Below are 70,321 nucleotides of genomic sequence, written 5' to 3'. Positions count from 1 at the left end.
GATTATTAGTTAAAAACAGCGAGTTTTATCCTTCAATACGCTGGCTCCTCGTTCACTGCCATTCATTTTGAGGCTGTCTGTGACCCTCCGAGTGCTCCGCCTCCCTATTTTGCATGTGAACCGACTGCCTCAATCAGCCTAATTAGTCAAGCCCCGTGATTGGATACTAGGCAGAGTTCACCAAGGAGTAACCAATCACTGGGCGTGATTACGAAGGCTGATACACTTCGAAGGACGCACACTAGACTTTGGGAAATGCCCATTGCGTGTATTGAGTGGGAGGGGCTTGCAGATGACTAGGTCCCTGTCCCGGGCCAACCTGTCAGGGGCCCTGACCTTAACATCAGAATGTGGAACATTAGGGAACAGAATCATTTGGCATTTTGGGAATAAAAATCCTCCATGTGGCTTACAATGCCATTTCTTCCTTTCTTAATTAGCGCTTATCTTACATCTAGAGAATTCTGCAATGTATGCAAGAGTCTGTGATTACCAGATGTTTGGAAAGAAAAATACAGAAATTAATACAATCAGGGCTCTAGATTAACAATTTTCATCACTAGCCAAAATGGCTAATAGATGTTAATCTTACAAATCAAACACACAATCATTAATGGGACAAAGTGGCTAGTAAGTTGGTCTTTTTTTACCAGCCAAACTGACATTTCACCAGCATTTGGCCGGTTGGCTGGTGTTAATTTAGAGCCTCGAATACAATAGAATGCTTCACTGAGTTTTAAAGGTATTTAAAGCTGCCATCTGTAAGTCCTCCTGTTGACATGCATAAAGCTTCCACTCAAGTATTCAATTGTCCTGTACTCCAAAATGCCAGCAAAGTCGTGTGATTGGGTAGTTACCCACACCACCAAAGCTGTCCAAGGGAGCGCTGACATTTTGTTAACAAGACTACAGGCTTTGGCAGGCGCTAGAGAACTTGTCTATTTTCTGTAATGGGCTACTTTATGCACTGCTTTCGGAATTTTCAGTTCAAGGTAATATGGCAAAGTTGCAGACTTCCACTTTAAAGTCCCAAATAGCAGGGGAACAGAGGTGTATGTAGATCCTCAAAGTAATCTTCATTCAGGGGTGGGGAACCTTTTTCATTCGAGGGGCCACTTCGAATTCCTCCAAGGGCCATAAAAGCCCTCCAAGCGCTGTACTATGAAAACAAACCAGGATTTCCCCCATGCATTTTAGGCCTATATTGAAGGCAGCCACCTTTCAAACAGACCCCACCTCCTCTAGGTCCCCTGAGTACAACTTAATTGTATTGTGAATGCAACTTCTAAGATTCATTAACAAAATGTCATATTTCATGTGAAGCTGCATAACATTCAAATAATCAGGGGCCGAATAAAATGGCCTCAAGGGCCGTACCCTGCCCTCGAGACATAGGTTCCCCACTCCTGACTCAAACTCAGGCACACAGTTGCAGTACTCAACATAAAAGCATAGACTGCTTCGGTGTAATTTTCCTTACCAGATCCCACCTTCCTGGCCATTGGCATGATGGTGAATATGACACCACGGTGTTTTGCGGAGACATACATGGACTGTATTGGATAGCTGACGACAAATGTCTAATAACAAAAAAAAAGCACAGACACACAGACGAATAAATACACAGGCAAGTGTTATTTAGGCAAGCATAGTTTACATAAATACAATCATCTCCTCAATGCTACAGTTCAGACGTAGGCAACCTGAATTCCGAAACTATACAACCCAGAGCCACATAGTCCAAATCATCTAGTTTTACACACATCCAATTGAGGGATTTAGACAGGTAAAACCAGGACATTTGGAATACAGCAATGGATTGCCATTTCTGAATGCAGGTAGACCATCACTGTTAGAGGTATTGCAATATGTGACACAGACCTTGATCAGAATGCCGTCCATGAAGTCCCACAGCATTATAGTGCCATCTGCTGACGAGGAGTAGGCCTGCAGGAGAAATGCAACATCACAGCATACAACATCAGCCACTGAAACGCTACAGTGCTGACGGACAACATAGGAAGACACACAGCATTGACCGGGGTGCACAAAACATTATTAGCCCTCGTCATTGTGACGCCAAACACCTTCTAGTCTAGTAAGATACATCAAGCCCGTACTTTTCTGCAATCCATTTGAGAAAAGGCGAATGCCCCTTTAGAAGGCCTTAGTTTAAGAGAAAAGACTTAAGGTGGATAATGAATGGCGTTCCCTTAGCGCTGTAGATGTGAGTCACCACCAAACGCCACAGAAAGAGAATTAAGACGGAGGGGACAACGCCCCCCTCGGAAAACCGAACTTTAGCACACTCCTTTACATTGGGCTGGCAGGGTTTGGGGTATCTTACTCAACTAGAAGATGTTTGGTGAAGCCACACTAGGTCCATTTTGAAGCTAAGGAGGTACAGTATATTCGAGTACCGGTTTCAGACAGGACACAAAAAACAGTGCCATTAAAAGTATATGTCTATGGAGCCCAATACAATTATACCTGCTACGGATGCATAAAATGTGTTCATAGTTTCTAGCCTCATTTCAAAAAGGCCCATGACCTCATAACTTGATTGGAGTAAAAACAAACGCAACAATTCTTAAAAGTGTCCTAAATTTTGTAATAACTAGTACCACAAACAAATTTCCCCTTGAGGACAAACAAATCAACTAATATGACTTATATGGCACAAGCATCCATCTGCAGGTGCCCACAACACCTCAATGTAACCGCCTTCAGATAATGCATCAAAGGAACATTTAAAGAGCATCACTAACCTGGAGATGGTTGGCCGGGTTGAGGGCGATGCCGGTCACCTGGTTGGTGTGGCCTTCTAAAACACGCACCACTTCCTCTGTTTGGGTGCTGTACACCTTCACAAGATCCCCTGACACACATAGTAAGTACCTGCAAGGAATATGGGGCAACACAGTGTCTTATTTGGTGTATCAACAGGTAATATCTCATATTTTTCAAGGAAGGGCAGTGGTAATATGACACTGTACCCAATCAAGCCCTACAGTTTAAGTAGACTACACAAGTGTTACATAATTGTTGCCCTGTACCTAAACAATGTAACAGGAACAGTAGCACAAAGTGTAATCAGATGTTGCAATGCATTTCTGCGACATCATCCCCATCATTACCATAATAACCATCATGTAAACACATCCACACTGCTCAATCAACCTGGAGCGCTGGCAAGTTCAGTTTGGCAAATCGACATTGTTACATGGTAAACATACACTGATGCACTGCTAGCTACAATGGCATAACATCAAAGTGACGGCGGGGAGGGAAGTTAAATACAAAGTTACTTGCCAGCTAGATACAGTCAACGCAGAGATGTAACAAGCATTGCAGTGCCACCAGAAAGCTACTGTACTTTGCTACATAACCATGCCCTTAACCGTTCCAAAAATACAAATTACACACATGTGATGCGACCACTACTATCTCAATTAATAACACAAAAAGCATGTTAGGTAGGATAGGTAACTCGATTTACAGAAACGCTTTGCCTTGGCCACATAGTATAGCTTGCCATAACGGCTAGCGGCTAACGAGAATAAACAACCCGGCTTTCCCTGCCACAACATAACGTAACACGTTTCTGTCGGATAAGAAATAAAGATGAACTCGAACGTGGTCGCTACCTTGAATCGACAGTGATTATCGGTGATGTGGTGTTTATTTTGCTTCCACCGCAGCGAACCACGCGGATCTCGCTGCCTGCCACCATGTTTCCGTCTTCCCCATGAACTGTGCACTCTGACCTCGGCGACAGCACACGTGTTGGACGAGGCTCTCTACCGTCCTCTGGTGACAATACATGGTATGAAAGATGGTCATCCAGTTGCAATTTTCACAGGATAATTAGAGCACCGACTTTTTTCTTTCTAATTAAAGAAACTAGTCTATTTGTTTGAGTAGAGTACTTGTTCTGAGTAGTATATATGAGTAGCCTATATGTTTGAGTAGATTATATGAGCTACTTATGAGCTTATATGGTCGACGACTTTGTGTGTGTGTGTGTGTGTGTGTGTGTGTGTGTGTGTGTGTGTGTGTGTGTGTGTGTGTGTGTGTGTGTGTGTGTGTGTGTGTGTGTGTGTGTGTGGACTGTCCAATTACACTCTTGCTGGGTTAAAAATAACCCAAAAACAACCTAGCGCTGGGTATGAACCATGCCAGCCAGGTGCAAGAATGAACTGTTTTTGGCCAGATAAATAACTAGTTCTAGGCCTACTACCATTGATGTGAACTTTAAAAGTTAAATATAACTGATGCAACGTAATGGAAAATATTGGCCGCACAAGCCAGGCATGCAAGGAACAGGATCATGGATGTGTCCAAGAAAAAATGACCTTTTAACAACAACAGCAACAATAATAATAATATGCTAGTAATAATAATGATAATAATAATTATAACAATAACAACAACAACAACAACAACAATAATAATAATAATAATAATAATAATAAATAAAATAATAATCATTTTATTCGTTATACCCCCACGTTCACGTTTGAGCCAAAAAAAGTCTCATTTTTATTCAAATAATTTATTCAATCAATATATGCTATTTCTTTATATAGCTTATTTACCCACCCAAAATTATTAAAACGCACAATGCCAAAACAACTAAAATGCAGGAGTTGTTATTTTTTGAAAAATCCACAGACTTGGCTTTCTAAAAATGTAGTGACATCACAAACAATGTACATTCTAAATTGCCATGGAAATCCTTCTCCAAACAAAGAGTAGTTCATCTTTTTGATGGAATTGAACAGCCACACCTCTTGTTTCTCCTCCCTAAGAAATACTATTTTTGACATTTACTGCTCAAATTCTTCAGCAAATATGAGACAGGTATGCCACAATATAATGCTACCACATTTGTATGTCATTTTACATAAAATTACATTTAATATAATTTTAGAATTTTATTTTTGAAGGATTTCCATATATCAATTTCTCCTTCAGGGTTCTCTGAATGGCCACTACAGCCTTCGAAGAAACATTGTCCCTGCCAAACACCTTCAGGATTACCATGTAGAAGGAGTGAGCTTGGCTAAGAGGAAGTGTACCCGTGCCAGGACCAATGGTCCATCCGGGGACAGTTCTTCTCAGGCTCATCTCCAACTACCTGTCTCCACGGTTGACCACAGTGGTGGTAGGTTGATCCTCCGCATAAGGATCCCTCGACCTCAGGAAGCCCACCAAGATGAACATCATGGTGGTCACTGTGGATCCATCTCAGACCTTATTTCCCCCTCCACCCAAGATGGATTTCAGGGTGCTGATACAGGATGTGGGGTGTCCAAGGCTCCTGAGACACTTGAGATTGCCAACATCTTACTTGGTCTTGGACAATCTGTGTACCCACAGGACACAGTCCAACGGACTGGACCGACCTCCCATGGAACTCCATTCGTTCAGGAGAGGTGGGACCCCCAGGGACAGCATCAGGTCCACACCTACTGCAAGGTGCCTGCCATCAGTGACCATGTGCCCTCAAGCACCATCAGTGCCAATGGAGACAGCTCTGGGAGCAAAGGTCGCAGAAAGAAGCAGGCCAACCCTTGCCGTATTGTGCCCGGTAAAGTGCAGGCCCAGGACATCAAGGTCCTACCTGTCCCACAGACTGGGTACCAGAACATCTCCAGCTCAGGACCTTACAATACCCAGCCAGGTGACAGCAGCAGTCACGAAACCAACTGTGAGAGCAAAGGTCGCAGAAAGAAGCAGGCCACCCCCCGCCACATCATGCCCTGTAAAGTGCAGAAGCAGGACTTCAAGGTCATGTATGTCACCAAGCCTGCTCTCTTCTGCTCCAAGTCAACCTTTGCAGGACTGCCTTACAGCCTCAATGAGATTTTGGGACTGCCACAGACACCTCGTTATGGCTTCATCGAGCGAAAAAGGCGCCTAAATGATGGCAAGAAATTCAACCCTCAGGACATAGACATCCCCTTCGAGTGGTCACCATCTCCTAGGGAGAATGAGGACATGTTCTTTCCTCATCTGAATGATTCTTCTTACAAAGCTGAGGTATAATTATGTTTTCATATGATTGTAATGAATCTTCTTATATGAATGTGATGTAAGTTGAAGATGAAGGCTTAAGTCATTAAGGGACTGTATTGTGCATGTAGGCAGCTGAGAGGAAGAGGAGAGAAGCTTCTCTCCAAAGCAGCCTCCAGCAGATGAAGGAGCCTCTGGACGAGCGTTACATTAAGAATGCTGCTGTGCTCCCTGACCTTCGCCAGCCAACACCAGCACCAGCTCCGCCACAGACCTTTACCCCAAAGCCCAGCTGCAGCAATGGGTCACTGGCCCAGGAGGTGCCTCTGAAGATCCATGGCTATAGCGTGGAGCACTTCAAGAGGATTTACCACTCTGTGGTGGATCCCAAGTTGACCACTAAGTCCGGCAACCCTCGGCCTTATGGTCTTGAGATGGGACGGGTCATCAAACAGCGGATGTGGGAGACATTCAACTGCCCGTCATTCGTGGAGACTGAGGCTGCTGATGGCAGGGTCTGGATATCAGAGGCCTACTGCAGTCCCAACCTGAAGCCTCACGCACCTCTCATTGATGTGGACATTAGTCAGGAGCCCATGCCAGAGAAGCCAAAGCGAAAGAGGGCGAGGCGATGAATTCATAGATTACAAGATTTTTTTTTTTTCTTGAATGCAAAATCATGATTTTTGGCTACCGATCATCATATCCTAAGATTTTTTGGACTTTTACATAAGCCCTGTTTTTTTTTTTAAATATTAAATTATCATGATTTTCAATTAAATTAAATTGAAATGAAATTAAACTGAAAGTAAACTATTCATATATTACATTTATTTTTGAAATAAATTATTGATATTGTATTTCATTGATACATTTCCTTTTCTATGATATACAATAATGCATTCAAATATTATTTAAATAAATATATGTTTTTTAAAAAACATTATTTCCACATTGTTTATGATTTCCTTTCATTTCCCTTTATTCGTATTTGAGTATCCTCACTAATGGCTTTACAAATGATGCATTATTGTACAAAATCAGACCATTCAGTCTCAGACTGTGTGTGTGTGTGTGTGTGTGTGTGTGTGTGTGTGTGTGTGTGTGTGTGTGTGTGTGTGTGTGTGTGTGTGTGTGTGTGTGTGTGTGTGTGTGTGTGTGTGTGTGTGTGTGTGTGTGTGTGTGGATTGATACACTTATACTTGTACTAGACAGTCTTACTGCAGATGGGGTCGCCGGCGAGCCTATTCACTATTTAATGAAAATACCCAACTACATCATAACAACATTGCTATGACAGTACCGAGAGCCTTAAGTAACAGATTAAGACATAGCCATTACAATTTTGGTGACAGTAAGGTTATAACATAGGCTCTGCGCTAAGGGGTTAAGATCATTTTACTCATTGTCTTCATGTACCTTACCAGGATCTATGTTCTACTTTAAATACTATACTTATGTCTTACTCCACCTCTACACCACAGTACTATATAATAGATGTATCTGGTCATGTTAATCTTGTCTACCTCAACTCACAGAATATGTTTCTGCACAATGGCTTTTCTATTTTTCTGTAGGCTTTATTTTTTCCCTCCCTGACTATTACCTGTACATGTGTCTTGAAATGTTGACGTCCATGTGGGCATTATGTGTATTCATGAAGCTACTGGACACCTTCATTTCCCCCCGGGGATCAATAAAGTTACTCTACCGTACTCTACTCTACTCTACTAGTTCATATGAGTAGATATCAGAAGGTAAGCATAGTCAGAGTAGCATAGAGTATGACTATCATTCATTAATGGGGGAAATTAAGGTGGCCAGTAGCATACACACATAAACAAAATAGACAAGACATTACACATATTATTTCACATAAATTAACCATATATAGCATACACACTATCACACACACACACACACACACACACACACACACACACACACACACACACACACACACACACACACACACACACACACACACACACACACACACACACACACACACACACACTGTGTGACACACACACTCAGAACACAGAGCCAAATAGTCAAAAAGTGGAAAAAGTGTTTCCAAAAGGTGTCCAGGAGTGTTAAAAGTCACCATGCATGGTGGTCCAGAGAAAAACAAACAAACAAACAAAAAAAACAGGGCAAGTACACCCCCCCCCCCCCCCCCACACACACACACACACACACATACACACACACACACACACACACACATACACACACACAACTCTCCCACTTATAGTGGTACATTAGCTTGCAGATAAGTGTGCAAGTGTGGGGGGTTGGTTTATGCGGTCCAGTCACCTATGACAATCTCTTTCTGTGTGTCCTTCTGTGTGGCGTTGAATAGCTGGATGGCACTAGGGACCAAGGACCTCTGTAGCATAGCCTGTCTGTCCTGCAGGGTATGGTGCAGAATCTGTAGCTCCAGTCAGAAATTTTCTTTCTCGCTCGCACCCACCACCTCCCTTTTCGCCTCCCTTCCGCCGCTGTTCGATCGATTCGTCAGGTGTCTTGCCCTTGCTTCCTTCCAGTTCACCTCGCTCCATTGCTCTCCAATCATCATCTGCCGGGGGGTGTCCGCTCAGAGTTCGCACATCTCTGCGGGCGCAGTTACTGCCAGAGCTCTGAGTGGCGCCCCGTACTCCTGAGCTCGAGAATGTTTGCTTCATAGACATTTCTTGGCCGTGGCAGTACTTCAGCACCACGGCCAGCGATCTTGCCCAATACGCCACATAATCTATCTCAGCTTCTTGACTGCAGTGGTCCCTGCGGACCCCGTGAAGCACTTTGATCATCAGTCCACCGTCTGGACAGCCACTCTCCTGCGAGAGCAGCACGATCACAAGAAGTCCATTCTCCAGCAAGAACGAAGATGTATGCATAAATGCTTAATCCAAATTTCAGAGAGTGAACTAATGAATCAAGATGATAATTTTTTCCATAATCGTGCAGCCCAGGTGATGGCTGTTCTTTATAGTCAAAACAGTCACAGTAACAGGATGCTTCACTATGCTGTGGCCTCCTGGGGCTGTAGCATCAATAAGTGAGACACTGGACGTCTAGACCAGGGCTGGGGAACCTATGTCTTGAGGGCGCCCTTGAGGATGTTTTATCCGGCCCTCGACATACATTTCATGTGAAGCTGCATGATATTAAAATTGATATATTTTATAAAGGAATCTTATTACATTTGCAATATAATTAAGTTATATTCAGGGGACCTAAAGTGGGGGGACCTGTTTTAAAGTTGGCTGCTTTCAATAAAGGCCCAAAGTGCAGGGGGGAATCCTGGTTTGTGCTCATAGTACGACCCTCTGAGGACTTTTACAGCCCTTGGAGAAATTTTAAGTGGCCCCTCGATTGAAAAAGGTTCCCCACCCCTGGTCTAGACAGATTGGCGAGGAGGAAAGCGGGTTAGTTATTTCAGATTTGCACCAAATGTTGTGTGTTAATGCTCTATGATATGACCTGATTAGATTTTGCAGGCCAAGGCTTACAAGTTGCCCAACTTACAGTTGAGGACGATATTATTAGCCCCCCTTCTGAAATTAGACATATCTCTTCATTGATCATTGAGAATGATCATTATTAATAAATGAATGTTATTCTGGAAACGAATACACCATGGAGATAGTATCCAATAAGTTTTTTTTTCCAATAAGACTTTTCCATTTTCACAATGAGTTTAAACAAAAAAGTGTAAAAATGGCAAGGACAAAATTATTAGCCCCCTTATCATTAATAGTCAATACAGTGCCATTTATGAACAAAAATTGACACCAGGCACTTTGATTAGTTGTTAACTATGTTGGCACATGTCCTACCAGGGATTTTGGCCCATTTTTTTCATTGCAAATAGTTAAGCTGGTCCAAATTGCATGGATGTTGAGGATGGACATTCATTTTCAGCACTCTTCAAATACTATCTAAAGGATTGAGGTCCGAACCACTCCATGACCATGGTTTTAGTATCCCTGAAGAACATTTGAACTATTTTGGATGCAAGTTTTGGGTTATTATCTTATTGAAAGATCCAGTGAAGATCTTAACTCCCTCTATGAGCATATTTTTGCAAGGTCACTTTCCACATTCTATCATAATTTTCAGTTTTTATGGTGCCGTACACCCAAACAAGGTTTCCTGTGGCTGAGGCTGCCACAGAATGATGCATCCACCACCATGTTTAATTGTGGAAACCATCTTATAACGATTCAAGGCCTATCCCTTTCTTCACCTGACAGAAGCAGAATTCATGCATCAAAGCAGGTGCAATTGAATATCATCAGATGAAAGCAGAGACGTTCAAAACTCATTTTTGACTTTCAAATGTTCACAGGCAAAGCTCAATAACACTCTGATCTGCAATGCCTTTAGTAAAGGGGTTCTTCTGTGATGATGGCCCCAAAGCCCAATATGATGACAAGCCCTGACAACTGTCTTTCTTGGGGGGGAAAAACCTCCAGGTGAGGCCAGGTCAATAACAATCATCTAGGCAGGTGTCCAATGCTTCTTTGGTCTAATGAGGCTACGCAGTTTCCACAGTTACACATAGGGGAAGGGCATCAAGTTTAGTCTGTTATTCAGCCTCAGGCACAGGGAGTCTGGGTCTGAATCTGGATTGCTTGGTCTTCCAACAACATTGTAACCCAAAGCATACATTTAGATTAGTTCAGAGGTTCTTCAAGGACACTAAAACCATGATATTGGAATCACCCGCTCATAGTCCAGTCCTCAATCGCACTGAGAGTCTGTGGTTAATGTCTATGCTCAGCATCCATGCGATTTGGACCAGCTAGAACACTTTGCAGTGAAGAAATGGGCCAAAATCCTAGTGGGGCACGAGTCAACCTAGGTAGCAACTTATCAGAGCCTGTTGTCAGTTTTGGTTAATAAATGGCGCCATATTGACTATTAATGATCAGGGGGCTAATAATTTTGTCCTTGTCATTTTTGCCATTTTTTGTTTACACTCATCGTAACAATAGAAAAATCCAAATTCAACTCATTGAAAATTATCTCCATCAGTGTATTTGTTTCCAGAATAACAGAAACGGTGAATAATGGTAATTCTTACTGAGAAATCAAGAGAAATATCTAATTTCAGGAGGGGGGCTAATAATATCGTCCTCAACTGTATAAAGTAGCCAACTTTTGTGTGATGACTTCTGAATAGGTGGAAAGATTTCCACCAAATCGTGTGCTTACACTCCTGCGCTTACACCCTATACTGAATACTTTGGTAGGCTATGAACTGTTCACATGCCTCACATGGTCAAGGTAGCAGTAGTTTGATGTGCTGACCCGAGGTTTGGAGCATTGGGATATACCGCTGGCCATCGCTGCAAGCCGAGTTAAAAACATGCAGCAACAATAAGTTTGCAAAGTCAATAGGATTCCCATGTGTTCACTCTAAGAAAATTTCCCTGCAAAATAACGGCAGTTACTGGCAATTATATTAACCTGTAATTCTAATGTTATTTCACACCAAAAATCAAATACAGCTCATTGCTGTTTAATGTATCACAGTATATAACATTTTTTCAGCAGCAATTGAACTGTTAAATAACAGTACTCTACAGAACGTTCACAGTATTAGTATTGTTAAACTAAAAGTGCTCTACAATATTTATGCAGTAGTATAAGTAAAATAACAGTACATTTCAGTTAAAAAGTTGAATTGTACTGTGTGATGACAGGCAAATACTGGGTCATAGTTGTATTCATGAATATGGCCATGGCAACTTCCCACCCCACCCATCATTCTCCATAACTGTGGTACCCTGGCCATGTTACCACCCCACCCTCCCATCGTTCACCGTGACTGAAGTGCCTTGAGCATGATACTATGGCGCTATGCTGTATTGAGAAAATGGTTTGCGGTGGTCCTTTGAAAGTGTGGGCATGAATAAAATTTCAGAGTACGCAGTGCTATGTTACAATGATAGTGTGCAAGGTGGGCTTTTTACTGTATCTCTTGATGAGCCAATGATGAATATAGCATTGGTCAGTCTTTAAAAAAATATTTTGCACCAAGTAGCACAGCAAACAAGCAGCACTACAAGCTAGCTCTCAAAGCAATGCCTAATTTGCAGCAGGCACATTATATGCAACAATGCCACAAATGATGCCACATACAGCAAGCTTTCACAAAGAGGAAAGTATGCAAGCATGTAAGCAAGCTTGTAGGCAAACAAGTGCTATGCTGTGCTATGCTGTGCCATGCAGGCCAGCCAGCAGGCAGGCAAGCAACTGAAGTGTTGATAGTCCAGATTTATATACAGGTGCAAGAGTACCATGTGACCAGAGTCATCAGGCCCTTGGCAGGTGACGCCCGTAATTGAATAATGGCATAACAGCCCTACTCAGGTGAGGCCAGGCACTGATTAGCAGATTGGTTTAGATGGGGCTGCTTGTTGCAAGAGTGTTACGTAAGGGTTAACGTTCGGCGAGAAGGTCGCTACCGTGGAATAGCAGCACGACAGAGAGAATCTTTAGACCCCGACGCAGAGCGGAGGGGTCTTGTTCTCTCTGAAGTGCTGCTATTCCACAAAGCGACCGACTCGCCGAAAGTTAACCCGCTTATTATATGGATAGACTTAAATGATTCACACATGCGGGGACATTTCTTTAGACCTATTTAATGTTAAGATTGTTGCTGCGCAAAACAAAACAGTGCCGTTGTGGAACACCGCTAGGCAACAGCTAGGTAGGCTAGCCAGGACAACAGGTGTTGTCTATCACAGCAGCTGATTACAGTGACAAAAGACCGGACCCCCTGCGGAGTGATATGAAACATTCGCTTTAGCCACTGACTTGTATACAAGCCAGTGGCTTTAGCAGTGAACGTCTTGTTGCCATTGACAGCGGTAGCCAGGACAACGGGTGCTGTCTATCACAGCAGCTGATTAGAGTCTTGTTGAAAAGTTGCTTTAGCAGTGAAAAGTCTTGTTGCCATTGACAGCGGTCTGTTATAGACCAACCCGTCCGTTATCGAAAAATAACAGACGTCCGAACGTTGGGGAGCCCCGTTGAAATGAATGGAGCATTCGACAGATGACGTCACAACCATATAATAAAAGTTCTTAAAATGTTTCAGCCATTCACACTTTCATCACTATCAAAATGCATGTGCTACTCACACTTTGCTGCATCAAACACTTTTTAAGTATTATAGTTTCCTTAGAAATTGTTTCATCATGCTTGATAGTATCAGATAATCTTTAACCAGTCAGAATGACTTCAGTTCTTCAGGTGGTATTGAAGTTTGATGGTGATCACGGACAAGTGGAGGATGAATGGGTTTCAATGGTGCTGCCTAAAATAACTTGGCTGAATCTCAAATGGCACACTTGTGCACTTCGGGCACTATGTTTCAGTGCGTAACTAATATGGCATGCGCACTGAAACATGAACACTAAAGTGCACAAGTGCACCATTTGAGATTCAGCCCTTGTTATTTTCTAGAGATGCACCGGATCCGGTTCCGGTTCCGGATCCGTCAGGATAATAGAGTTTTTCACAGGATCCGGGTCCGGCAGGATCTTAAGCAGTGGATCCGGTATCTGGCATGTTACCTAAAAATCAGGGTCTGGTGCATGTCTAGCCTAGGCTTTTCAGTCTTTCACAACCCCAATCACTGCATGGAGTGAAATCCCTTTGGAAGCGGCTATTGCAGGCAGTGTGGCAATAAGCCAATGAGTCTAAAAAATAGTTTGCGCCAACGTAATAAAAAGGGCCCACGTGTGCGAGTAGACTATATGTTTAAACCCTTTTGTAGGATCCGGTATCAGGTTCCGGATCCGGCAGGATCTTAAGCAGTGGATCTGGTATCCGGCAGGATCCTAAAAATCAGGATCCGGTGCATCTCTAGTTTTTTCCACAACGGCGAATACTGCTATTGTGCAGTACTTACTGTTTATGCTCAATATGTGACTCAACGTAATATTTTCACAGTATTGTCTGTTTTTTCGAAAAACAGTAGAATGCTGTTGCAGAATTGCCGTAAATAAACAGCTATTTGTTACAGTGTACAATCAACACAAGAGAAGGGTCTGATGGTCTGTAATGGACCACTGATCATACTTCAGAAATAGGCCTATACAATGGCCTATACCGTGGTGAAGTTGGTTTCATGTTGGATATGAACTCTACAGTCAACTTTTTACATAACGTGTGTGTGCGTGCATGTGTTTGTGTGCGTGCATGTGTTTGTGTGCATGCGTGTGTGTGTGTGTTTGCCCAAAAGTTCGCGTATGAGTCTGCGTGTTTGTCTCCCCCTGTAGATTACACGCACACATTGCGGGCAGGCTGGTGGATGGGACATACAGACAGACAAGCAGGCAGGCAGGCAGACAGACAAGGTCAATTTCAATTGTCACACCCCACATGGGCAAAGCCTCTCCAGGTGTCCAGATAACAAACTTGCCCCTTTAATCCTTTCCATCCAAAACACAGCAATGTGGCTTGCCATAATGGCACTTACTGAGTTGACATAACCAGGGGTAGTAATGGGTTAAAAACCTGAAGAATACCCTCAGTAGTAGCAGTGGTGGTGCATGTGTCTAGACTTCGTGCTCATACCAGCCCACATAATGCATTCTGTCTGACATTACTTTTGCGACTTGAAATGGAGCTACATTAGACATAACCTGTTGTGCATATGTCTGTAGTCTGTTTTTGAGCAGAACAGGCATGGTTTCGTAACACTGAGATCTTTATTGAAGCAGTCACGTTACACATTGCACAGGTTATGGGTGGCGGTTACTGAACAATATCGCAGCATCCTCTCTCGTCAGAGAATGTTTACTCTAGGCAAAGAAGAGGGACGTTGCCAGGCATGGCCACAGTGCCCGTTGTTGGTGAGGGAGGCGCCTTTTTCTTCTTTCCCCCCCGTACCCCCTTTGATAACATGAGGATTTCACCCTGTCAAGTCTTTGAGAACCAGACGGTGAGAGGTGTGCAGGTACAGAAGAGGAACGCAGGGGCTGCGTGTTCTCCATGAGGGGCAGACTGACGAGTGGCGCGTATTCTGCAAGGATTTTGGAGCACTCGACGTAATAGGCCTATTGGACATCCGATGCTGAGCTCGAACCGCAGACCCCGTCAAATTCTCTGCTGACTTGTAATGAAAACAGCACAGCAAATCGATTAAGTCTCTTTCGTGACGTCAGTAGTCGGTCACGTGTTGAATCCGCACCGTGGCTGGCAGCTTGGGTCTGTGGTCTGGTCTACGGACGTGTCTCGGATTGTGGGCTTTAATCAACACTTTGATTAAATGACATGCCGTCATTAGGCTCGAACAACCCTGCGAGGATCTGAAAATGCTGCCTTGAATGCAGTCCAGTCAGTGATTGTAATTGGATTGCTTTGAACAAGGTAATGAGATATCCCTTCTTCATTAAAAATGTGGTATTATACAAGCATTACAGTGTGATCATCAAAAACGCGTTCCTTCTCGTCTGTTACTATTGCAGTATTTGCAATCGAGAGGGTTACTTTTCATCCCATCTCTCAGCATATCATGTTCAGATCTGTGCATGTTAATCAAGCAATCCGGTAAATATGCTGTACCTTATCTCCCCGTATTACTACCCCCCCCCCAAAAAAAAAAAAAAAAAACCCAGAGCCTATCGTGTTTGAGTCTTCGTAGCCTATGCATATAATGTGTATCTTGTTGTCCTTTATTTCACTCAGACTCATGGCATATCCCACCCATTGTCAGCTCCATCCTATACAAGCTGGCGGCCACATTGTAAGCCTCAAATGTCGAATTGTTATGTTTTTTTTTAATAGTAGGCTGTTATTTTTTCTATTCTTTAACCAAATCCAAATGCACACATGCTGTATGGTGAACAACATCCTTACTGTGTTTTGATGATATAGGTTGATTGTGTAACCTCATAATTCCTACACACACCTTCATGATATACTAGGGCATTTTGCATTTTGCATTGGTCACTATAGTTGTTTAGTGTAGTTGTAAAGTGTCATGGTTGTGAGAGACATTTTTCTGTTTAATTCCAGGCACCACATGCATTGGAAGGATGCTGGCAGTTCAGGGTCACTCTGGTATCGTAGCAACTATGTGAAAAGGTATTACTGTTCAGATCACATCAGTTATTTTCACAGGTGTTGTGTTTTCTACTCAGTGTCATACTATTGTGTGTATGTGTGTATGTGTGTGGTCTCCCTTCTGCTCCAGGCTATCCTACTATCAGCAGGCAGCTCCAAATGTTTGGATGAAATTGTGCCTTTTTAAAAAGTTTCTTTTAATGCAATTCCATATTAAATGGGATGCATTTGTGGAATTCGAATTTGCACGGTTGATAATACTAAACTGTGCTTGTAAATAGTGTGGCTTTGTTGAATTGTAAGCAGGGGGTTGTATGTGTGACATGACGGCATTTACGCCATGTGGCCCCTGCAAAAACAGTGAAAACCAATAATCGCTAAAACTGAAGAGAAGACTGATCCGGACCAGCAACAAAGCAATTCGTTTTTATTTTATTTTTTTAATCAGGTGCACAACATAAGGTTTTAATGGTTAAACCATCTTCACCAGAGTTAGACCAACAATCACTCTCTAGATGCATTGTTTGTGCATTCATCTAACAGTAGAGTATAACACAAGAATATCCACTACACAACAGTGCACTACAAGCACGGGTGGGCTGCGTGAGACTGAGAGAGATGTGAGTGAGGAGCAAGCTGCCCAAGGATGCTGCTGGATCTGCTTTGCTCTGGCTGTGAGAGTCCATGTGTCCACTGATGGAAAATGACTATCAGCGCTGGAGTGCATTGTCTGGTTACCATGGAGCTTATGACCTGGTTGTCTCAGAAGAATACAAAGATGTGATAGGAATTTTAAAGCCTCGAGACGCGCTTACGCCATTTCTCATTTCCAATGTGACTTCTTAATAGGGTTTCGGTGGCCAAGACCACAACAACAAAACTCGTTGTAAGGCTTTCTGAGGTAGATATTCCACTAAGACCATTATGGTGTTAGATAAATGTAATAAATAGCTGATTTAAGATAAATATATATATATATATAATAGAATTCTTAATGCAACAGTAACCAATTATGATTACTATTATGATTATGATTATTGCATTGATAAACATTTGAATATTCTGCAATGTGTAAAGATAGTACTTATTTGAAGCGGAGAGCAGAGGAGGTGCACTTTGGACCCAACACACACACACACACACACACACACACACACACACACACACACACACACACACACACACACACACACACACACACACACACACACACACACACACACACACACACACACACACACACACACACACACACAGTTGGTGTGACATGAGGTTTATTTATGAACATGCACATCACTTAGCCTGTATTGTCATTTATTTAAGGACATCGATTTTACATCCTAATCTTTCTCTGTCTGCACAGAGGAGGCCACCTTTAAAACATTTTAAAACGACCACATTTTCTTTTTTTGATACTGTTTTTAAAAGGGTCGCTGCTGACAGTGTTTCCCCTGGCCTTGTGTAACTACAAAGCCATGCACGCATGTAATGCAATATCGGAAGGAAAGCACACCCCTTATCATCGCTTCTATCATTTGTCTAAAATGTTATAACACAATGATTACCAATGATTACCAATAAGGGGCTGATGAGACAGAGTATAGTAGTGGTTACCTAGTGTTTGCATGCCAACGATATTTGCTGTGCTATCCTTTCTGTAACCATCGGCAGCAGCAAACATGCTTGTGGTGCATTTGCCATAGTAGTATAGTATACATTGATTCCAAATAAACTGAATGTTGTAACACATGATGGCAGACCAGTCCATTTGATTACCCCTGACCCGTTAGTGAAATGCTACATGCATGCATGATTGGACAGTTTAGATTGCTATCCCGATGCGTTGCAAAGGATGCCACGCCGGTCAGTTACGTAGATTATCCCTGAATTTGTTACGTTCGCGTTACAAAGATGTCACACATCAGCCAGTTAGATTTACCCCCCCTTCCCGATTCGATACGTGAATGTTACATAACCGCTGGCATTTGTATGTTCCTAAAGTGTCCCCCCCGTCTCCGTCTCTGAGCTGAGGCCCTTCCTCGCAAACGCTCATCGCTCGCTCGCTCGCCCGCCCGCCCGCCCGGACGCGCTGACTGGATGTTGACTCTGGGTGCATCGAGGATCTTGTGTTCCTTGGCTGTGGAAAATTAAACCCCAGCAGCAGCAGCAGCAGCAGCAGCAGTAGCAGCATCCCCACCACCTCCTCCACCGCCTCCACCACCACCACCACCCCTCCCCTTCCTGCTGCAGCACAGCCATGGGTTACCATGGCAACTGCAGCATCCTCTGAGTGAGTAGCCTTTGAATTGTTGCTCTGTTTGAAATAGTGATGCTGCATATGATTTGTGGTGTTAAAATGACTATAAAAAACCCCTCTCTGTTTTGCTGACCACTGTGTTGGCTGAAGAAGGGAAAACACCAAAAACTGAAAAAAAAGAAGCGTCCTCCTCTTGATGGAAATTGACCTATGACTGACTGAGTGGCGCTGTGTGTCGTCCGTATCTTGTCAAAGCTGAGTGCACACAGCTAATCTGTCTCTACCAGAGTCCTGCTTAGCAATTCATGGTAATTTCCCTGTCCCCCACCCCCCCCCACCCCTGACGTCATTGACACCAAATGTGTTATGGGTGGCACTTTAGATTTTTTTTTCTTGGAGGTTTCTAAGAATTGTATCAGATGCCTGTGGAGCTAACCAGTGTGCACACTTTTGTGTGTATCTTTCTGTTTCAGATTGATCCTTTTAAGTCAAGCTCAGGAGCGGTGACGGACAAACAGATCCTTGCAACGTGCAGCATGCAATTCACACACATATAGACATACAGACAGACACAGACACACACACACACACACACACACACACACACACACACACAGACACACACAAATTGACAAATAAACATATAGAAATACAGACAGACACACAGATACAGAGAGACAGATACACATTCAAACACACACAGACACACAAACAAAACACATGCGCACACGCACACCTTCAGGAAAAGCAATGAAGTATATGGATCTTGGGTTTTCCTGGACCTGGATTGACGTCAACCAGTAACAGCAAAACTGTAAACAGTCGTCGCGTCGCGTTGCGTCGGTCGCCATGGATCTGTGCAACATCAGCGCGCTGGGGGACTGTGCGGCGGCCATGCTGGAACCCCTGGAGATGGAGGTTCCGGAATACCCGGATGAGGACGAGATTGAGTCGGTGGACATCAGCGCGGCCGGCGGCGGCGCCAGCCTGATGCCCGTGCCCCTGCGCGTCACCCTGGCCGCCATCATGATCTTCATGATCACCATCGGCTTCCTGGGCAACGCCATCGTGTGCCTGATCGTCTACCAGAAGCCCGCCATGCGCTCGGCCATCAACCTGCTGCTGGCCACGCTGGCCTTCTCCGACATCATGCTCTCGCTGCTCTGCATGCCCTTCACCGCCGTCACCGTGGCGACCAGCGACTACCGCTTCGGCGGCGGCTTCTGCCGCACCTCGGTGATGCTCTATTGGCTCTTCGTGCTGGAAGGCGTGTCCATCCTGCTGATCATCAGCGTGGACCGCTTCCTCATCATCGTGCAGCGGCAGGACAAGCTGACGCCGCACCGCGCCAAGGTGCTGATCGCCGCCTCCTGGGTGCTGTCGCTGTGCGTGGCGCTGCCCTCGGTGGCGGGCTGGCGGTCGCAGGGCAGGGACGGCGCCGGCGGCCCCGGCAACAGGGGCGGCTACTACGAGGGGCTGCCGCACCAGCCGGCGCCGCCCCCCCGCGGGCCGCAGTGCATCCTGGGCTACAGCGAGTCCCTGGCCGACCGCGGCTACACGGTGCTGCTGGCGGTGGCCGTGTTCTTCGTGCCCTTCAGCGTCATGCTCTATTCCTACCTGTGCATCCTCAACACGGTGCGCCGCAACGCCACGCGCATCCACAACCAGCAGCAGGCCGGCTTCGGGGTCGGCGGCGGGGCGGTTGCCGGGGTCAGCAGCGTCGGGGTCGGGGTCGGGGTGGCGGACGACAGGGGCAGCGACAGGGGCAGCGACGCCGGAGACTTCCAGCACCACGGCGGCACCAGCCTGGGCCACTGCCAGGCCACCTCCTCCTCCTCCACGCACAAGCTGGGCCTGACGGGCCTCCTGCAGCAGCAGCAGCAGCAACAGCAGCAACAGCAGCAGCAGCGGCCGCCGCGGGGCCTGAGCGTGGACATGAGCTTCAAGACGCGCGCCTTCACCACCATCCTCATCCTCTTCATTGGCTTCTCGGTCTGCTGGCTGCCGCACACGGTGGTGAGCCTGCTGGCCGTCTTCAGCCGCAAGTTCTACTTCAGCGCCGCCTTCTACCCGGTGAGCGTCGGGGCGCTGTGGCTCAGCTACCTGAAGGCCGTCTTCAACCCCGTCATCTACTGCTGGAGGATCCGCAAGTTCCGCGAGGCCTGCCTGGAGTTCATGCCCAAGACGTGCCGCTTCTGCCCCAAGGTGCCGGGCCGCAGCCGGCGGCGGATCCGGCCCAGCAACATCTACATCTGCAGCAGCGAGAGCCAATCGGCTGTGTGAAGACCGACCGACCGAGTGACATCATAATGGGAAGTGATGACGTCATAAAGGAGAAAAAAAATTAACAAAACAAAACAGGAAGAGAGGAAGGGCTACAAGTCTGAGTATTTGCTGTGCTTGTTACTACTATGGTTGTTGAGTTTAAAAAAAAAAAAGTCACTTGATGTCAAAGAGTTGGGACAGTGTTACTAATGTAATGTTTTGATTTGCAATCATCCTTCTCCTGTAATACATCAGTGACCTGATCACGAGAGGTTGTATTAATTTGTCCACTGTGATCACATGCCATACTTTTTTATGCAACATCTTTTTATTTTCATTTTTTACGGGTGGCCTAACTGTGAAGAACACATACGGTATGTTCTTTCCTGTGTCATTACCTTCCCTGAAGGTGTGTTTTAGTCCATGCACATCCTGCCATTTGTGATTGTAAATGGACTTTAAAAAAAAAAAACCTTATATTTGCTTTACTGCAATTGAAACAAGAGCAAACAAATCGGAGAGCACTGGGATATAGTAAAACCCCCACCTTCCTCTCACTCGTTTTAAGAGAGGCAGAGATGGTGGGCTTAAAATCTGGGAGAAGGAGGATCTCTTTCTCTCTCTCTCTCTCTCTCTCTCTCTCTCTCTCTCTCTCTGCCATTCAGTTCCATGCGAAGCTGTTCCATTTGAGCACCAAAATAATGGGAGTTACGGCGTGTCAAGAAATCAACATGTTTGCATATGTGTACATACATACATAATATATTATAAAATATGTTATATAATATATATCATACTATATATATATTATTATGATAATAAAATACATATTATGTTTTTGACAACCAAGGACAACACGAACAAGGTTTATAACCCTGAATGTTACAAGTCAATCGTCTGTACATCAGAGCAATATAACCATGATTTACACAGATGTATATTGTATCTCGTCTTTTAAGGAAATGTTTTGTCCCAAATTGTGAGAGAAAAAAAAATACAATTAAAATGTTTGTGTTAAAATGGATGTGTACACTTGTAATTCACTTCATTGAAATGTTTCAATTAAGAAATCATAGGGTATGAATTAAGCATTGTCTTTTGATATGCATTTCAGTACAGAATATCAAGTCAAGTCAGCTTTATTGTCAGTGTTTTCATATGCACAGCAGGTCATACAAGCCAATTGAAATCGCATGTCTCTCCATCCCATGCCTGTACATACATTAACATGACAGGACCAGCAACAGTATATACAGTAAGTAGTAAGTAATAATAATGTGACAAAGTACTAATAACAATTGAATCTTTCACATTGAACATTTAACATACTATAGGGAAGAATAGTAATACAAATGTTGGTATTGTAAAAATGTATAAAAATGTTTTGGAAGCGGTAGAAGTGTACATACACAAATTCCTACCAGTGGCCAAGCTGTGCTTGTTAATGAACTGTGCAAAGTTAATTTCCCAGTATTGCACACCAGAGACAGTTGATGGGAGACCGTTTTAATTCTCCATTCATACCACTATTCTCAACAGTCTTGTTTAATGCTTAATGGCCTCTTAAAGAATTGGAGGCCAGGCCAGGCGTGATTTCTACTCTCTCTAGTCAGTCTGTGTAGAGAATAAGAAGAAGACCTCAATGGTTGAAACATAATGCTACCAGCCAACCGGCCAAACATTGTTGAAAATTCAGTTCGGCAGGTAGAAAAGAAAACTTACCAGCCACTTAAACTGGTAGTTAGTATCATGTGTGGCTAGTAAGATTTAACATCTACTAGCCAAATAGTGATAAAAAGGTTTTTATTGTTTTATTTTTTTATGATCCCTGGCTGCCATGGAATCAAATACACAGAAAGGGATTTCAAGTGTGCAGACATAAGTAGAAAGTTCTAAAGAGAAGGGACTGGATGTTCACAATCCCACATTATGGTAACCAAGTAAAAGTAGTATGTACAAATATATGCAGAAATGAATGTGAAATATAGGAGAAGATCAAAAACTTTTTGATTTGTTTCAAAACTGACAAGCTGCAGGGTTTTGAAGTGTAAGTAACTGTAAAAGTGTAAGTGTAGTAACTGTAAGTTATATTCTTTTGACACCACTAATCAAAGTCAGACATTTTATGATGACGGCATATTTGTAAAGGAGTAAAAAAAAAGGTCATTGAAGTTTAACAATAGAAACATTTCAAAATGTAGAAAAACTATCTATCAGAATTCCCATTCTGCAGTTAAAGCGATAATTTGAAATATTGTACTGCCATTGCCTACAGAAAACGTGAGTTTTCTAGTGGGCTAACTTATTTAAAAGTAAAAATTTAAATTTATTAATTTACAATCCCTCCTCTCAGCACAATATAGTCTACGCCTACTGTACATAATAACACTGTGGCCACTGTGACTATAGCCTATCAAGTCTGTTAAATGTGACTTAATTATTTATACTGAAATTACAGAACTCACTATAGCTTTGGCACTTTTTTTCAGATCAGTTTGTAGTAATTGTGATGATTCAATGAGTAAATCTTGGAACTTGCAGAAAATGACAGGGGCACTGTGCTGGGTGTATTGCTAACTAAAAGATGTCAGAGGGGAGCTCTACCACTAGATGGCAGCATGTGTCAGATGTGGATGTACTGGACTACAGCATCACTGACTTCACTTACAGGACCTTTAGTTAACCATCACCATAGATCTACATGATCCTCAGGGGAGGAATATGACTCCACTTGGCCCCCCTTTATGTGTGTGATAAAAAGAACACAGATTTTGAAAGTAATCCGTCCCCTGATGACCCCCCCCCAACCTCACATTTCATTTCATTTCCAAAGGGAAATTAGTAGTAATTTAGTAAACCATCACCCATCACCCCCCCCCCCCCCCCCCCCCCCCCCCCCACACACACACACACACTTCAGTTCAGGGGTGTCAAGCTCAAAATCGAGAGTAAGTCATGGGCCAAACTCAAAATGTAGGCTACTCAAAATTAAAATGGACTGAAACTGCAAGCAGGTCTAATGTAATGGTAATAATAATTTGAAGCTAGACAATTTTCACATCCATCTGCGGGAGAAAACTGACTGACTGAACAAATTCGCCCAATAGGTAGGGCTGAACATCAATGCCTCCAAAACACAAGTGATGTGCATTAATGCCAACCCTGATGTAGCCTACCAATCACAGTGGATGGACATGCTCTCGACTATGTTGAGGACTTTACCTATCTGGGAAGTCTTGTCAGTAAGGACAACTCTGCGCAAAAGGACATTAGAGCAAGGGTTGCGTGGCGCTATTCCGACATGTCGCTATTCCGACGTTAATGTCCATTGTCGGAATACCGACATCATGTCGGAATAGGGCTATGTCGGAATAGCGATTGCCCCCCTAGAGGAAGACTCGGAAAGGCACAGGGTGCTTTTGCTAAGCTGCACACCATCTGGAAGTCCAAGCAATAGGCCTACAGCTTACGAACAAAGGTGCGACTGTACAACAGTAGGCCTAATGTAAAATCTGTACTGTTGTGGCTCAGAGTGCTGGAGTAACATCTAACGACATGAAAAAAGTCGAAGCCTTCCACAATGGATGCCTCAGGAAAATCTGTAGAATCTTCTGGCCCGAGAAGATATCCAATGCACATCTATACAAAAAGACCAAGTGCAACAGTGTGGTGCTTGAGATCAAACCCCGCCGATTCCAATGGCTTGGGCATGTTCTCAGGATGGACCAAGACCGTATACCCAAAACCGCGCTACGATGGACTCCACCTGGGAAAAGGAAGCAAGGCCGGCCCAAGAACACCTGGCGGTGTACGGTGACAGCTGAGCTGAAGGAGATGCATCTAACCTGGGGTGAGGCACAGCATGCTGCTCAAGAAACAGGTCCAGGTGGAGGCAGATCGTTGAAGCCTTATGTCCCATCAGGGACGAAGAGGATTAAGGTAAGGTAAGACAATTTTCACAACAAACTACAAAAATCATAACTGATGCGAACTGAAATTAATATATTTTGCTTCAGCTCAATGTCTATCATCAAGGCAGAGAAATGATCACAAAGCATTTTTCCCCCAACAAACAAAACTTAACCTTTATTGGACTTACTGTAGGCTATCTGACATTGACATTGCCTCATATGAACACAATAGGCCTGCGCGAACAGAAGCTGAACATTTTCGGCGTCCCAGCGGGTGGCGCTGGTTTACCAGGCTAGAAAAACATGACTCATTAGCGCCTCTAGTAGGCCTACTCAACTCTTAAATATTTAAAGATGTACATCTAATAAATGGATATTTTACATATTTATTTCTCATATGTAGTTATTTAAAATAGAATATTTATAGGCATCCAAAATTGTATAGCTTTTGCATAAATAATTAAGGGCATCACATGTTAAGGACAAAACGTCACAACATAACCAAACAAACAGAACAATACATTGGTGGTGAGAGGTCACATACAGCAGTTCAGAGGTTATCGGCAAAACATTATACCAGTTTACATGTAAGTGTGCTGTGACATTTCTTCATGTCAGTGTGTCAGGACTCAAAAGTTCAGACAAACACAAGCACAGGTTGAGTAAAGTAGAGTAGAGAGTAGAGTGCATGGTGCTGAATGTTCCAAGTTCGCCATTGACGCCAGTTGGGGAGTACCAACATCACACCATGCACTTGCAGATGACACTTGTGTAGGTGGCATATTCAGTCACCATGCGCCAAGCCGTTTTAACTTTCCTCACTTCCTTTTGACCCGATGCCGTTGTTCTGTCGAGATGAGCTGCTTCATCAAGAGAGGCAGCTTCATCAAGATGAGTTTCCTAAACCCAAATCGCTAGCATCAAGAGGAACTACTCCAGCACGGTTGCCTTGGCCTTGGGAGATTACCTCCACGGGTAGCTCATATGGACAAGACACCCCTACTGCCCTACAAAGGCAAAGTGCAGTAACTTCGCCAACATTTGAACTGCCTTCGAGGCCTTGGTATTAGGATGGATATTGCAGTTACCTCAAATTTGAAATAGCAATATCTCTAAAACGGGACACATTTAGCGCATAAGGCTTTGTCACAAGAGAAAGGAGATATAATGAAGATCATTTTCAGTCTGATCTCAGTTTTGGACAAAATACGTGGTTAGTGCACTTTGCCTTTGTATGGCAGCTTACTCCACGCTCTTATCGCTCCACGCCATAGACTTCCTCTTGGCCATCTCCATCCAAGATGGCTGCCCTCCCTCCGAACTGGGCTGCTGGGACGAGGACGATGAGGCCAGCGACCTCTTCAGCACTCTGTCCTCCTTGTCTGCTGACCTCAAGGGGACAGGGGCTGGGGCTGGGGCTGGGGCAGGGGCTGTGTGTATAGCAGCAGAGAAACATGCAGAAGATTACCATACACTCCACATAGAAGCATGAACAATGCATGACAGAGGATGAACTACAGTAAGTAAAAAGAGTGGACCACTTCTGAAATAACTGATAACTGAACTTGGGCCTAGGGCTAGGGCTAGGGCACCGCTCTCTCATGAACCGCACCCGTTCGCAGCTATTCTGGACTTTACGGTCCCATTCACTTCAATTCATTTTTTTTGGGAGTTTAACAGATTTCAGACTATGCCGACGCCGCTGTCGTCTTTCGAGGAAAACGACAATTGTGTCGGCTGCTAAACATGGTCATGGAACGGCTTGCTTAACAAGAATGATATTTGTTGTGTCATTTCGAAGATAATTAAAGAAAACCTTATTACAATGGGATTTCTCATAGACATGGTTTTGCATGTCTCTTATCTCTTTTCATGTTGACTGTGCCATCACCATTACAAGTTTACAAGGTGCACAGCGCACAGATGTATGCATACAAAAAGGAAGAATACATTTTCACGGTTTCAAAGTTAAGTGTTATTACATAGGCACCATGGTCATCAATCAATATGTGTGTAAGAACAAGTGAAAAAAACAAATCGGTCAGTTTATCAAAGAGGAGATGGTAGATATGCGCACCATAATACAAAGTAGGTATGCATCACACCATGCTTCTGAATGATATGAATATGAATGATATGAATCCTCAATAATGCACATGCCACATATCACTCAAGCAACTTTATCTTCATTAGCTAATGTAGCCACAGGGGGGGGCATATTGTAGGACACGCTGAGACATTCGGATTCAATTTAACCCACTATTAGGCTATATAACAAAGGTTGCATTATAGGCTAGGCTACCACATATAGGCTAGTCATTAATTGTCTGGCAAACAATTTCTGTTGTTTCTATTGTAATGGGATTGCTATATTCAAGAAGTTTCCAATGTCTCCCATCTCATCTGTCTTTTTCATGTTTGTAGGTTAAGAATTGACAAACAAAATCTTAAAGGGACAGTTTGGTCAATTTCAACATGCAGTTGTAATGCTCACACTACCCTGGACTTGTCAGTGCCTGAGATTTTTTTTTCTTCTTCTTCAGCCGTTTCCGAGATCCTGGTCATTGTAATGGGGGCAGATCTTTGTTTACATTTCAAAAAAACATTTTTATTTATTCCCAAAAACGTCCAAAAGGTTATAAGACATCAGTAGACAACTAGCAAACAGCAATGCCTTTTGGGAAAATATTTGGAGTTGGCCTATGTTTCATTTTTTAAAAATGTAAACAAACGCCGCCCCCATTAGAATTGCTCATATCTCGGAAAGGGCTGAGCCGAAAAATGTGGCATCACCAGGTACTGACAAGTCAAGGGTAGCGTGAGCAATACAACTGCACGTTGAAATTGACCAAACTGTCCCTTTAACATTGTACTGCATGTTTTACAGGTGCCCATATGTTTCAAGTCTGTCTGTAGAGCACAACGAGGGTCTGTGAGAAAAGGGTGCTTGCGCTGCTGACGATGTGAAAATGCTTTCATTACATCCTATAGGCCTACATATGATGGCTACAAGAATTTCTTCAAAGTGTTGTGTTGTTTTGAAGAAAACTGAATAAAATTACAGTGGGATGTCATTTGCGTGATTGGACATGTCTCCAATCTCTTTGCATGTTTCACTGTGTCATCACCATTTCATGTTTACAATGTGCAGAATGATCAGAACTATGTACACAATGAAGAAGAAAAACTTTTTACCGTGTAATTCTGAAAATAAGGAACTCTGAAGTTAACAGATCATACCACACATGTAATAAGTAGTGCCAATTGAAAATGATTAATTTCTCAAAGCAGACACTGTGGATGATATGTAGCATAATACACAGTATGTGTCGCAATATGCTCCTGAATGATATGCTGAAGAATACTGAAGGCACAAATATTTATTTACCCAATAAGCCTTATAATGTAGGCCTATATCAGGAGTGAGGTAACATACACATGAGTAAAAGTTGAATGCTGAGTGGCCTTGAACCCGCAACCTATGGTATGGACGGCATGACTTCATCCACTAAGCTACCACAGTTTCACAAGAAATGATATGACCAGACAAATATGTCGTCGTTGTGCATTTTAACACAATAAATCATATAAAATATATTACCCCTGCATCATTAGTCAAGTCAAGTCAAGTCAAGTTTATTGTCAATTTCTTTACATGCACTGGTCATACAAAGAATTTGAAATTGCGTTTCTTGCTCTCCCATGCAGACATAGACTAATCTAGGTAAGGACATAGACAGTATAGACATAGACAGTACTCATACATGGACATAGACAGTATGGACGTAGACATTGCTCATACAGACATTTAAAGTGCAAGACTGGACAACAGAAGACTTGTAGAGAACATACATTAAGAGGAGGTATTTTGTTGTTCTTTTTTCTAAAAGTCCTTTATAGCGTTCTGACATAGTAATAGTAGCATTTGAAGAAATAAATAATTAAAAAAAGGTTTTTATTAAATACACCAGCAGCAGTATGTGTGTGTGTGTGTTTGTATGTGTTTTGTGTGCGTGTGTGCGTGTGTGCGTGTGTGTGTGTGTGTGTGTGTGTGTGTGTGTGTGTGTGTGTGTGTGTGTGTGTGTGTGTGTGTGTGTGTGTGTGTTTAGTGCAGGTAGAAAGTGCGGTGTGCGTCTGTGTGTGTGTACCTGTGTATGTGCGTGTGTGTGTGGGTGCGTGTGTGTGTGTGTATGTGTGTGAGTATGAGTTGTGTGTCAGTGTGTGTATGTTTGGGTTTAGTGCAGAAAGTGCAGTGTGCTTGTGTGTGTGTGTGTGTGTGTGTGTGTGTGTGTGTTACCTCATTGTCTGAAGTATGATGAAGCAATGATTGTATATGATTTATAGTGCTGTGATAATGTGCACAACAACCAGATATCTTTCTGGTCAAACAATTTTTACTGAAACTGTGGTAGCTTAGTGGATGAAGTCATGCCTGCCATTCCACAGGTTGTGGGATCAAGGCCCTTCAAAGGACAAGTTTTACACTCGCGTATGTTACCTCACTCCTGATAGGCCTATATGATAAGTCTAATTCAGTAAATAGATATTTGTGCCCACAGTATTTCTTCAGCATATCATTCAGGAGCATATTTCGATGCATACTGTGTATTATGGTGCATAGCTCCCGTCTCCTCTTTGACAAACAGACCAATTTGTTTTTTCACTTGTTCTTACACACATATTGATGACCATGGTGCCTATGTAATAACACTGAACTTTGAAGTTTAATTATTTTCAGAATTACAACGTGAAATGTATTCTTCCTTTTTGTATGCATACATCTGTGCGCTGTGCACCTTGTAAACTTGTAACGGTGATGGCACAGTCAACATGAAAAGAGATAAGAGACATGCAAAACCATGTCTATGAGAAATCCCATTGTAATAAGGTTTTCTTTAATTATCTTCGAAATGACACAACAAATATCATTCTTGTTAAGCAAGCCGTTCCATGACCATGTTTAGCACCCGACACAAATCTTGTTTTTCTCGCACGACAACAGCGGCGTCGGCACGGTCCGAAATCAGTTAAACTCCAAAAGAATGAATTGAAGTGAATGGGACCGTAAAGTCCAGAATAGCTGCGAACGGGTGCGGTTCATGAGAGAGCGGTGGCTAGGGCTGGGATTAGGGTTGGGGATAGGGATGTGTTTATTGGAACAGAGAAATATGCAGAAGATGACTATACACGGGCATGAACAATGCATAAAAAAACAATGATAGAAGATGACTCAAGTACGAGTGGAGTGGAAATGATAACTGTATACAGTATCCCCCCTAATAGTTTTCATAATGAAATAGTATCTTGTTTATTCCCCAGTGACGTCATAGTTTCTCACCTTTGGATATGATTTATTGAACACCCCACATGCCCAACTCACATTTGTATTTAAATTCTATCAGTTTTCTGACAGAGACAAATTCATATTTTAACTTTACCAAATTAATGGGCAAATATGGGTTAAATTTATTCTTCACTTTATTCTCCTCTATCTGTTCTATAATAACAACATGTTCATCGTGATGCAAAAGGGGAGCTAATTCTGTAGTTTTATAATCTTTCTGGCATATGAGTCACATGCCACCTAATTGTCAGTTGGAAAGGTTAAGTTTGTCACCGAGTTGCAAATAAAGAATGCAAGTCCCCTTATTTGGCCAGATGTTCATATATTTGCCACCCACATTTTAACGAAGATGAACTTTTTATGCCTTACATGTGCAGACGGAGGAAAGTATCAGGTTAAGGAGCCAATCACAATTGGTATTTTTTCCCCATACCAGTAAACCATATCACATCACTGAAAGACAGCTGGCTGAATGAATTAAAGGCATGGAAGTGAAAATTCATTCAGTTGACATTGAGTAATGTGTGGTCTTGTCTAACACATTTCCAAAGTCATCCAGTTTTTTGTTGTTGTTCTACTTTAAAGATACAGTGTACATGTTGGATTTCTGGAACAGTACCTGCATCAGTCTTAAAGCCTCTGTTGAAGCTGCCTCCTCTGACTGACGACAACGGCTCAGGTGGGGATTGTGTGTCCAAAGTGGGCTTTGGTACCTCAACCTTCAAAACAACATGAACATGCACACTTAAGTATGTGCAAACAAATAGTTTTGACATGCACAACTCAGTACAAACACAAATGTCATGTTTTCTTTTGACGGCTTAGATAAGAAAGAGAAATGAATAATAAATCGTGACTATTTACTGCACTGATGCCTGAGCTGGCCCAGACCAAGGGATAAACTCTAAGGCATGGGTATGGTAGTGTGTGTGTGTGTGTGTGTCTACTCTACTTAACCCTGTGCTAATGTACTTTAACATAAAAAACACCAACTCTACTTGGCATTTGCACTTTTTGTTCTCTATATTTCCTGTGCACTTGACTTGGCATCTACAAGTGTTGTTTGCTATGATTATGTTCTCGATTGAGAAGAGCAAGATGGATAAAAGCATCTGCCAAATGTACAGTAATGTAATGTAATGTAATGCCATGTAAAAACAAAGAGCAAACACTCATACACACTTTATAATATTTCACAGAGGTCTACAGTTTACTTCTCTTTACCCATGATCTCATATGTGCAACTGGGTTGGAGCACAGAGCACCGGCGGCTAACTAGGTCGCTGGTGTATTTATATCAGGGACACAGGGAGTCTGATCTACCTACCTTGGTGCCAGCCGAGCCTCCTTTGTCTCCCCATTTCTCCAGGAAGGCTGCCTTGCTCCCCATCGCTGTGCTGCGAGGGGTGCGCGCCTCCATCCCCCCTATCGTCCCCCCAACTCTTCCCACCGAAGGCTGGGGCATGTCACCTCTCCTCCTGGCCGAGAGAGGCCCATCGTTGCCACTCTGTGGGGCAGATGCTGGGGGTGGCTGACTCTGTTGGGCAAGGTAGGACGGAGGCTTCGGGCTGGACGACAACTTGAAGCTGTTACTCTGTGAGACAGATGTTGAGGGTGGCTGGTTCTGTTGGGGTAGGTAGGAAGGAGGCTTCGGGCTTGATGACAATTTGAAGCTGTTGTTGCTCTGTGGGGCAGAAGATGGGGTCGGCTGACTCTGTTGGGTCAAATAGGAGGGAGGCTTTGGGCTAGATGGCAGATTGAAGCTGGTGGTGGGCTGTATTGTGCGGGGAATGGGCTGAGCAGAGGATAGTGGTGCTGAAGGCTGTGCTTTGTTTATGAAAGGTGAAGGTGGCGTCGATCGAGCCGTTGCCAGCTGTTGTTGAAGTTGTGAAGGTGGTCTCGCCACCTGTTTTGGGGGGACGTTTTGTGGCTGCGTGGGTATGGAAGGTGTCACACTGACCGGTGTCCCTCCCGTATAGGATGACGGTTTTGGTGAAGAACTTACATTGGTGGGCGCTGGTTTTGGATTGGCTCCTACCACTGGTACTGGCTTTGAGATGGGCTGTCCAGATCTCAAGTGGCCAACAGTTGATTGAGGCTGGCTTGCTTCTGCCTCAGGTGAGACTACCGGTTTCAGACCATTGACTCTACCGGATAGCACAGGTGGCTTTTCACTTGTAGGAGGTTGCACTGATCTTGCAGCAGATTGTAACACTGGCGGCGGAGTTTCAGTCGAAGTTGGCGTGGGCTTCGTGGATGCTTGTGGCCCAGGGACCTCTGAGGGCTTGGTGTTGAAGAGCTGCTGGATGGTCTTTGTCTTCTCCCTGGCCATGTCCATCCAAGACACCTCAGCCTCTGGCTCTTTAACCGACGCGGCGGCTGTAGGATTTGAATGTGGAGTTGCAGCCTCCTGAGGGGGCAAGGATGTTGATGTTGATGCAGATGATGATGCAGATGATGATGGTGGTGGCTGCTTAGTTGAGGAAGATGTGGACTCCCTCTTTACAGAAGGAGAAGGGGCAGGTTTGCTCTCCACAATAGGTGCAGGAGCAGGCATGGACTCCTTCTTGGTCACAGATGCCCCAGGCAGCGTGGGGCCTTCTGGGAGTTTGCTGGTGAGCAGCTGCTGGATGTTCCTGGTCTTCTCCATTGCTGCGCCAAACCACGAGAAATCAGAGCTGGCAGGCTCTGGCTCTTTGCTAGGTGGAGCGGTGGGTGCTGCATTAGCTGGTTCCTTCGAAGGTAGGGGGGTGGATGTCTCCTTTGAAGGTAGGGGGGTGGATGTATCCTTCGAAGGGAGGGGTGTGGACGTCTCCTTTGAAGGAAAGGCTGTGGACATCTCCTTCGAACGAAAGGGTGAGGATGTCACGTGTTTGGGCATGGAGGGTATACGGGCCACCTTGGCAGTAGACGAGGGTGCAGGTACCCTTTCCAACGCTGCACCTCCTGATGGGGTTGTTTCACCCGAGGGTAATACTGTGACAGAAGAAATAAAGATGTAAAATAGATTTTATACTTCAGTGCTGACATTGTAGTAAGTACAATAAGGATAACAATACAAATAGAAAAGCAGTACAGTACAGTGACAGACAAGAGTGAAAGAGTAAAGGTACCAGGTGTAAATATTTAAGTCTTAAACATTTCCAGGCCTTTGATTGCACAAGATTACATGAACACAACTAAATAATGCCGTGTTTGAACATGCTGGTAATATAACCACTTGTTATCTGAGTAGCTTTGCAGAACCTGATAAGCTTCATGAGCATTTCTGGTACATTGAGTTAACTACAGCAGAATACACACTAAGGTCATGGATGTTCCTAATGTATCTTCTGAGGTAAAGCTTAATAATGAAATAAAAAGAGACCTATGTTATAATGAATAGTAGGCTCATTTCATATGATGCCGTGTGCCTTAATATCACATTCTGCTCCGACTAATAATTGACCGTTGGACCATAAAACCCTGATTAAAATGAAATAATAGCACAGCGGCTTTTGTACTTCCTCCGGCCACAGTGTAGTTGGTGTTTTAACATTATCTGAACAGTTAGGTTAGACCTTTGCCAATCTGGCGTTGTTGTCAAGAGTTATTGAGGTGTTGTTGACCTCTAAGGAAAGCTGTCATTGAACACACGAGGCCAGTCGGCTGGCTTAAGATAGAAGGGTGGCCTGGTCAAACAGAACACATTTCCAAGGTTGCTGGCTCACGGCTATCAGTAAGATTAGATAACAGACAGATCGGCCAGTTAAGTGTTTTATGAACGGTGGCGGCGCGTACAGCCGCAGCCCATCTTCCCATTATGCACGTTTTTCTTTACGAGGAACACATGTACTGTAGTCCTTTCTCCTGTCTCACCTGCACTTTGGGTGTGACAATAAAAAACGCTGATGACTTACAAGTAAGAGAGTATCATAAAGGAGAACAAATTGATGCAGCTAACAGGAGAATAGCTATTCCTATCACTAACTAGATAGTGCCCCACCTCTGCAAAAGCCAATGTTGGATATGCTGAGAGAATCACAGGCGCAACTCTTGGCCATACAGACAGTAAAAGCTTCAGGGATCAATGAAGTAAGTTTGAGTGTGTTGCCTTAAAGAAACACTAAACCATTTCTGGAAATCAGCTCATTTTACACCTCCCTTTGAGCTAAATTGAGTTTTACCTTTCTGTTCTTTATAGACAATGTCTTAGTCTGGTGATCATTACATAATTAATAATGCTAATAACAAGCTAGCAATTATCATTGAATCAAAAGGTTCAATGGTATATGTTAGCCAGAGGATGGCCGGAAGGAAAGGAGAACGCTCCCAATAATTTAAATCAAGGGGAGGTGTAAATGAGCTTATTTCCAGAAATGGTGCAGTATCACTTTAACAATGACACATTTTGGGGAAATTAAACCTACCTTCCTGCTTAAAGGACCTAGATCTGCTGCCATCGCTGGCAGGCTGCAGGAAGGGTGACACGTTTTGCCCAGCTGGAGGGACTGTGGAGGACTCAGCTGCTGCTGCTGCAGGATTTGCAGCTGCAGGTTTGGTCAGAGAACCAGCCCTGTTGGCCCTCGGCCCTACTATAGAGTTGCCCCTTTTCCCTGCTGCGTCCACAGCAACCGCCTGTGAGCCTTGGGCGGCTGCCTTCAGCGTGCTGATATCAGCACTGTGCCGTTTACCACCGACGTCTGACGGCTGAGCAGTCGTGTCGAGTTTGTACCTGAGAGACAGCGAGGTGGTGCGGAGCTTGACTCCAAAGGCGTTCTTCTCCTTCTCCTCCTGTTCTTCTTCTTCCTCTTCCTCATGCTTGGTCGGCCTCCGCTCGCCACCGCGCTCCGGGACGTCCTCCAGGACCTCTTCGGCCTGCTCCACGCCCTCGTCGTCTTCCTCCGCGCTGCCGAGATTCTCCACCTCCGTGGCCTCCAGGCCCACCTCGGATGCCGTCAGGGAGTCAGTGAGATCTGTGCTGCTGCTGGTTCTCCGATGCATCGGCTTGAGTTCCACCTCAGCCCCCTTGGGGATGTTGACCAAGGTGATGTTAGGCGATGGCGGAGGAGATTCTATTTCTGCGTCATCTTCGTCTTTGCCTCTCATTTCAATGACCATGGGCCCGTCGACGCGCTGGCCGTCGAAGCGGTACGAGGGGAAGTTCGACCTCGTTAAGTCTCTCTTGGCTGCTGAGTCTTCGGCCATCCCGGTGAAACTCCCGGCTCTGGTTCTGTCCTTGTTAGCAGAGGAAATGGTGAAAGGTAATGATCCAGATGGTTGCCGTTCATGACTAGGTGCTACATTTTCTGTAGTCTGGAGTTTGTTTGCCTTGGCTGGCAACCCTCCTTTAGCTGACTGCGTCCCGCTCTCTAATTCTCTTTTGATAAGCGGCTTCTCATTTTTTCCCGTAGATCTCAAAGCAGCCCCATATCCAGACGAGCTCTCCGAGGTTCTTTGAGCTGACGTCGCAGGCTGAACTACACCTTGACTTCCAATTCCCAAAACTGCTCCGGTCTTCTGTTGAGGAACTGGTCCACGGGATCCAAGAGCACCCTGCGTCGAACCATTCCCCTCACTAGCCGCCGAAGCACTGGCTGGCCCACCGGTCAGATCAGCAGTCCTTGGACTGCTGCTCGGGGCAGGCTTAAGTGGATAAATCCCCAGGCTCTCTCCTACTTGCCTGGTGCCAGCCGTATTCTTTGTCCTTACAGGGTTCTGCTTTGTTACAACACTCTCCGAGATCATGTGACTCCTTTTGGGGTCAGGTGCTGGAGGGGGTAAAACAGGGCTGGTCTCTGTTCCAGATGTATTGTTTGTGGCTATTGTAGGGCCTGTGGCAACAGGGGGTTTCTGATCTTTAGCAATGTGCCTTTGCGGGTGGACAGAGGGCGTCTTGACCGCAGTCTCGGGCAAGATGGAAGGAGGATGAAATGGGGGTCGTGGGGATGTTGGGGTCTGTTGTGAAATCACAGGTTCCTTACCAGGTTCTTTAACAGGTTCTTTAACAGGTTCCTTAACGGACCTCCTGTGGGAGATGGGAGGTGCAGGGTTCTGCTCAGGAGGAGGAGCAGCAGGGCTGATTTCGGTTCGTAAGACCTGGGTGGAATGAGATCGAACGCGGATGGACTCCTTGGAATCTACAACTCCGTTATGATTTTCTTTTTCAGCTTCTTTGTGGTCCAGGCTGTTCATACTCTCGGATCGTGTTCGAGAGGCAGGCTGGGATAAAAAGTAAATCCAGAAAAATTAAGTAAATACATTTATACATTTAAACATGAATATTAATTTGAGAACCAAATATTCATGCCAGTGAACAAACTCAAAGCATACCTGTTCTGACTGCAAAAAAATGTTTCACATTATGATGGATTGATGTTTGACATTCAACAAAATATCTTTGTAACTTGAACGATTTTACACGTCGAAGACTCATAGTTATAAATGACTCATATTTATACATGTAAATACTCACAAAACTCTCTTACTAGTTTCCAAACAGATTTTGTCATGTTAATTCCATTCTTACAGAGTAGGACAGTAGGACTCTCTAAGTGTTAATTTAACACTGGAAAATGCACTCTTACCGATGTCCCCCTCCTGACTTTAGCACTGGCCCTCTGGTTCCTTGGCTTGATGGACATGCGGTGCCGAGCGGCAGAGTTGTCCAGGCAAGGGGTGAACTGTGCAGGGGTGCTGAAGTCAACCCCCACATCCGAAGAGGGGGGTAAGGTGACAGGGACGGCCGGGCTGCTGATCTGAGGATCATACAGGGGGACAGCGTGTGAGGATGGGATGTGAACCACACAACAGAGAACATTAGATCAGTATTCAGGTTGATATTTCATTATTTTCATCTATTTGCCATGAGAAAGAAAGAAAGAAAGAAAGAAAGAAAGAAAGAAAGAAAGAAAGAAACCATCTTGCAGTCATAAAGGAATTTATAAGGCCATGAGGGACCAGTTTCAATGTTTTGACCCATTTTTGATATTTAGACATTAATTGAGATGAAACGATCTCTCTGTCTGTTAGGTATAACTTGGTTTGCATAATGCTCACCTTCTACCACATAGTGTTTAGCGAACTGTTACAAAACAAAAGGTTCTGAGTTCAAACCTTAATCAAAGAGGCTTGCCGAATTCAGTATATATCCAAAGTTCATGTCCTAATTCTTCAGAGCTGAAACTTCCCTTTGCAGCATACAGTACATCATATTCTGTAAAAATGTGGCCTGGGTCTGCCCATGCTCAAATTTCGTAAGTTAAATAAGTCAGACCAAGCCTCTTGTCTTTGATTTTTTAGAAAATTCCCAGGATTCCGGGCCAGTTATATTTCAGCATTTCCGACAGTTAGATGGGGCATGCATAAGGCAATGATGCACTAGTTCTGTCATTGGCCCTGTTGATACTTAGGTTAAGTGAAAGGAATGAGTGATCAGATTGATTGTAGCATCAAACAGCATTTCAGTGGCGCGAATAAATACCCCCTCTGAGGAGGGTTTATACCAAGTCAGTCGGCCAGGCCAATGATCATAGAGAGTTGAAATCACGAAAGTAGCAAACATCGTGGTATTTCCTTATGTCCTTTATTCACCAAATGTGACTTATAAGACGTGCTGTGGGCCTACAAGGTCCTTATTACGATTATATCCATAATGAAGATCTTAATGGCAACAAACAAGACATTTATGAATAAACTGTACATCTAGCAAATGATTGATTTTGCTTAACTCATGTCTTATATGCCATTTATAAAGACAGTTGGGAATGTATTAGCCTAATGGCTAACATTTGAAACAAACCAAAATGTTTCCAAATATCTTTCGGAATATCCCAAATATACTGTCATATCCATGGATTAACACTTTTGGCTCGTTCAACACTTCTTTGTCTAGCTATCCAGACGTCCAGGGTTCAGTGTGTTTGTGTGTGTGTTTGTGTGTGAGTGGGGGAAGGTCTTTTCTTAATCTTTTGCTTACAATCTCATTACCCCCATTCCCAAACCCAGGAATGTCACAGAGTTTAGCTCAGGACCCACTTTTGCCAGCGAAGCTTACAATGACAAATAGCCCGATTCACAAGTTCGTAAATATAATACGTGTTAAAGAGACTCATAAGGATAAGTCTTCCTCGACCACTACCCAGAATTAAGGGAAGCTGGAATAAGTAGGAAAAAACTTCTTCCACCATTGAGAATTCATGGGAAAGCTTAAGTACGTAATCCTTTGTTGGAGTCCCTTCATGTTTCTGATTTAGAGTGACGCATGCCAAATAATTAAAAAAAAACATAGTGAAGAGTAGCAATAACAAAACAATATTCTGTGTTTGCGTAACAACAGATGAAAAAAAAACACTTCCGTTTGCGCTCTAGCACAGAATATAAAAAGGAGGACATTCACACAGAAACTAGGATAGGTGGCAGCTGAAGGTCTGACAGGTGAGCTTGTGCGTTCCCTCACATGGGGCCACAAAGTTTAAAAGCCTAATTTAAGCAACTGCAGAAAAGGTACACAACAACCTGCTACATATTTTTGGCAGATGTGCTTCAATGGGACGCTACTGAGACTAAGGACTAATATTGTGCTCTTCAGTGTCTGTGGTCTATTGTGTGGAAGTACTGTTATCAATCCACATTCTCTTCACTCCCTACACACAAATCTTCGCATTTTTGCAAATTGAAAAGAGTATGTGAAGGGAAAAAAAACTGTGCATCCAAATTTAAGTCACCCCAATCCTTCTCCTAACTTCTTTTAAATATTTACCAAGTTGAATAGGCCTCTTAACACAACAATGTCATATTCATGCGTATGACATTGTTGAAAAGGCATTGTTCGGCCTATAGATTTCTGGCATGCTTACATTGTGGTTAAGTATTAACTTAATGCTTTCTTCTTATCGTGCCAGTGGGTGTGGAAGCTGCTTTTGAAACACTGAGCCCTATGAAAGAAAACAATTCTCATCTATTACAATATACAGTAATATCAATAGTCTTCAGATAGCTCCTTTAATGCTGGGTCCTTGGAATTCACCTACTCCCCACCAAACTCTTACCCCCAGCTCAGTCCATTGCAGTGAAGCCATTATGGTAGTAATTCTATTCTATTTTATTCTATTGGGATTGTTTTTTTTGTTCAAGGTAGGGAAGACACCACACAGGGGGTTCTACTGTAAAGTTTTCTCACTCAACTCTTGCCCTTCTCTTTTTGTTCTTTCTTCCCCACTCTCTCATAGTCTCAATCACTCACTTTTGTTTCTCACTCACATCTTCCTTTCACCTCTTGAGGTGAAAAGACAAGCATCCTGTCACCACCAACACCTCAAAAGAGACCCTGGTGTGGGCTGGTTTCCACTTCAAAATAAGTGGGGTTGTTTTTACCTTGAAGGATGGTTTTGGAGGTAAAGGTGCGTTGTTGAGGATGATTTCGGGTGGGCTCTGTGGTAGGCCGTCGTCTTCCGAGCTGCCACCGGTGTCCTCGGGCCTCTTGAAGGACATCAGCCGAGGGGGCTGGCCCAGACGCAGGTTCTGCTGCTGGAGCTGCATCTGTCACGCCACAGGAAACACATTCAACATGCACCCCTCATCTTCATGTGGAGATAATGTAGAGACACACCATAATATGTATGTGGCGAAAACTCACACCTATATATAACCAAAACTCACACTTTTCAGTTTCTTACTTGTAAAACAAGTTTTAAATCAAATATCAATTTCATTCACTTCATGATTGTGTGTAACATTTTATTTTTGTTTATATTTCACACAAAAACTTCAGTGAAATCTATAATGTTTGTGGGTGTAACATGGCAAAATGTTGAATAAGCTAAACCCTACACCATATCAATACTTTTGCAAGGCAATGTAATATATGGAAGAAAAAAATACCATTAACACTCTCAGGTAAATTATGCGGTGGAGAAGTGGCTTCCTACTAACTGTTTCATTAACACTGCAAATTTACTATACGGTCATGTTTATGCAGAGAGAGAGAGAGAGAGAGAGAGAGAGAGAGAGAGAGAGAGAGAGAGAGAGAGAGAGAGAGAGAGAGAGAGAGAGACAGAGACAGAGACAGAGACAGAGACAGAGAGAGAGAGAGCACGTGACACAATAACACATGGAAAAAGGCACTTTATCTTCCATACTTTATGCAAGAAAGTGTGATGCAGTCACCTGTTTAACACTTACACTATTGTCGACTCTTCCTAATCTCGAAGTGTTCAATTAACGCCGCAAAATTTACAGTGTTCTCGTGTTTATACAGAGAGTACGTAGCACACAATAACACGTGAAAATGCACTGATGTTATGTCATGTTTTATGCAAACAAGCTAATTTGTGATACAATAACATTGTGAAACACTCGTCTAGATGTCTAGGTGTAGCCAAAAACTGAGTAACGCTGTTGTCCCTCATATTCATCCGTCCACTCCACTCTCCCATTTAAAAAGCGGTCACCCAAGACACCTCTCTACTACAATCTTTGGAAGCAATATACATTTCACTACATATAGTGTCGCACAACAACAATTTCTAGTCAGGAAGTGATGGCTTCATTTTTAATTGACTGGACCACCCAGGGAAGCTGATCTACAGTAGGGGGACAAAGTGGTCAATTGTCCTGGGCCAAGGGAGAGAGGGGGCCCAGACTTGGGTCTCCATTAAATTGTATGTATTGAGTAGAGGGGAGGGGGCTTTCAGATACCTTTGCCCTGGGCCCACCCAAAGCTGTCAGCAGCCCTGTGCCCACTTTATACCAATATACACTATTGCATCAAACACCCACATGTGGTTGTGTTCATATGTTCATGAAATCTAACTGTTACCAGTAAATCAAATGGAAGTTACACCGTCAAAACATGTCAGGTAAATGACAAAACTTGGATGTGTCTGAAACAAAATAAAAAGTGAAGACGTGACCCACCTGTAGTGTTTTGATTCGGCTCGGGACGTTCTCCTGTGATAACACCCGCTGAGGCTCCTCGGAGGCCAGGCACAGTTCTGCCAGGAAGATGCTGTCATGTGACAGTGCACGTGAGCCCATGTTGCTGCAGTCAAAACACAGAGCCACAATAAGTCAAATGGAAAATGTAGGTAAAATAACAAGACCATGTTCCTAGCATTTTGATGAAATACCTTTTGCAATTGCAACAGGGTTATGATCCAAGATGTCTTACAATAGCAATAGTTAAGTATTGCATTAGATGCGTGAAAACCAAAGCAGTAGGCCTACTATGCATAATCAACTCTCACTCTGCGGCTTTCAATGACCAAACATGGTATGATCTTGATAGCTGTTATGACAGTTCATGTGTAAACCATTGCAACAACTGAGAATGTATGACATCACCACCCCCCACGACATCAAACCCTTCCTGCAGGCAGATAACAGTCCTCATGCCGATAAGAGCAGGAAGAGCACACGGCAGGGCAACACCTCTGGGCAGAGCCAGTGTGCTGTTCGTATGACCAAAGAGGCTTGAGACAAGAGGGCTTACTCACATCATAAAAGCGTAGTACGAAATGATGGCGAGGGGAGTACGGAAATGTTATTCTTCTTCTACAGTCAGTATTGGAAGCATCAGGGAAGCATGCAATGACACTTCCGCGAGGATCGGAGTGTGGAACAGATCATAGGACAGCGTGAATGTTTGGTAGGTGTCCTTAATTACCCCCAGCACTTACTGTTGACCAACAGCTGCTGTTAATTTGGCTACAAATTATCCATCATGGTGTCGCCCCCACTGACCATGCGCAAGGGAGTACGGAAATTGTATCCATCACACCCACTGACCAATGACCACGCGCAAGGGAGTTAATTTTCCATCCACTCGTGTCCTCAGGCAACGCCCCCGTACTACACCGTGGCCAATGCATTTCCCCCCCCGAGAGATTGTTCTTCTGTTGAGTTTCTTTGGTATGACCTCCCTGTGCAACTGCACTACAAACAGCTCCGGGGTCAGTAATATACTGGGCAATGGGCAAAATGGATTCATTAGTCACAATCCATTGTCACATATTCCAAGTGACTTGGCTTTACCGGTCCAATTCAGCCAGGTGATTGGCTGGTTGAATGATCACCTGGTTGAATTTGACAGGTGGATATGGTCACCTGGAATATGTAGCCCTAGCCTATATTGTAACTAATGAATACACATCACTGATGTGCGATAATGTGTGTAATGTCTTGTGTATTCTATATTTACTGTGTGTATGCTACTAGACACCTTGATTTGCTCCGGGATTAATAACTCTTACTCTACTCTCTTCTACTATTCTACTCTAATTAGGGTTAGGGCTATGGCTATGGCTATGTTGATTTGTAAACAGTCAGATCTCATGCACATCCATTTTGGCCAGGGGCAGGGTCAAAACATATAGTTCAAGACAAGGCAAAGATCAACAGCACGCAGACGAGCGCCCTTTTACTCCGTTTTATTACTCACTACAATACAATGGATTAGATGGGAGCTCATCGCTCATTATCTTTGTCTTTTGTTGATCTGCTTGTCTGACATATGCCCGTGTTATAAATGTCCAACTATCAGACTGGCCATGGCCAGGTTGTAATGTATTACTAAAGGCTCTGTGTGTAGTGCAGCAATATGGTAGATACTATGAGTCTTTTCAATGACTACAGCATTCCACTGGAGGAATGGTAAGCATTAAGAGGCTACCAGCCTACGGGTAGGTCATCTCAACAAAGCAGTGCATATTGACAGAGCACCAGCCGCACACGCTCGGAAGAGATATGAAATTAGATAGTACAGACAGATAGGTGACTTATGGACCGGGCAGTGGCCTTGAGATTGAAGGGTTGCGGTTTCGAATCCCATACCAGTTACAATGAGGTGGGTAATCTGACTCCCACACCCTCACCCATGATTAACCACAGATTGCTCCAGGGACTGTAAACAATACCCTTTACCTTAATTACTATCAGCTGCTTTTGAGTAAAGTCATGTGAGTTATGTGTAATGTCTGTAATGTAATGTTCACTGGATAGGGTTCTTCCTTGCATAATGCATTATGTAGTGAGAGTGAACATGTCAGACTGAGTTAGACCGCTGCCAGCAAAATAGCTGTGGCTCAGTTGTGATAAAATAATTTCCTGAGTGTAATGTAACGTAATATCTTCAATGTTCACTACATAGACTAGGTGCAAATAAATCACTGGGAGCATTAACAGTGTTGTGGACTTCTATCATTTATTTCAGTTACTCTATTTTGTCCAGCACCTGTACCACTGATGTGCGCGCATTCTCCACCTTCCTCCACTACATAGACTTGACATGACGCATAACACATCGCTACATAACACATTAGTAGCTAGCGAGTGAATGGTATGGGCACTGGGCAGCCATGGTGTGGTAGTTAGGGAGGGGCAGAGGGTTGCAGGTTCGAATCCCACCCATACCTCTCCCTACATCTCCAGCCATGGCTGAAGTGCCCTTGAGCTGGGGACCCCTAACCCTTACCCCACATTGCTCCAGGGACTGTAACCAATACCCTGTAAATAATTGTAAGTAATTGTAAATTGTGTTGGATTAAAGCGTCAGCTAAATGTAATGTAATGTAATGCAATGTAATGTAATGTAACATTGATCCAGACAGCTGCCAGGGTGGGAGGGCTTATGGAGGTCACCTGAGGTTCTGCTCCTGCTCCTCCTGTGTCCCGTGGGGGAGCTCCGTGGCAGACTGGCTCAGCTTCCTCTGCTCCGCCTCCTCCTTACTCTTGCTCTTGGCGAAGATGCGCGTCTTCAGAGTGGTGGTCAACTTACTCGGTCTCTTCTTGCCTATTTGGGTTGTCAGGTAACATGATTCAGATCAGGGCTTGACATTAACTTTTTTTAGTTCAACGGCCAAAGTGGCTAGTGGTTTTCCCAGAGTCACTCAGCCTTTCAACTAAGTAACCACAGTTTTGTTGTCAGTATTTTCTGAGAACAATGTTCCATGATATATCTCAGCTCAGAAAAGGAGAAAGTGATAAAACAAGGCAATCCTGGCTATGAACATAGTGCCATAGTGTGTTAAATGAAACTATATCAGACAAATACAATCTGAATGATGTTTTTTGAACTTACACATAACAGAAGGGGCAAAACAGCATATAGCCTAAGTTACTGTGATATCATACCCAAGAATATGATAGCTTCTAAAGTGGCTAGTGAGATTGGAATTTTTACCAGCCACAGCCAAGTTTTACCAGCATTTGGCTGGTTGGCAGGTGCCAATGTCAAGCTCTGATTCAGGTTGAGATTCGGATGGTTCAGTGAAGTTGTACCCCTTGAAATGATCTTATAAATGTAAATTACATCATATTATTGTGATAAAGGCTTATTCATGTGCAGGCATGTGGAAGGGTGAAGATGTACTATAGGTGATGAATGTTTTCAAACCTGTGAGGTCTTCATTGCTGCTGTCCAGGTCCCCTGAGGAGAACTCCATTTTGTCTGACTTTCCTCAATGCTGTTAAAAGATGGGCAAGACATTAGCCATGACCCTTGTTCATCGTAACAATACACTGGCATGCATGAAACCAAGTATCCAGCATTTCATTTCTAATGCGGCTGAAATACATTTGCTGTCAGCTGTATGACATTGGCATTGATGGTAACTATGGCAACACACAAATTCAAACTCTAGTTCTGCAGGGCACAACAGAGGCCTCTGGCTATTCTTTTGCAGAATGAATGACCAGACTTTAGGCCACAAGCAAGATTGATTACTAAACATGTGCATTCTCTTGTATAGCATTGGTTCTATGCACCATCACAACTTTAAAATGAGACACTTATACATTCCATCTTGAATGTATACAGTATCTACAAACCAATCGAAACAACTAATTTCTGGTTCAGCATTTCTGTGTTTCTACTGCACAAATCTGCCTGGCTTTGTTTTGACCTTAGCCTACTTTTGTTCACATGCATGAACCAAAACACTCATCTACACATAATCTGCATTCTGACATTCATTTTAGGCTTACTCACAAATAAGCAAGATTAACTTGGGAGTTTGTCTTCCCATGTCTTGTGTGAGGCACACACCTTCCTTCCCTCCCTCCCTCTCCGTGCTGGTACCAAGTCCCTGTTTTATAGCGACCAGGCGTGATGCTCATTGGCTGGGCTAAGATAAGTGGGAACGTGTACACACAGTAATTGCTGATGAGTACTATGCAAAGTCCATCACCTGAGCTCTGTTGTGTTGTGTCGTGTCGTGCTGGGTTGGGTTGAGATTTCAGGTGGCCTGTTTTTAGCAAGCAAAACAACAGCTGCAATGCTCTCGATTCTACTGGGTCATTGTTGATGAATCGGACACAATAAACATACTGTATAAATCATTCTTGAAGATCAATAAGAAAACTTAAGTCAAGTCCAGTGTTTTAGTCTGCTACTCTCTGGTCGAAATGTCTCGTTTATGACACACATCTGCACACATGGACAGATATACGCATCTACACCTGCGTTGTGTTGAGATGGCCTGTATCAGCATGCAAGCAGCAGCAGCAGCAGCAGCAATGCTCTCATTTCTACTAGGTCATTGTTTTTTCTCTTTTTTGGGTAAACTGAGGGGAACAGCAGTGAGAGCAGAGGCACGCACACGTCAACAGATATTTTCATCGCAGTCCTGCAAGGCTTTTGTGGCCATGGCTATCACAACAGTGCCGACATAAAACATTATATGTGCACTCTAGTGTTTGTCCTGTACTGCACATGGGGCAGTGAGAAATTTGATTTCTCAGTAGCCTATACGTGATGACACTTGACTATGAAGCTGACAATGACTTTGACAACAGAGAGAGAGAGACGCACTAAAGTTCTCTCAAGGCACTATCTCAAATCAGAACAAGAAGAATCAGTTTGTGGCTGTGACTCAACTCCAATTCACCATGCCAAAAGTCCACTTCAATTACGTATATTGACAATGTCCAGGGACTTGAATGATACAGCTGTGCACACAAACACACTGGAGATAATCCAGGACCTTAATAACATGCTGCGTTAGATAGATAGATAGATAGATAGACAGAGAATTGACAGAGCTGTAAGATTTTCCCAGAGTCCTAATCCCTGAACAGCGGCAGCTTAATGAGAATGTCACTGCACACCATCCGAGGCATTACGGCGGCCTCAGATGCCATCGTCAATCACACCGCATCACGCGAATAAATCATACACGATGCATATTTACTAAAAAAAAGAAAAGGGAACAAAGCTGGGGAATAAGCAGAAAAGAAGAGCTAGTGCACATACAAAACCTCAGGCATCAAACAGCGCATAGACATTTACACTTAGGAGTCGTGAACAGTCAGATGGAAGATAGAGGATTCAAGGCAACACACAAATGACATGAAACTTCTGAACAAAACAAATCCAACAAAGACTGAGATGGAAAATCCCATTTTCCATTTTCCATTTAGTATAAACAGTGAAACCCACTTACCCTTTTGCTGGCAAATATTTTTTGGTATCCCTTGTGTCCTTTTTTGTCCTAAACTGTATATACTGCTGTTCTTTTTAAAGAGCACAAGCTGTGCCCGCAGCCTCAAGTGCACGTTTTCATCACGGAATAGGGCCAAAGACTAAGGTACGGCAGCGAGAGTGAGAGAGAGAGAGAGAGAGAGAGAGAGAGAGAGAGAGAGAGAGAGAGAGAGCGCGATTGTGAGTGAGAAAGAGAGAGCGTGTGAGTGAAAAAGAGAGAGAGTATGAGGGAGAGAGAGAGAGAGAGAGGGAGGGTGGGTGTGGTGTGGGAGGTGGGAAGGGAGAGAGGGAAACACGGTTTGAAAAGTGTAAGCAAATGAGAGAATCAGAGAATGCCGTGGCCTGATGGGAGCGGTAGAGGTACAGACAGACAGACAAGCTTACTGCTCCATGACTGGTGCTGGCAGATGGAATCAGGAAATCACACTCTCTCTCTCTCGCCCTTTCTCTCTCTCTCACACACTCTCTCTCTCTCGTCCCCCCATCCTCCATCTCTCTCTCTCTCTCACTCACTCACACACAGTCCCCCCCCCCTCGCCCTCTTGCTCTCTCTTGCTCTCTCTCTCTCTCTCTCTCTCTCTCTCTCTCTCTCTCTCTCTCCTGTCCCCTCTCTCTCTCTCTCTCTCTCTCTCTCTCTCTCTCTCTCTCTCTCTCTCTCACTCACACACACACACACACACACACACACACACACACACACACACACACACACACACACACACACACACACACACACACACAGGAACACACGCACACACACACAAGGACGCAGTGGCCCACAGATTTAAGCTGCTTATGACATGCTAAACTGATTTGAGGCCCAGGAATGAGAGTAGAGAAACAGCAAAAAAAAGCAAAAGTGGAGAAGGAGACAGACATTACACACGGTGGTATTATACAAACATTAACATTTCACCTATCGCTAATCACCCCTGACAACAACCAAATAAAACAAGAGGGGGTGGGCTGTCGGGTCCACATAAAATATAAAAAATGCAAACAAATCAACAAGTATTGCCAACAAATAAGGGCAGTCATGGGTACGCGGTTAGGGCGTCAGCCCAAAGGTTGCCGGTTTGCCTCCCGACCCGCCAGGTTGGTGGGGGGAGTAATTAACCAGTGCTCTCCCCATCCACCTCCATGACTGAGGTACCATGAGCATGGTACCGTCCCGCTGCACTGCTCCCTCGGGGCACTATTGGGGGCTTCCCCCTTGCACGGGTGAGGCATGAATGCAATTTCATTGTGTGCAGTGTTCACTTGTGTGCTGTGTAGTGCTGCGTTAGAATGACAATGACAGTTGGAGTTTCCCAGTTGGGCTTTCACTTCACTTCACAAAATGACTAATAAATGCATTTTTTTTACATTTTACACATTATATTTACAATGTAGTAAGTAGCATGCTCATCCTCAGTTTGCGTTTATTTCATGTCAGTTATTATTACTAAACAATAAGGAGGGTAGTTAAATCCTGTGTGTGCTAGGCTATATAAACCAGTTAAAAATGAATTGCTGTCCATTTGCATGCGTGTGCCATGCGGGGGCTGGGGTTTTTGCATGTCCCGCACAGTGCCACATGAATGATGAGTGTGTGAAGATAACGGCCACGGCCCATTACCACAGCACAGAAGTTTATCGCCCACTATCTCTCAACCTCAAGAAAAACATTAAAATGTTTATTATTCCTGTTCTTATGATGATGTCAGTGTACCTTACGAGTCTGGAACATTTACGTCCCAGTTGTTGAATCTCATCAGACAACAATGCACGTAAAACACTTCTGTCAAATTATTAAAGAAATAAATAATACTGTACTGTAACGTTTTCATGTCTCGGTGGTTATCATGACATTGGGACAACGTCCAAGAGACGTTTAGATTGTATGCCAACAGAAACCGAGCCCCCACCCACCACACCAGACAGTCTGTCTGCTTCCTCCACCACTGACATAAGCATCAGCTGCTGTGACGCAATGGGATGCACTGTGTAAATTAGGGACATATCCAACTTGCTGAGCATTCTGGGACTGCTGCATTACCATTTCAGAGTGGCTTTTGAACCCAGTTCAGTCTTTCATTTATTTATTTTTAAACTGAAATGTGGTGGTTCTGCAAGAGGTCGTATTACAAATCTCTTCAGTCTTGTTACTGTTAATGTCAGAATTGTAACCATGTTTTTTTCTGTGCAACTGACAGGCCTACATCTTATCTCAAAAAGGAAAAAAAATAGTTATAATTCAAAGACTATGCCATTCATATGAAAGTCTGGTCTTATTTTGGACAAGTCGTCTTTCACATTTGTCTTCCTTTGTCGGTCATAGCCCAAAAAGAAATGTCATAGATTAGTGTTTCTCAACAGGGGCTCTACAGCCCCCCAAGGGGGTGTTGGGGAGCACTGGGGATGCGTTGAGAGGGATACAGCTGAGAGGGGCGGTGTTTAGTTGTCATTGGGGGGCATTCGTCTATTTTATTTTATAATACTAAGGGGACGTTGGCTGGCTTATGATGAGGCTAAGGGGGCGTTGGTAGGCTTGTGATGAGGTCCAGAGGGTGTCTATTCAAAAAAGGTTGAGAACCACCGTCATTGATGATCTGAGTAGTACCGTTATAGATACAGCACATCATATTAATAGAGTAATAACAGAGAGAGTAGAGAGAATATCTCTGGTAATAACAGCTAGTAATCTAACAGGAGCAAAACAGTTTCTGCTCGATGAATGTGATCATTGTTCTGAATGTCGCTATAGGCCTTCCATGAAGTGCTGTTATTTCTGACTAATTTTCCCTAGTGTTTTCTGATGACCTAGAACAGCAAGCTCAGTCTCTATAGTATATTTCTCTCTCTCTCTCTCTCTCTCTCTCTCTCTCTCTCTCTCTCTCTCTCTCTCACCCTACAGAACGGTGTGCCGCTTTGCCCCAGATATACAGATCTGGGCTGGGATCAAGGGATGCCAGTAAATCCCACTTTTCTATATTGCTCCTGTGCTGCTGCTGCTGCTGCTGCTGCTGGAGGTCACTCGCCACATCTGGGACACGCTAACTTCATACCACCATCCTGCCCTTCACTTCAGCAATCATGCTGCTCCACAGTATTTATTTTTAATCGATTTTAAGTCACTAACCCACATATGACGACTGACACATTGACACAAGGTGTGACTTCATAACCTCTCAGGGTTACAAGTGCCAATTGCCATCATCCTATCAAATCAAAGCGGTTTCAATGCTGAGCAATATGACTGCACTGACCACAGAATCTCTTTAGACTGCAGATTGAGTGAGCAGTCATATTTCACAGCACCGGAAGAGCTTAACTGTTGAGCACAACATATATACTGATTTATACGAAGTATTCTATATTTACTGTTTATTAAAATAGTAAAAACATGTCCCTTCCGCCATGAATGCCCTCAGATTTCTAGATGAAAGACTTAAGTCCTATTTTGAGGAGTCTGATTGGAAAGCACCAAAAAAGTCGAATGAGTAAAGTGCGGAAAATGAGTAGAGATTAACCAAGATTACAGACAGATTAAATCCTATTTTATGGATAAACAGTTAGAATATTTCATTCCGAGGCATGCAGATGTTTCATAGCAAAGGGACTGTCATACGCATACTAGTCGATTGACTGCGCTAAAGTTACCCTGCATGCCCTTAGTCCAATTTTATCAATATCTTCAACAGGTCAATCTACTCTTTTAGTTGCTCAAAAATACAATTAATTTGTTGACTTACTAAACTAATTACATTATGTAGCAACAGTATTGCACTGGCACCATTTAACTGTGCACATTGCTGTTTAATCCTTCTATGTTTTTCACCACTTCAGTCAGGAAGGTTGTGTAGATTTGTGTGTCAAACAAACACAAACAGTGACTAAGAAAAATAGTTTGGTAACACCATTTTAGGGATACATCTATTAGCACTAATACATACAATGTTCCTGTATAAGTAACTTGTAAGGCATGTACAAAGCAAAATCAAACATTTGTTAGGCATGTATCTGCAAATGTCTTGTTCATGCACAATAAGATGTATCCCCAAAATAAAGTGTTACCAATAGTTTCAACAGTTAACACAAGTCTGGCATAAAATCAATTACATTTAAAAATGCAGGTTGGAAAAGGACCAATTTTTTTTTTTTGTCATGATGATGGTTTTTGCCAGAAATATGTATCAGTGTGTTTTATTATTGACCAGCAGATGGCAATGTTACAAGAAGTGAAAAAACACATGAAGAGAGTTACATGAATATTTTATTATTAAAACATTAAATAGTTTATTTTAAAAAACCTTAATCCCCAGATATGACACACATATGTAGCCCACATATAAAAAAAATAACTGGCATTATCAGAACGCTATCATTACATATTACTTGGTTCATGAGTGTTAAGACAATATGTATTATTATATGGTCCACCTGTTTCAGTAGCAAAATTGGGAACATTGGCCAAGGAATTGGACATCACTAGTGACATGTGGTCATTAGTTATTGTGGAGAGCAATCATGACATGAGTTCATTATTTACCTTTCCAAGTAGGCCTAGGCACTTATCATATCTCTGCTAGGTTTTTAAAAACAACAGCCGGAAAATTATCTGCCACTAGGTTGTCTTAGTGTGCTTTGAGTGGAAAACATCCACAGTTGTCTCATGGCATTCTCTCAGGTCATAATCACAATATCCAACTGAGAATCGACCCTGAAGAAAATAAATGGGAAGAAATATTAGTGCCCTGTTTTTCCATGGAGATCGACATTTTAAATGTAAGGAAAAGAAAGAATCAGCTTGCCTTGGGCTTCTTAAAGTAGTCAAGTCCCCTCCCAATCTTTATGATCCATCCATTGTCAAATCTGTAAAGGATTCCCAGATGTATCTCATTATTCCAAAAATATTCCAAATATCTCCAAAGATCAGGGATATATGCAGTCCCCCTACGAAAAATCGAAGATTATAGACTCAAGGACCCCACACACATTCTACATCATGAATTTACACTGCTTCCCTCAGGAAGACGTTTCAGGACACTGAACTGCAGACTGTATAAATATAAGAACTATTTTATCCCCAATGCGATAAGAATGCTTAATGACAGATAGACATGTCATGCGCAGGGAGTGCACAGTTTTTACGTTTTTATGTTTTATGTGTTCTATGTTTTGTATGTTTCTTGTGTTCTCTGTGTTATGCTGTATGGGTATGTGAGTGAGTACTGTATGTTATGCAGTGATTGTTGAAGCCCAAGACAAATTCCGCCCTGTGGAAAATAAAGTACACTCTAACTAACTCATGTTTTCTGTTTCTACGTATTGGCCAGGTTAGACTCTTTGACATGGTGTGTATGTGTGTGTACTTTACTTTAAAAAAAAAAAAAAAACACCCTACTTTGCATCTGCACTTCTTGGGCTGTATATCTCCTGTGCACTTTGTATCTGCTAGTGATGTTGGCCATGATTATGTCCTCAATTGTGAGTTGCTCAGGTTAAAAAGTGTCTGCCAAATGCAATGTAATGTAATGTAATGAAATATTGTACTGACAACAGGTAGATTTGCTTGTGGATTTGAACTCTGTATGAAATCAGGATGCCTGGTTAATTTGCTGTCATTGTGTAACAAACAGCCACTTGGGGAAGTTAGTTATACACATGGTCACATCATATTATACCAGGTGATACTGGTGTTTATGTCCAGGAACTGCCTTTATATGGGAAAAGGTATTAAGTCACAGTTGGTGATGCTTTTCTAACTGAAGTTACACATTGAAACACATCAGGTAAAGGAAAAAAAACTTCTACATGTCTGAAAGATAAGTATACTAATAACTTGCTTTTTTTCCTTTTTTTTACCTGATCTCTCGGTCATGGATAGTGGAGGAATACTGGATGTCAAGGTCGACATTTCGGCTCTGAAGAGACTCCTTAATTTCACTGAGGGCACTGACCTGTTGAGCTGAACCGTCTCCCTGCAGAATGAATGGTTACAAGAACTAAAGATTCATAATGTACAAATAAAATATTAAATATAATAATAATAATAATAATAATAATGCATTTTATTTAAAAGCGCCTTTCAAAACACTCAAGGACACTGTACAGAGAGAAACAAAAACAAAACAAGACACATAAACAGAATTTTAAATAAAAATAAATAAATGAATACGATTTTTTAAAAAATGAAATAAAATAAAGTAAAATAAAACAGAGTTTAAGAATCATAAAGAAAAGGCTATCTGAAACAGATGGGTTTTTTGCCTGGATTTGAACAGGGGCAAAGAGTCAATATTGCGGATGTCAGGGGGAAGGGCATTCCACAGCTGAGGAGCAGAGCAGCTAAAAGCTCTATTCCCCATGGTATTAAGACGGGCAGAGAGGAGAATGGAGGAAGAGGAACGGAGGGGGCGGGAGGGAACAGCAATGTGAATAAGATTAGATAGATAAGGGGGAGCAAGATTGTGGATAGCCTTGAAGGTGTGGAGAAGTATTTTAAAATGAATTCTATATTTGATAGGGAGCCAGTGGAGATGTTGCAGTGCAGGGGTAATATGGTGACAGGAAGGGGTTTTAGTAATGATGCGGGCAGCTGAGTTCTGGACCAGTTGGAGCTTGTGGAGAGATTTTTGAGGGAGACCAAAGAGGAGAGAATTACAGCAATCAATGCGGGAGGTGACAAGACTGTGTACAAGAATGGAGGTAGAATGGGAAGTGAGAGAGGGGCGGAGACGGTTAATGTTGCGTAGGTGGAAATAAGCAGACCGTGTGATGTTGTTAATGTGGGAGAGGAAGGATAGAGAGCCATCAAGCATGACGCCCAGACTCTTAACTTGAGGGAAGGGGGAGACAGGAGAGTTATCAATTGAGAAGGAAAAACTATCTGCTTTGGATAAGGTGGATTTGGTGCCTACTAGTAGGACTTCAGTTTTGTTAGAATTGAGTTTCAAAAAATTGGAGGTGAACCAGGATTTGATTTCAGAGAGACAGGTGGTGAGGGAGGGGGGAGGGAGAGTGTCAGAGGGTTTGCCAGATAAATAGAGTTGGGTGTCATCAGCATAGCAATGGAAATTAATTTTGAATTTGCGGAAGATATTACCAAGGGGAAGAAGGTAGGTGATGAAGAGGAGGGGCCCCAGAACAGAACCTTGAGGGACACCAGAGGTGACAGGGGAGGGCTTAGATTTGAAAGACTTCATTTGAATAAATTGAGAACGACCAGAGAGATAGGAGTGGAACCAGTCAAGGGGCGTGTTACTAATGCCAATTGAGGAGAGTCTGTGGAGAAGGATAGAATGAGATATGGTATGGATATGGATGGAATGGATGGTATGGATGGAAAATATGTTGAAGATAAACTGATTTGAGTATCCGTCAAAGGGCTGGTGAGTAAAATGAAGTGTCATATGATGTATGTTATCTGTAATTCACATTTTAAAAGAAGAGGTTCGTGGTTTTGGGACCACTGTGCAAGTGCACTTATGACTCACGTCATCTTGAGAGGTCAGGAGGTGGATTTTCTCGACTTTGCAGGAAGCTTTTAACAGCATTTCACAGAAACGCAGGAAGTTGTAAAGCTGTAGACACAAAACCAACAGTCAGAGAAGAACGAACATGAGCTTAACCTCAACCAATATCTACAGAATGAAATGTAAACCTCAATGAGGTCATATATTATTCACAATGTTTTTGATAACAATGTTTTTGATAACAATGTTTATTCTCTCACCTGATGAATATGGCGAATATAGGGGTCCTCCACCCACACCTCTTTAAGACTCTCAGTGATGTATGGCTTAAACAGGACTTCATAACTGAAACCAGTGTCACTGTCCCCAATCTTGATCTGTTCATGGTATTTCCCCTCTAATGGCAGATTAAAGATACAACAATATTTGTGTTAAGCGACAGTATGGCTAAAATATGATATGATTGACATTGGCAAATGACCTGGGAATGCCTTACTTACCCTCTTTTGATTTGCTAATATGTTCTTTGATTTGCTCCGCTCTGTCCATATAACCTTTGATTTTCTCTCTGTAATGTCCTTTCTTGGAATCATCTTTCACCGCTGTGAGAACAACATACATGATGTCATACATGTTGTAATGTAACATTCTATGCGCTGGGGTGCACAGTTATTGCCATTTCATTGATATTATGGTTGAATGAAGTGTTACCTTTCAGCACACCAATGAGCAGTTGAATTCCCTCCTGGTAGCACACCAGAGACTCCTGGAAACGTGAACTCTGGTCCAACTCCACGGCTCTTTTCAAGACAGAGATGGCAGAGGACTCCATCCCAGGGATGTTGTTTTGGGACATTTTGGGTTACTAAATTCTGTCACAAGTTCGTAAACAGTCTCTTTGGATTGCTTGCTCCTCCTTGACCTATAGTGTGTATGCTGTAGCCTAGCCTACATTGATTGCAGAGTTGCCTTGTAATCCATTTCCATCGACACCAACACTTCTTCACTAACTATGCTTAGTTACTCAGTCAGAGACGGTTTGACTCAGTGTCACTGAACTCATTTTCAGCAAAAAATTAATGTGACTTCCGAAAGGCATCAGCCGACGGTGACAATATGCTTGCTACTTTTAAAAAAACTAAAACATTATCTATCCGTACATTTCCACTGCGCCCACACTCACAACAACAACCGACACTTCCTCGTTGTGATGGGTGTTTCACAAAAATAATTCCCACTGGATAACAAGTGATATCCTTTCCTTCTGATACTTCGGTGGCGCATCTCATATCACCACAAAATATTTCCCTGATATTAAAATAAGACTTTATAATTTTTTGATGCACAATCCCTGAACAAACATGACTAACTTTTAACTAATAGTGTGGTGTCGTTAGTCGGAATACATTCTGCCGTCTCATATTTCAGGAAAGTTTTAAACGACGTACTTCCGGCTGTCGCCCCATGTTTTCTCACAAGAACCGTCTGTCTCTGCATGAACATGATAGCAATTGAGTGAATTAATATTTTTTATCCAGAGATAAGTATGACAATAGCTAAATGAGTCTAGTTATAACGTGCTGCGTGCATGTGGTTTCTGTATGTTGAGTGAAGACGGTTCGTGTTTCGGTGGATTTTGACAGATCGCGATACAGCTGTAACCTTGGGGTTGTCTTTGCTTTAGCCAGCAAATACGCGATGTCTGGATTATATTGTGCCTTCCAGAGAACTTCAGCTGCTGCTATAAAGGTAACTTAATTTTTGTTCGTTTTGTATACTATATGTGTTGCTGCATGTTGCAACGGACATCTCTTCACCATCGTTGAGGGCAGCACTGGCAGTGTCAGTGCTTGTGTATAAACGAAAGTACATTATTTTAGCATGTGTCATGTGCATCATATTGAGTTTGCACATATCTGTGCTTCATTGTCTTTTAGAGCCTGACAGAAGCCAGCCATCTCCCGTGGTACTGCCCTTCTCGATGCCTTTTCAGGAAATCACGTGTCCCTCAAGAGGTAATTTCAAACAAGTAAATGGCATGTAAACAAACATGGTGTTAAGATGTTAACTCTGTTGCCGGCCACTTTCTTGTACGTAAACCGCCACCTTATCCCACCAGGTGTATGAAGAGCGATCTCAGGACCACGAGAAGTACGGTGGCGACCCAGAGCAACCTCACAAACTGCATCTTGTTACAAGAGTGAAGTCGGTATCCAGACGACCATATTGGGAAAAGGAAATGATCAAAAACTTGGGGTTGGAAAAGGTGATTACTTTACAGCCTTTGTTTAAAAAAAAAAATAAAAAAAATCCTGTGCACGTTAATGCAGTCACATGTTATTCTGCCTTCATAAGAATTCCATCATGTATGTTATGACATCAGCAGGACCATACTAAGGCTCTTCTCATACTCTTCTCAGTAATTGCCACTGATATCACCTTTTTCTTGGAATTTGTAGAGGCTTACACCTGTTGTCCATAAGAACATACCCTCTGTGAATAACCGGCTGAAAATAGTAAAGCATCTTGTAAGGTATGTATATGCACATTAGTTGTAAAGAATGCTGTTTGTATTTTCAAGTACACATTGATCTGATGAGAGTGCTGTGCGTTTTCCATTATGATTCTCCCACAGGATTCAACCCCTGAAGCTACCATATGGCCTCCCTGCTGAAGAAGACATGGCCGACACATACCTTAATAGCAAAGGAGAATTAATAGTTCGGAAACTACTCAAGCCAGCGGAGCCCAAAGCTATTGACTCGAATTAACTCACCACACGCTCTGTAATTTGAAATTTGTTAAATAAACTGCTGTATGTTGCTTAATGGTTTTTTGTAATATTCTATTGGTACACTGGTGCGATGTGAAACTTGTGTTTACAAAAGAACAGGATAAATGATCAGCTTTGAACCTTATTTATTGGGATAAAGTAAGAACAGAAATTGATTCACAGACTGTAACTAGGGAAAGAGATGTGTCGGGGATGCTGTAGGCCTTTGCAAACCTCCTTGGCACTTGATAAATATGAACCTTATGAAATGAAATATGAACCTTGATAAATATAAACCTCAACAGCACCAAACCGTCCACAGTCAGTGGACTCCACAGCAATGTCAGAAAATGGAAGACTGGTCTTTTAAGGTATTAATTCATAAAGTGACCTTCGTTCTAAGTAGGTCTCTGTGCATCCTTTCTTTTCAAATGAATCCTTTCCACGTGTAGAGCTGCTAATGTGGATAAATATAGTGACTTGTGCACATAAGACTGTTAAACATTGTATTCATTTGAGTAAACATTGAATGAAGCAATGAATATTACGGAAGTGGAAAAATTTGTGAAAATAAGTCTGAAAGGCTATTCACTTCATTAGTCTGTATCAAAAAGTACTGGCAAAATTGCCAGAGTATCTAGTGAGAGTGACCATCACTTCAGAAAACTCCCACTATCTCAATATTTGAATTTCTGAGACTAATGATTTGTTGATTATGATCTGCAAAATGTATATCTCTGCTGTGGCAGTTTAAAAAATTGCACCATAAAATATATGGATTCACATGCTAAGGTCTGAGGCTGGTAAGATACGACACTCATTAGTGCTGGTATCTTTAAAGTAACAAAGCTCACTCGTCATTAGAATGAATGATTGCATTTTACATTTAATAATAATTAAATAAAAAAAGCAGACAAATTCAGCACAATGAAAATCACAAATACATGCTGGCTGCTGTTGGAAACAAGCCAAGCAAACTTATTGAAAATATTTTAAAAGTTTACACAATCTTGGCTTGTTTTTAACATCAGCCAGAGTGTATTAATCCTTTCCAATGTGCTCAATTTTGAATGTTAGAACAGTTAACATAATTAGTCAGTCGATTGACTTAGAAAACAAAGAAAACAAAGCCAGCTGCTTGGCTCAGTGGCAAAGGTGTTGGATTAGAGATATGGAGGTTGTGAGAAAATGGATGTGCACCAGGAGTAAGAGTCTGAGGACTGTATGAAGGAAGCCCTGAGATAGAGCGAGAGCCTCGAGTAAGAGTCCTTTAGTCGTCGTCAGAATCGGAGTCTGAATCGTAGCCTTTCCCTCTGATCGTCTTCTTCTCCAGCTTTGTGATCTTTGACCCATGCTTTGACGCCGATGTGGGAGGTTCCAGTAGGTTACCACTGAAGAGGACAAGAGACAAGTGGATGAGGACCAAGTGCAACAGAAAAACTACTTTGCTACTCAGATTACAGAAAAGGAATTAACACACACATATATTTTTTTTTAACAATTCAGCGCAACAAGAGGTAGAGATAATAAGACACTAGATCTATGGCACCACCTAAGGCAGAGGAATTTTGTCTAAGGGCAAAGGAAAGCTTTAGGGTGACATGTCATTTTGTTAGTCTGACCATGACAACAGGGTCAAAGACGTCAAAAAAGGAATTGTCCTTCAGTGTAACGGATACCTTCTGCTGACTGTAACTGTAAAAAAAAAACCAAGATTTTTACATTGTTTCAAGTGAATGGATGACAGCCGAGGCTTTCATGAATGAAAATAAATAAATAAAAAGAGTCATGTTTTTTACAGTTACAGTCAGCAGAAGGTATCCGTTACACTGAATGACAATTCCTTTTTGGACGTCTTTGACCCAACAGCAACTAATAGTCTTATTATGCACATAGCATTATATCCCTGACTATTTCTAATATATCTGAGAAAGATTTATACCTTATAGTGGGCTATAGTTTCTACACAGAAATGAATTCTGTTGTCCCTAACAGATTTGGCAAGCAATTTAAAGCCTAAGCATGTATTGCTGTTGTGCAGGCAGAGACTGAAGCATGTAAGGACATACAGGTATGTGTTCTCAGTAAGGGTCGACCGATATACAGTATATCACGAAAGTGAGTACACCCCTCACAGTTTTTGCAGATTGTCCAGTTTTTGCAGATTACGGTCCCCTGATGACCTCCCTTTTCATCCCTTGTCATTTCGTTTCATTTCGAGATGATTCGAGCCAACACAGCCCCTTCTCTGCCAGATTTTAATCTGAGGTGTACTCACTTTTGTGAGTACATGTTCAAACATTAATGGCTGTATTTTGTTTTTTTCTGAGTCAACAAAAAATTTAAGCGGTTAAATAAGTTGTTAAAAGGTCACTAATCATTGTTTCAAAGTGAAATTTCTGTAATGCTTTCCTATGAAAAGATATACTCAAAAATCTGCAAAAACTGTGAGGGGTGTATTCACTTTCGTGATATACTGTATTGGCCGGCCGATATTTGCGTGTGGTTTTGGATACACACCCAGCGTCATTTACAGACAGGCGTTCAAGGGCAGCTCTGTGTGAGGACCCGCTATGCACACTGCTGCCGCGCCAACGATGCACACGCAGCCAAATTACGTCATATCTGTTTACAAACTCTAAAGGGGTCAATATACATGTACATGGAGTCTACTTATTCAGCCCCTCCCCTTGCCTGGTTATCACCATAGGATCTCTCAGTTTCGAGGGGAGGGGGGGGGCGGTTTACAAACATGCAACCCATGTATTGTGCAAAGCAGCATGGGATTTCCCAGGCTACCCCTCACCTGTAGTTGATGATGTCTGAGCAGCCCAGCCTCCACTCCAGCATCTCTGTGGGGAACTCGTCTGTGTTGCCCAGGTCGGTGAAGCCCACCACGTAGTCCTTGGTCTTGCCGTCCTTCACCAGCGCCAGCGTGGGAATGACCTTAATCCGCAGCCGCTCTGTCAGGAAGGGCGCCTTCTCCACGTTCAGCTTGATGAACTTTGTCTCCAGGTGCTTCTTGGCCAAAATGCCTAGGTGTTTGTCCAAAATTTTACTCCTTAAAGACAAAAGGCACAATGTTTAATTTAAGGCAACTGTACTTCCATTGTATTATTGTTTCAGTATTGTCATAGAAGACCACGTGTTAAAAACAAGTACAGTTTGCTGACTTGCCCAAAGCAGCACCTTAAAGGATAATGTCCGAATTTCAACACACAGTTGTAATGCTCACTCTACTCTAGACTTGTCAGTACCTGAGAATATTTATTTTCTTCAACCTTTTCCGAGACCCTGGTCATTGTAATGGGGGCAAGGCGTTTGTTAACATTTAAAAAAAAACATCTTTATTTATTCCAAAGAACACCCAAAAGGTTATGCAACATCAGCAGACAACTAGCAAACAGCAATACCTTTTGGGATAATATTTGGAGTAGGCATATGTTAAGAAGAATTTAACGTCAATGTAAACAAAGTCTGCCCCCGTTAGAATAGCTCAGATCTTGGAAAGGGCTGAGTCGAAAAATGCAGCATCACCGTCAAGTCAAGGGTAGCGAGAGCAATACAACAGCATATTGAAATTGGCAGAAGTTATCCTTTCACAGAACAGGGGGCATCTGTGCTGTACTAACTAGAGCAGGAGTGGGTATTGGGTAACCTTTTTATTTTGAGGGACCACCTCAAAATTTAAAAAGTCCTCCCAGGGCTGTAAGTTCTATGAACACAAGGATTTCCCCTTGCACTTTAGGCCTGTATTGAAGGTGCCACCTTTACAACAGACTCCACCTTCCCTATGTCCCCTGAAATATAACTTAATTGCGCTGCAAATGTAATTTCAAAGACTGCTTTACAAAACTGCAAAACTCTAAAATGATATCAGAGACCGTATGGCCCCGGGCCATAGGTTCCCGACCCCACCCATGAACTAGAGCAGTGGTTCACAACCTTTTTTGCAGAAACGCCCCCTGGACTTCATCTTAAGCTTCCCGACACTCACTTGACCTCACCATAAGCCTGCCATCGCCCCCCTTACTATTAAAAAATGTAAATGGACTAATGCCTCCAATGACAACTAAGCACGCCCCCCTCTCACCTGTTTCCCCAGGGCTCCCAAACACCCCCTGGGCTGTACCGCCCCCTTTGAGAAAAAGAGTAAACTAGAATATTTGACTGGTACCCAGACAATGGTTATTCCAATCCCACCAAACATCTGTAAAAAAAATAATAATAACCCTCACCAACAATGACAACACTCAAGGCTGGGTAGTGTTGTGTGGGTGTTCTGAGTGCGAGATGGCTCACCTCTATTGTATGTATACTATCCCTTCCTACACCCAGATGGCAAGGAGGGAGACTATTTCCTGTTCTTCAATACACACAGCAACAGTAACAAGTGCCTCATCATTGACCATGTGGTTGTGAATTCAGCCCGAATAATCGACCACCATACCAGTTAGATTGAGTCAAAGAGTGTGCTACCAACCTGAAAGTAGAATCCCTGTAGAAATGGCAGACCACATTCTTGCTATCCTTCACTTCGGGAAAGAAGTCCTTCTCACTTGGTATCTCTCTGTATTCCCCGTGTCCTTTAGACAGCCACTCCTGAGGAATATTAAGACACACTTGAGAATGAGAAACCCAGAACGCATCGGCCAGACACACAGAAGAGGAAACAGTCCACAGCCTAAACGAAGGGGCAGTATTGTCAGACTGTCTTTCCATTAGAGGAATTAAGTGACACACATGACAACGCACCTGCTTCTGTTTTTGGGCCTTCTTGAGGGCGTCCATTCTCCTCTCCTTCAACCGCTCCAGTTCGTCCTCGTCCATCCTGTCCAGTTTGCCCAACTCTGCATCCAGCTGTTCTTCCACCATCCGCGCCGACTGGAGCACTTGGTGCTCCAGCGCCTTCGCCACTATGTCCATTGACTGAGACGCCATTCTGTTACACAAGTCTGCAAATAAAAGGAGTGAAACAAAAGATCAGTAAATAGTCTTCGGTCTTCCGCGTCAACCTGTGTCTATGGTAACGGAGGCTAATGCCACCGGCTGGTAGCTCCTTGTAATCACAAACAATACAAGATGTCTTGTCATGTCAGCGGCATAAGTGATAGAGCAGGTGGATCAAGAAAGCTGCCGAGTTGAAATTACACATACCGTTAGGTCCTTTAGGCAATCTTGATTACAAGTAAGCCACAATATGACAAAACTTATATAACAAAGGGAAAAGGAACCTGCGCCAAGCCCTGCTGACAGCACCTAGCCTGCTAGTAACAGTTAGCAGCACGGCGAAAACACCCCATGGCAATTACAAGCAGCTGGTTAACAATGGATATCAGTGATTTGCCTTAATAAAAGTAACTATCCCGCCAACTGACTCACTTGCTAATTCCATCTTAATCAAAACCAATAGTCTTCAATGCCTTCAAAAAGCAATAGCTAGCAACATTAGCCAACATGGCTAACTAGCCATCACGCCCAGCGTCTTTGGCTAACGTTACCTCGAGCAGTGGCGCAGTATCTTACAACAGCTTTATTATCATTATTTGCGCCATCAAGTGGGTTACTACATGTAACTTTTACTGATGGCTCTCCATGAGACATTGGTAAATTAAGGCTATCTTTATCACTACTAGCCGACTTACCGAGGTCCTGTTCAACAGCAGATGCCGCGCAGACAGTGCGGGGGGGAGTAGCTAGCTAGCGCGTAGAAGTATGGGGCGTGTACAGGGCGGAGAGATGGGCTACGAAATACGCACTGGCATAAACCATGCCAGCCAGGTGCGAGAATGAACTGTTCGTGGCCAGATAATAATCTAGACTAGTTCTAGGCAACTCTGAAAGCTAAATTTAACTGATGCAAGAACTAGGCCCTAATGTTAAATATTGCCCGCAGAAGCCAGGACTGCGAGGAACAGGATCATGGATGTGTCAAGAAAAAAGGACCTTTTAACAACAACAACAGCAACAACAACAACAACAACAACAACAATAATATTGATTAATAAAATAAACTATAAAAAAAAATATTCCTTAGGCCTACATTTCGTTACATTAGGCCTATGCAGAACCCCCCAACGTTTGGGCCAAAAAATGTCTCATTTTTATTTAAATAATATTCAATCAATATGTGAAGAGTTCAGATGCAAAACCCCCTAACTCCATTTCTGAAGACCTGCACTTCTACATTTTTAGAGAACCCCGTTGTTGGTTTGGTTTACATTCATGTTCTTGATAATACATATAAATTGTTATATTACATAAATAGCCTACAATTAAAAAAAAATGCAATTTTGATAGCTTTGTATTAAATAAAAATGAATTAAGATTATTTCCTGAAAAGGCATTTAGGGGGTTTTGCATCTGAACTCTTCATGTTATCTCTTTCTATAGCCTAACCTATTTACCCACCCAAAATTATCTATATACAATGCCAAAATAACTAAAATGCAGGAGTTGTTATTTTTTGAAAAATCCACAGACTTGACTTTCTAAAAATGTAGTGACATCACAAACACTGTACATTCTAAATTGCCATGGAAATCCTTCTCCAAACAAAGAGTAGTTCATCTTTTTGATGGAATTGAACAGCCACACCTCTTGTTTCTCCTCCCAAAGAAATACTATTTTTGACATTTACTGCTCAAATTCTTCAGCAAATATGAGACAGGTATGCCACAATATATTGCTTTCACATTTGTATGTAATTTTGCATAAGATTACATTTAATATAATTTTAGAATTTTATTTTTGAAGGATTTCCATATATCAATTTCTCCTTCAGGGTTCTCTGAATGGCCACTACAGCCTTCGAAGAAACATTGTCCCTGCCAAACACCTTCAGGATTACCATGTAGAAGGAGTGAGCTTGGCTAAGAGGAAGTGTACCCGTGCCAGGACCAATGGTCGTCCATCCGGGGACAGTTCTTCTCAGGCTCCTCTCCAACTACCTGTCTCCACGGTTGACCACAGTGGTGGTAGGTTGATTCTCCGCATAAGGATCCCTCGACCTCAGGAGGCCCACCAAGATGAACATCATGGTGGTCACTGTGGATACATCTCAGACCTTATTTCCCCCTCCACCCAAGATGGATTTCAGGGTGCTGATACAGGATACGGGGAATCCAAAGCTCCTGAGACACTTGAGATTGCCAACATCTTACTTGGTCTTGGACAAGCTGTGTACCAGCAGGACACAGTCCAACGGACTGGGCCCACCTCCCATGGAACTCCATTCGTTCAGGAGAGGTGGGACCCCCAGGGGCAACATCAGGTCCACACCTACTGCAAGGCGCCTGCCATCAGTGACCATGTGCCCTCAAGCACCATCAGTGGCAATGGAGACAGCTCCGAGGGCAAAGGTCGCAGAAAGAAGCAGGCCAACCCTTGCCGTATTGTGCCCGGTAAAGTGCAGGCCCAGGACATCAAGGTCCTGCCTGTCCCACAGACAGGGTACCAGAACATCTCCAGCTCAGGACCTTACAATACCCAGCCAGGTGCCAGCAGCAGTCACGAAACCAACTGTGAGAGCAAAGGTCGCAGAAAGAAGCAGGCCAACCCCCGCCACATCATGCCCAGTAAAGTGCAGAAGCAGGACTTCAAGGTCATGTATGTCCCAAAGCCTGCTCTCTTCTGCTCTAAGTCAACCTTTGCAGGACTGCCTTACAGCCTCAATGAGATTTTGGGACTGCCCCAGACACCTTGCCATGGCTTCATCGAGCGAAAAAGACGCCTAAATGATGGAAAGAAATTCAACCCTCAGGACATAGACATCCCCTTTGAGTGGTCACCATCTCCTAGGGAGAAAGAGGACATGTTCTTTCCTCATCTGAATGATTCTTCTTACAAAGCTGAGGTATAATTATGCTTTCATATGATTGTAATGAGTCTTCTTATATGAATGTGATGTACAGTAAGTTAGTGATGAAGGCTTAAGTCATTAAGTAGCTGTATTGTGCATGTAGGCAGCTGAGAGGAAGAGGAGAGAAGCTGCTCTACAAAGCAGACTCCGGCAGATGAAGGAGCCTCTGGACGAGCGTTACATTAAGAATGCTGCTGTGCTCCCTGACCTTCATCAACCAACACCAGCACCAGCTCCGCCACAGACCTTAACCCCAAAGCCCAGCTGCAGCAATGGGCCACTGGCCCAGGAGGAGCCTCTGCAGATCCATGGCTACAGTGTGGAGCACTTCAAGAGGATTTACCATTCTGTGGTGGATCCCAAGTTGACCACTAAGTCCGGCAACCCTCGGCCTTACGGTCTTGAGATGGGACGAGTCATCAAACAGCGGATGTGGGAGACATTCAACTGCCCGTCATTTGTGGAGACTGAGGACGCTGATGGCAGGGTCTGGATATCTGAGGCCTACTGCAGTCCCAACCTGAAGCGTCATGCACCTCTCATTGATGTGGACATTAGTCAGGAGCCCATGCCTGAGAAGCCAAAGAGAAAGAGGGCGAGGCGATGAATTCATTAATTTCATTCGTTGATTTTTTTTAGTGCAAAATCATGATGACATTTTAGGCTATCCATCATCATATCACAAGACATTCATGACTTTTGCATGAGACCTATTTAAAAAAAAAAAAAAGTTATCATGAATTCTTAAATTAAATTATCAGGATCAATTAGGCTGCTATTGATATATTACATTTATTTTTTGAATAAATTATTGATATATTTGTATTTCATTGATCAGATTCATTTTCCAAGATATACAATAACGCATTGAAATATTATTTAAAATAAATATATTTTACCAAAAAATGTACCCTATTTCCACATTGTTTGTTATTTCTTTTTATTTGTCAATGAGTATCCTCCGGAATGGCCTTACGATGCATTATTATCCAAAATCAGACCACTCAGTCTCAAACAAGATACACTAGGCCTATCCAATGCTTCGGGCCGATTTGTGACAGCGTCATACATTTCATTATCCCTGTAGAGTGAGCTCACATATTATGGAAACTATAAACTATAGAAGGAGATGCTGTCATAAGGCAAAGAGTTTCTGTCCTTAGGTCATCAGTGATCTTATTGATCACACAAACACACACACACACACACACACACACACACACACACACACACACACACACACACACACATGCACACGCACACACGCACACACACATGCACACACACACACACACACGCACGCACACACACACGCACACACACACGCACGCACACACACACACACACACACACACACACACACACACACACACACACACACACACACACACACACACACACACACGCACGCACACACACGCACGCACAGGGAAGCCAATAGGGGGGGACAAAGGAGTCACTTGTCCCGGGTCCCGGGCCCAGGGCAAGGGGGACCCAATTAGCCCCTTATCTCATTGCATGTAGGTGAGGGGGCCCTTTCAGATGACTTTGTCCCGGGCTCAGTCAAAGCTGTCAGTGGCCCTGCACACACACACACACACACACACACACACACACACACACACACACACACACACACACACACACACACACACACACACACACACACACACACACACACACAGAGCCCACTTCTAGTGTACACATCTTTGCATTTTGTGAAGGTAATGGTTATTATACTGTAATACATATGATTATACTATTATATACATATTATTTTTGAGCGAAACAAGGTTCTCATCTTTTTGAATGTTGAAATAAGCACGAAAGAGATGATAAAACAGAAGAACCGAGTGCCACATGTAATATTCCCAAAATACCTCTAGAGGTCGCTGTTGCGATACTATTCAGAGAGCCACGGCTCTTCAAAAGGAGGGTCAGCATAAGAAAAGACATTTACAGTAGGCTATTAGGAAACTGATCATCCAACTAGAAAGAATGTGGCATTTATTATTCAACACAATTACTATGAAGCCACATCATTTGAGCAGACAGATTCTTCACAGATGGCTGCATCTCACACATTTCATAGTGTCATGAAACACAATACCTCTTACGCATTTCAGCCAAATATTCAAAACAGGCCCTACACAAATCCACTTCCATATTTGTGCAAATTCCAAAAGTGAGGCCAGATCCTTTCACTAATGTCACATCCAAGCTGAACAGCATTCCGATGTTAGATTCCCAACAATGTAATCTCATTCATTTGAGAAGGTGAAAAAAAAGTAAAAAGCAGCTCTCAAAAAGACCTCACCAAGAATGTTTGCACTGTACAAATTGTTGTGTGCTTGTGGCAATGTAGCGTGCCTTCTCAATGAAAGTGGGTGTAGGCAAAGCATTTCTGGAACTTCAGGTCGGATGGTTACCCAACAGTACAGTATGCCTGAGGGCATATTGCTCCCATATGTGGCATGCTCTTAAGCACCGGCATCAGCCACAGCAGCCTAATAATGCAGACCACTCTGCCCAGGGAAGCTATCAGGAGGGGGGGCAAAGGGATCAGTTGTCCTGGGCCCATGGGAGGGGGGAGGAGGAGGGGGTGGGTCACAGAAATGGTTCCTTATTGAGAGGGGGCACCTTTCAGGTGTTTTTCCCGGGTCCGGCCAACGCTGTCGGCAGCAGCCCTAAGTTTGCCAATGTGGCCAATGGAAGGAATGAGGGATCCTGTCTTAACACAATTAACACAATACATACACAATAGGCTACATTTGGCAGTGTTAATTAAACACTTACGCCTCTTTTCCACAGCCGGTTTTCTGGTAAACCTAAGGCTCGACACAGCACGACTCGGCTGCCACTTTTTTCTCTTCGATTGAGCAGTGTGGTGCCCAATCGAAAAGCAAAAAGTGGCGTCCAAGTTGCGCTGTCAAGCTGTAGGCCTTCCAGAAGACCGGCAGTGGAAAATAGGCATAAGAGAGTCTATATAGCATCTTCTAGAATGTATCTGGTACTCTTTAGCTTCAGACAGTGATACTTGTGGTCAGTGGTTCTTTACCTTTTTTTCTTAAAGCCCCCCCCCCCCCCCCCTTGTGTCCGAAAAAAGTCATGTCTCCCCAACCCAAAATTCTACCCGCATACACACACTACACATTACAATGCCTCTTGCTCGAGACATTCATGACTTTACATTGGGACGTAAAAACGTGTTTTAATTTTTTTTTTTAAATCAATTTGCAATTTTGGTTATCCTGGAAGTGTTGTTGGGATTCTGTTGGCCTGATAATATACACAATTGTAATTTTGGTCACAACCTCACTGCAGACGAAATTCTTTGCAGCCGCTGCAATCTCTGGCAGACCCCTAGGTGGGGCCCAGACCCCAGGTTAGGAACCAACGCTCTAAGTGTTGAATTACTGTAACACTGCATTTTTTTTTACTGTGCACCCAGCCCAGGTATTCGTTCCTTAGCTTGGCCTATTTCCCCCAATGGAGTTAGAGCGGGGGGGAAGTGGTGCCACTTTCTGGAGGCCATTTGCATGTGTCCCATATGTATACGCCCACACCACCACCCCCTTTTTCTCCTTTTTCTTTTTTTTCATGGCTGCTGCTATTTGTTCTAGCCAGACACTTGTGAAGAGTTGCTGCTGGGTGTCGACTCAGTGCCCTAGTTCCTGCATCAGCATATCATATCATGCTTTACCCAAGGTCCATTACCGTCTATTGTTTCCTGAGTGTGTCAGTCAGAGAGAGAGAGAGAGAGAGAGAGAGAGAGAGAGAGAGAGAGAGAGAGAGAGAGAGAGAGAGAGAGAGAGAGACGGACGGACGGACGGACGGACGGACGGACGGACGGACGGACGGACGGACGGACAGACAGGCAGACAGGCAGACAGACAGACAGACAGAATGAGGACAAACAGTAAGAAAAGAGAAGGGAGATATGACAGGAAATACAGAGATGTAGAGAAAGATGGAGAGACAGAGAAAGACAAACAAACCGATAAAAGAGAGAGGAGAGAGAGAGGGGAGAGAGAGAGAGAGAGGGGGAGATGATGATTAGTGTTTGAGAGCTGGGCGGCAGGGGGCATGGTGGTGGTGGTGGTGGTGGGTAGGGGGGCCTGCTGCCAGCATACCTCAACCAAGTGCGTCAGCGTCGTCGGTTAAGTAACTGCAGGGCAATGATGTAATGAAACAGCCAAACTCACAGCCAGTCTGCCACCTGAGCCCCCCTCAGAGAATTCACACTCTCTATTATTCCTGTGCACACACAAAACGCACGTACACACACACACACACACACACACACACACACACACACACACACACACACACACACACACACACACACACACACACACACACACACACACACACACACACATACACACACGCACACACACTCGTACGCACGCACACATACACATACTCATGCACGCGCACACACAAACACAAACACAAGCACATACACTCTCTCTCTCTCTCACACACACACACACACACACACACACACACACACACACACACACACACACACACACACACACACACACACACACACACACACAAACACACACTCACTCACTCACACACACACACACACACACACACACACACACACACACACACACACACACACACACACACACACACACACACACACACACACATTTTTGCTAGAATTCTAGCTTGCTCATAGCTGATTCCTGTGGCGTTCACCTAAGCTGTAAGCCAGCCAGCTTTATGGCCGACGCACTTCAAATCAGCAAAAACATGGAACTACAGCAGGCAGCTGTACTGAGTAGACCCTACTGGCTTAATTTCATTCTGAATGAGGCCACTGTTGAAATGTGTGTGTGTGTGTGTGTGTGTGTGTGTGTGTGTGTGTGTGTGTGTGTGTGTGTGTGTGTGTGTGTGTGTGTGTGTGTGTGTGTGTGTGTGTGTGTGTGTGCGTTTACACAGGCGTTTTTGTGGGTGAATGGTATGTATGGGCCTTTGAGTTTGAGAGAGTGATTACGGTAAGTGTTAGTAAGTGTGGGTGTGTTTTTATAGTGGCGTGCATGTGTGTGTGTGTGTGCGTGTGTGTGTGTGGGCGTGTGTGCGTGTGTGTGTGTGTGTGTGTGCGTGCGTGCGTGCGTGTGTGTGTGTTAAAGGTGTGTGTTGGGGGTCTGTTTCCTATCAACTGTCTCAGTGTGGAGTTGATGTGCAGTGCGGAGATTAGAACTCTCAGAATCTCTACCTCCTCGGAAAAAAGATAAGAGAGAAGTGGAAAGAAGTAGAGTAAACGTTATTGATTGCTTGAGCATTAAGCTGTCAACCATATTGTATAGTAGAACACATTTACACATACCCACATATATCAACATACAGTATACTGTTTTCACAGATTTACTCATGCATGTATATGTACTAGAGATGTACAGGATCCAAGATCCGGTTCCGGATCCGGCAGGATAATAGGGTTTTTCAAACTATCCGGATCCGGCAGGATCTTAAGCAGTGGATCCGGTATCCGGCAATTACCTAAAAGTCAGGATCTGGGGCATCTCTACTTTTTACGTAGCCTAGGCTTTTCAGTCAGTCTTTCACAACCCCAATCGCTGCATGGAGTGAAAGCCCTTTGGAAGCGGCCGTTGAAGGCAGTGTGGCAGTAAGCCATTGAGTCTTAAAAATAGTTTGCGCCAACGTAATAAAAAAGGGCCCACGTGTGCGAGCTGGCTATGTGTTTCAACCCTTTCGTAGGATCCGGTATCCGGTTCCGGATCCGGCAGGATCTTAAGCAGTGGATCCGGTATCCGGCAGGATCCAAAAAATCAGGATCCGGTGCATCTCTAATATGTACAGTACGCACTCAACTGCCTCCGTGCAGGTGCTGGGTGATCTGTGCACAACG

At 43.4% G+C, this 70,321-nt stretch overlaps 8 protein-coding genes across 8 annotated transcripts in view; 4 read left to right on the top strand and 4 right to left on the bottom strand.

Moving 5' to 3' along the window:
- Positions 1-3,772, bottom strand: part of wdr75 (WD repeat domain 75) — a 29,343-nt gene extending 25,571 nt beyond the window's left edge. The window contains exons 1-4 of the mRNA XM_063213972.1: positions 3,648-3,772; positions 2,769-2,898; positions 1,882-1,947; positions 1,481-1,580 (exon numbers count right to left, since the gene is read on the bottom strand). Of these exons, the coding sequence (XP_063070042.1) occupies positions 1,481-1,580; positions 1,882-1,947; positions 2,769-2,898; positions 3,648-3,733 (382 nt within the window). The 5' untranslated portion in view covers positions 3,734-3,772. The remainder of the gene's footprint in view (positions 1-1,480; positions 1,581-1,881; positions 1,948-2,768; positions 2,899-3,647) is intronic.
- Positions 3,773-4,785: 1,013 nt separating this feature from the next.
- On the top strand, positions 4,786-6,925 carry LOC134461812 (uncharacterized). The gene is made up of 3 exons (XM_063214655.1): positions 4,786-4,863; positions 4,978-6,045; positions 6,150-6,925. Exons 1-3 carry the CDS (start codon positions 4,855-4,857, stop codon positions 6,651-6,653), a joined length of 1,581 nt encoding a protein of 526 aa, XP_063070725.1. The 5' UTR covers positions 4,786-4,854; the 3' UTR covers positions 6,654-6,925.
- A 12,141-nt stretch (positions 6,926-19,066) lies between these two features.
- On the top strand, positions 19,067-21,556 carry gpr45 (G protein-coupled receptor 45). Its single transcript, XM_063214654.1, has 2 exons — positions 19,067-20,050; positions 20,186-21,556. The coding sequence occupies exons 1-2, from the start codon at positions 19,214-19,216 to the stop codon at positions 20,645-20,647; spliced, it is 1,299 nt and encodes a 432-aa protein (XP_063070724.1). The 5' UTR covers positions 19,067-19,213; the 3' UTR covers positions 20,648-21,556.
- A 3,145-nt stretch (positions 21,557-24,701) lies between these two features.
- Positions 24,702-46,359, bottom strand: cracdla (cracd like a). Its single transcript, XM_063212954.1, has 10 exons — positions 46,303-46,359; positions 44,256-44,325; positions 43,502-43,652; positions 40,781-40,904; positions 39,239-39,403; positions 36,451-36,621; positions 34,294-36,085; positions 31,212-32,860; positions 30,504-30,603; positions 24,702-25,970 (listed from the first exon to the last, which is right to left on the bottom strand). The coding sequence occupies exons 2-10, from the start codon at positions 44,302-44,304 to the stop codon at positions 25,783-25,785; spliced, it is 4,389 nt and encodes a 1,462-aa protein (XP_063069024.1). The 5' UTR covers positions 44,305-44,325; positions 46,303-46,359; the 3' UTR covers positions 24,702-25,782.
- Positions 46,360-50,577: 4,218 nt separating this feature from the next.
- Positions 50,578-55,004, bottom strand: mitd1 (MIT, microtubule interacting and transport, domain containing 1). The gene is made up of 7 exons (XM_063214653.1): positions 54,509-55,004; positions 54,298-54,399; positions 54,058-54,194; positions 53,819-53,905; positions 52,188-52,303; positions 51,134-51,194; positions 50,578-51,042 (listed from the first exon to the last, which is right to left on the bottom strand). The coding sequence occupies exons 1-7, from the start codon at positions 54,651-54,653 to the stop codon at positions 50,947-50,949; spliced, it is 744 nt and encodes a 247-aa protein (XP_063070723.1). The 5' UTR covers positions 54,654-55,004; the 3' UTR covers positions 50,578-50,946.
- A 225-nt stretch (positions 55,005-55,229) lies between these two features.
- mrpl30 (mitochondrial ribosomal protein L30) lies at positions 55,230-56,625 on the top strand. The gene is made up of 5 exons (XM_063213971.1): positions 55,230-55,546; positions 55,735-55,812; positions 55,917-56,063; positions 56,257-56,330; positions 56,433-56,625. Exons 1-5 carry the CDS (start codon positions 55,496-55,498, stop codon positions 56,566-56,568), a joined length of 486 nt encoding a protein of 161 aa, XP_063070041.1. The 5' UTR covers positions 55,230-55,495; the 3' UTR covers positions 56,569-56,625.
- A 74-nt stretch (positions 56,626-56,699) lies between these two features.
- txndc9 (thioredoxin domain containing 9) lies at positions 56,700-62,505 on the bottom strand. Its single transcript, XM_063213970.1, has 5 exons — positions 62,216-62,505; positions 61,326-61,525; positions 61,054-61,172; positions 59,377-59,631; positions 56,700-57,961 (listed from the first exon to the last, which is right to left on the bottom strand). Exons 2-5 carry the CDS (start codon positions 61,509-61,511, stop codon positions 57,841-57,843), a joined length of 681 nt encoding a protein of 226 aa, XP_063070040.1. The 5' UTR covers positions 61,512-61,525; positions 62,216-62,505; the 3' UTR covers positions 56,700-57,840.
- A 958-nt stretch (positions 62,506-63,463) lies between these two features.
- Positions 63,464-65,284, top strand: LOC134461198 (uncharacterized). Its single transcript, XM_063213969.1, has 2 exons — positions 63,464-64,425; positions 64,535-65,284. The coding sequence occupies exons 1-2, from the start codon at positions 64,141-64,143 to the stop codon at positions 65,036-65,038; spliced, it is 789 nt and encodes a 262-aa protein (XP_063070039.1). The 5' UTR covers positions 63,464-64,140; the 3' UTR covers positions 65,039-65,284.
- The last annotated feature ends 5,037 nt before the right edge of the window (positions 65,285-70,321 follow it).

The sequence above is a fragment of the Engraulis encrasicolus genome, chromosome 13 (genome assembly GCF_034702125.1).
Source record: "Engraulis encrasicolus isolate BLACKSEA-1 chromosome 13, IST_EnEncr_1.0, whole genome shotgun sequence".
Taxonomy (NCBI): domain Eukaryota; kingdom Metazoa; phylum Chordata; class Actinopteri; order Clupeiformes; family Engraulidae; genus Engraulis; species Engraulis encrasicolus.
This window is presented reverse-complemented; position numbering and strand designations above follow the sequence as displayed.

Excerpts from the sequence above, each read along its gene's own strand:
- LOC134461812 (XM_063214655.1), top strand. Across the intron at positions 6,046-6,149 it reads ATTCTTCTTACAAAGCTGAG|GCAGCTGAGAGGAAGAGGAG; the intron begins GTATAATTATGT and ends TTGTGCATGTAG.
- gpr45 (XM_063214654.1), top strand. The coding sequence starts at position 19,214 with ATGGATCTGTGCAACATCAGCGCGCTGGGGGACTGTGCGGCGGCCATG. Across the intron at positions 20,051-20,185 it reads AGCAGCAGGCCGGCTTCGGG|GCCACCTCCTCCTCCTCCAC; the intron begins GTCGGCGGCGGG and ends GGCCACTGCCAG.
- cracdla (XM_063212954.1), bottom strand. The coding sequence starts at position 44,304 with ATGGAGTTCTCCTCAGGGGACCTGGACAGCAGCAATGAAGACCTCACA. Across the intron at positions 30,604-31,211 it reads GAGGCTCGGCTGGCACCAAG|GTTGAGGTACCAAAGCCCAC; the intron begins GTAGGTAGATCA and ends GTTGTTTTGAAG. Across the intron at positions 25,971-30,503 it reads AGGCTTTAAGACTGATGCAG|CCCCTGCCCCAGCCCCAGCC; the intron begins GTACTGTTCCAG and ends CTATACACACAG.
- mitd1 (XM_063214653.1), bottom strand. The coding sequence starts at position 54,653 with ATGTCCCAAAACAACATCCCTGGGATGGAGTCCTCTGCCATCTCTGTC. Across the intron at positions 53,906-54,057 it reads ATATTCGCCATATTCATCAG|CTTTACAACTTCCTGCGTTT; the intron begins GTGAGAGAATAA and ends TTGTGTCTACAG. Across the intron at positions 52,304-53,818 it reads TCCTGACCTCTCAAGATGAC|GGAGACGGTTCAGCTCAACA; the intron begins GTGAGTCATAAG and ends TTCATTCTGCAG.
- mrpl30 (XM_063213971.1), top strand. The coding sequence starts at position 55,496 with ATGTCTGGATTATATTGTGCCTTCCAGAGAACTTCAGCTGCTGCTATA. Across the intron at positions 55,547-55,734 it reads CTTCAGCTGCTGCTATAAAG|AGCCTGACAGAAGCCAGCCA; the intron begins GTAACTTAATTT and ends ATTGTCTTTTAG. Across the intron at positions 56,064-56,256 it reads AAAACTTGGGGTTGGAAAAG|AGGCTTACACCTGTTGTCCA; the intron begins GTGATTACTTTA and ends TGGAATTTGTAG.
- txndc9 (XM_063213970.1), bottom strand. The coding sequence starts at position 61,511 with ATGGCGTCTCAGTCAATGGACATAGTGGCGAAGGCGCTGGAGCACCAA. Across the intron at positions 61,173-61,325 it reads AGGCCCAAAAACAGAAGCAG|GAGTGGCTGTCTAAAGGACA; the intron begins GTGCGTTGTCAT and ends AATATTCCTCAG. Across the intron at positions 59,632-61,053 it reads TACAGGGATTCTACTTTCAG|GAGTAAAATTTTGGACAAAC; the intron begins GTTGGTAGCACA and ends TTTGTCTTTAAG.
- LOC134461198 (XM_063213969.1), top strand. The coding sequence starts at position 64,141 with ATGCCCAGTAAAGTGCAGAAGCAGGACTTCAAGGTCATGTATGTCCCA. Across the intron at positions 64,426-64,534 it reads ATTCTTCTTACAAAGCTGAG|GCAGCTGAGAGGAAGAGGAG; the intron begins GTATAATTATGC and ends TTGTGCATGTAG.